General features: G+C 40.9%; 1 protein-coding gene and 1 long non-coding RNA gene across 2 annotated transcripts; both read left to right on the top strand.

Annotated features, from left to right (window-relative positions):
* Positions 1 to 34,051: 34,051 nt before the first annotated feature.
* On the top strand, positions 34,052 to 55,430 carry LOC131236483 (uncharacterized). Its single transcript, XM_058233693.1, has 7 exons — positions 34,052 to 34,598; positions 39,471 to 39,614; positions 51,906 to 51,978; positions 53,763 to 53,868; positions 53,965 to 54,061; positions 54,679 to 54,774; positions 54,863 to 55,430. The coding sequence occupies exons 1-7, from the start codon at positions 34,095 to 34,097 to the stop codon at positions 55,004 to 55,006; spliced, it is 1,164 nt and encodes a 387-aa protein (XP_058089676.1). The 5' UTR covers positions 34,052 to 34,094; the 3' UTR covers positions 55,007 to 55,430.
* Positions 55,431 to 62,404: 6,974 nt separating this feature from the next.
* On the top strand, positions 62,405 to 63,634 carry LOC131226950 (uncharacterized). The gene is made up of 2 exons (XR_009162027.1): positions 62,405 to 63,251; positions 63,376 to 63,634. It is a non-coding gene; the product is annotated as an uncharacterized LOC131226950 (long non-coding RNA).
* Positions 63,635 to 72,089: the final 8,455 nt, after the last annotated feature.

The raw sequence follows: 72,089 nt of genomic DNA, 5'->3' as shown, positions 1-72,089 counted from the left end.
AAAAAAAAAAAAAAAAAAAAAAAAAAAAAAAAAAAAAAAAAAAAAAAAAAAAAAAAAAAAAAAAAAAAAAAAAAAAAAAAAAAAAAAAAAAAAAAAAAAAAAAAGGAAGATCCTAAGCCAAGGGAAGCCAAAAGAAAAGAAGCATACCTCCATGGCGCGTCTCAGGTAAGCTATCTCGAACCCCGATCGACATTACCCGATACTCAGCCTTAATAATAGATTGAGAAATACGTTATTGCTTCTTATTCTTCCAAGAGAGAAGAGAGTCTCTAAGGAATATATAAAAGCCTACAGTGGAGTTCCGATCAGAGATAAATCTAATAAAATTAGAATATAAATATACTTAAATATGAAATGATAAAAATGAGTTGTTACAGGTGAAAACGAGGACTGAGCAGATGAGGAACTAGTTGTCGGATCTGAGTGCGATGTATTGATCATATGGTGTTGAATAACAGTGGAGGCTAACGACGGAGATGAAGCTGGTCAGATAATCTAAGATGCCAGATGCGAATGACTTTTAAATTAAGGGATCTAATGTCATATGAAATTGTGAAAAATTATATATTTCATTAATTAAAAAATGGTACATAAATACAAATATTGATATAAATACAATACTTGATAATATATTTATTCATAATTATAAAGAATATATAAAAAATAATATAATATACATTTTATACATACGCACATATAGGTTATGCACAATATTGTACTCTTTCTTAAACACCTCAAATCAATTTTTTTAGTTAGCATAAAATTGACATTAAAATATCCAGTGAATGTTGCTAACATGATTAACCATACTATGTCATTTCTTTTCCAACCCTTTATTATCTCATTAGTTGCTCTTCTAAGAACCCTTTAAACTATATCTATTTAGTATTTTCTTTAGATACTTTTGGTATATTAGATATTTTAAATTAAAGCTTCAAAAAAAAAAAAAAAAGGAAAAAAAGAAGAGTTGTAAGCACAACTCAAGCATACATTTCCAACCTAAGAAATTAATAAAAAAAAGAAATTTGCATTAGTATTCTAATCTTCTTTTGCACCATATCACGGTCTAATGATCTCCTTTCATGATTCGTATACATATCTCTAAGCATTTCAAATTCCCTACATTATATATTTGGTGTAACGTCCCCAAACCTAACAACATAGTGCAAAGACTCAGATCCCATCCTTGGGTGTTAACGCTAAAGTGGTCAAATGCATTGGCATTGGCATTGACACTGACAACGCTTCGATTTTTACCACTTGGGTGTAGTGCTTTAGCTGTATCAATCCGAATGTCGTTAAGGAATACCGCACGTGGAAAAATCTCTAATCTGTGCACTTAATCATATTTATATTCATCTCGTCAATAAATAATTAATCAGAGTAACATTAAATTGAATGAAGAATATCGAAAATAAATAAGGGTAACCCTATAAAGGAACTATACGATATATATATATATACACGGAAATGCTCACCTGCGAACCAATTCGTACGTACTGCATACGAACTTTTTTGAGAAGCCATCATACGTGATGTGGATCCAAAATCTAAACTGTTCATGTGAAGCAGCACCTCCTGAAACCCCCTGGGCCCAAGTTTTACTTTGATCTAAAACTTTGATGGGCCATGAAAAATGAAAACAGTTTTCTCCCTTGATTTGCATTTCTCTTTTTTATGGCCCACCAAAATATTAGATCGGGGTGAAAACTTGTCACATGGGGTTTTATTGGATTCTGCATCACATGGACCGTTCAGATTAGACACCCATGGCACGTGTGCAAAGGTGCGCACGTGCGTAGGTGCGCAGGGGAGCATGACTCTATATATATATATATAAAATTTAAGATAATGGCCGCCCAAATGGGGACTATACAAACCACAAATGAATAGACATACAATAATCTAACTAACAAGGAAAAGAATTAGAAACCCTACTAGTCAAGCCTGTAAACCCCAACCATGCTACCAAAAGGCTCATCAGCGGCTAACTCCTTACCACTAACTATCAGGACATCCTCAACAAGATCGTTGTCCCCTCCTATACATGCATCAATTGTATGGTTGAAATATTGAAGAATAAGTAGCCAACTTAGTAAGAAATCATCTTCAAGATTATGCGTACGACATATCAATCAAGTATAGTTTCAAGGCAAGCATATAAATAATCACAGTTGTAATGCATATTATTTAAACGCATGAGTGCATGCACGTGTTTTTCGCTCAAGGGATGCACATCCAGCCGGACCAAGAATAGACCTTTCAAACAATTAACCCATTCAATACAAGAAAATATATCTTTCAAACAATCGACTCATTATCCAAATGTAAGAGACAAGGTCTTTCAAACAGTTGACCTAGCTTAAGGGTCATTCGAATAGTACAGTGATATTTCAAATAGTCAACCAAACACCTAATAACACCTTAATCTAACCTTTATTAATCTGATACGTAAGCAGTCCATTTATACAAAACCTCTTCAACTAATGGCCAATGCTGATATGACAAATAGGCCTTACCATTGCAATATATATACAAATCCACAAAGGTTCCTTTTAACAAAAGCCAGCAAGGTAAGCCAACAAGGCACAAACGGGATTCCACCTAAACAAAGCCAACAAGGCATGATAATTTTCAACGACGGTAAATTTACGCTCGATTCCATTTAACCCAGCATGTAAGATAGCCAATAGTTGAAGACACAATCCAGTATATATAGTTCACTCATCCAAATAGCCGTTTCAGCACAATCATCCCATGGATTAAATTACAAATGGGGCTATCTGAATCACACAAGCTTATCTACAATCACCTTGTTAAAGAAAGGGACTCGATGAGAAATTATCGAGAAAACCCTACAGGCAAAGTCCCAACAAGCTCAGAAGGTGTGGAGGCCAAAGGTGTAACAACCCTAAATTTTGGTGTATTAAAAAAACTAAAATAAATATTTAAATATTTTATTTTTAAATAAAAAATAAAAACAAATCAATAGTTAAGTTGGTAGAGACATTCTTAGTTACGAGAGAGGTTTAGAGATCAATTTTTGGAGTGATGCAACTGATTAGTATTACTTAGCGTAAAAAGTCGAGTTGGTCCATCGATGTATATGTGGTTAAATCCGCACCATTCATCCAATATGTAGAGGCAAAATATATAAGACCTCAAGAATCTGGATAATCCAATCATCCGGTGAGCCACCCCGATTAATCATTTGACATTCAAATTTGAAATTTTAAAAAGAAAATCTAAATTTTGATAATTAAATTTAATAAACATATAATTTTAATTATTTGATCATTTAAGGTTTGACCACCTAGGATGTATATTAAAGGTGGGCCCCACCGTATAATATAACCAGATGAATAATAATGTTGTTGATATAACTGATAGGATCTCTGAATTCAAATCAACCTAATTACCTTGTAGATTCTGCACTGCCAGACTCAGGTGAGTAACCCAACGTGTCTCATGATTTATTAGAATTAAAATAAATTATTTATGATTGTTTGATTGATTGATATATTGATTTGAGTGTTTCGTTGCAATATTGTATGCTATGGTAAATCACCTGTTAATTTGTGTCAAATTACATGACTATGATAATTGTACATTAAATTCACATAAGAATGTTTTTATCAAGATAAATTTCTATGAGAGTTATGAAAATGATACATTCATACGTTATCCATCATTCATTGCATTTACATATATAATATATGATCAATCCGAGGGGCCCTCCCTGGAAGAAATGTCGATCTTGGTAGAGTGTTACCAGATGCGGGCTATGCCCAAGCCTACTAAAAGGTGGAAGCCTACCTAACGGGTGGATGCGGGTTGATGACCTCCAACCGAAGCAGATGAACGATCATCCCATCTGATGCATTTATACATTATTGCATCCATATCATTATGTATACATGGCTACATTCAGTACTTGTATTATTTTAATTATTATGATTATGAACCATGCTGGTTTATTTTACTAAGCCTGACCAGCTTATATTTTCATTGATGGAAAAACCGTACAGATAAGCAATTAGTTGATGAGTTGGCGCATGAACAAGAAGTTGTGACTGAACTGGTGCACGACATACGTAAGACATAGTCATATTTGTCAGGAGAGGAATTGGCCACATTTGGACCGTTCATAATTAATTAATTAAAATTTCCTTCGTTATGATGATCTGATTTATATATAATGAATGGTGATATTAGTCATATGATTTTTTAAGTATTGGATTAGTTTTATTTAATTGAATTGTTCTAGGTCTGTAGCAAGTAAGTTGTATTGACTGATGAACGATGCATAATTTATGTAAATTGAATGTTTATGGATGTTGAAAATGGACGGATGTTGTTGCTTAAACCATTTGTGTGAATGATTGTGAATGGACCTAGTTGGAATGTAAAAAAATATATATTACTTTTGCCTCTTAATAATCTATAATAGCATGAAGTGAGTCACTTCATGTACAGGTTACGACTCGAAATTCGGGTCTGAGGGTGCACACTCTATACTTGAATTTCGGGACATGACAAAAGGCATCGACCGTCCGCATCACATAGACTTACGAAACAAAATAAAAATAAAGAAGGCCAACAAGATAGCCCGAAAGCCCATGTATAAGGTCATTCTATAGTTCATGATTATTTTATAGCTGACCGAACACGGTCCAGCCTAAATCTTTTTAAGAGGTTCAGTAAATAAAGCAATCTAGCATTGAAAGTAGATATAAGGAATATCAAATAATTACAAACGCGGCCTTTATACAAAACGACGGTGAAATAATAAAGTCCATAAAAAAAATGAAAATCGGCTTATGGTTGATCGATCATTATGGGAGAATATATATATATATATAATTTTTTAATGGATTTTATTATTTCACTGTCGTTTTATATAAAGGCCGCGTTTGTAATTATTTGATATTCCTTATATCTACTTTCAATGCTAGATTACTTTATATATATATATAAGCGTGACCCATTTATGAACTTAACTATGCACGCTTCTGTTCAAGGACTTTTTGCATGGCATCATTAACTGATCAAGAAGCCTCTCGTTGTTCGACCTCCCCACGCAGCAGATTGTGCTCCCAAAGCATCGAGTTGCTAGATTGTTTCCAATCTGTTCGCAAGTAGATGCTTCTTATCACTTACCTGCTCCTTGATTGTCGCCACAATCTCAGCCTTACGAGCATGGATCTAATTAATCTCAGTTTCTCGTTCAACTAAATGCATCTTCAGTTCTTTGATCTCTTGGATCAAAGCTAGGAGTTGTCATTCAAGGATACCTGATTCTTGTTATAACGAATTGTCACGCTCCAAACTCGAAAACCGGGCTCACAAAATTCTCGATTGCCGAATCCGGCACCGACAGCTTTCGTAGTACCCCATTCTTGGCTCCCAGCGCCCATACGCCAAATTCTGATCCTAGGATCCTATAAGGAGGATTTTTTACGTACATTTATCTCGCAAGGAGCATAACCATAAGCATAACCCATAAATAACAACAACCAGAAACATCACCACATATCCACTATAATAAAAACTTTAAGTACAATGGGCATAAAGGGAAATACAAAGATAATAATGATAGAAACTCCATAAGCTCTACGGCATGCTCCTGCTCCTACTTAGCTATGACCTAACGTCACCTGTACGCATCGATTGTGCATAAGCTTATAGAAAGCTTAGAGGATGGTGAAAGTGTGTGCGTAAGGTAATAATGCAAGTATGCAATATCAGAGTAATGCGGAATATGCAGGCGAGTCCATGAATACTATTAGTCGTACCAAGGCTATATGATTCAAGGCGTGAATGCTATTGGCCACTCCAAGGCCATGCGATGCAATGCAAGAATGTTATCGGCCACACTACGGCTATGATATGTAATGCGAGGCCTACATAGCCAATGTCATGTGCAAGATGCAGCTCAAGCATACTAATCCACATATCAAACCAACTCATCTATGAACATCATATATCAGTACAGTTCTCTCTGGATAATCACCAGGGTCTAGTACACTCCAAACCAGATTGCCGTCACATCGTGCACAACAACGTGAGTGGAAGAGACTTCACTATCTGCCTGCCAATATCGGGTTCGGCTCGTCGATAGCAGACTCATTCCTTGAGCTGGTCAAACTCAGCCTAGCTTTGCCCCCTCCTCTCGGACGGGTAAAGCCGCACCCCTTCCAACTGACCACGACACAGTGGGAAACGCAGCATCTTGGTATTCGGCACTTAGCGCTCATGCATCCACTCGGTCTAGACATTGGAGCGACCTCCTGTTACCATAAGGGTTTAAGAAATTTCACCCAGGGGCATCTATAACACCCCATGTAGAGAAAAGATTTTCGGTATCGAATCCTGCCATCCGCGCTATACATGTGGAGGCTACAGCCTTGACGTCGCTAGGGCGTACAACAATCATAACACACAATGCAAGATGTATGAGTCACGCAATCTAGTCATGCATCAATCCTACGCGTACCGTGCGCTCATGTGGGACAACTCCGCCTATCAGGGAGTCTTAATAAATAATCTGCTCAATGACATACGCAATGATCAGCCACATCTCATAACAAGGATGCAGATGATGTGTATGGGCATGTATCATGAAGCTATACTATCACATACTCATAGTCGGCATCGATAATCGACCTATACGCAAGGCGGGGTCCATGAAAGGACAACAAATCTATAACATGAGGTCAGTCCTCAAATGTGGACATACCAAATCTGATAGCATAGATCCCTCCGTCTACGATGAGTATGAATTCTCCTCATATCAAGGTTGGGCCTAGGTGGCCTACCTATAAACCTAAGGATCCGGAACAGGCTTCCTTCACCATATTATCATATGGCTCGCTAGATGCCTTAGGGGGCCCAAATAAGTCCTAGATGAACTCCAAGATTAACATAATTCTACTAGCAACTAATGGGGGCCCAACTCATTTGGGTTAGCTCGATACGAATAGATGGATCGTGCAAATATCAATGGGGCCCAATGATTAGGGTCAACCCACTTAGAGAAGGATGAGAATGGGCCTAACAAAGGCCTAAGGGAAGGTCACAATGTGGACATTTAACCATCATTACCCATCAATGTGGACATTTAACCAACATTACTCCCAAGGAATGGCCCACAGAGAGCCAAACATATAGTGGCCCATGGCCTCACATAAGGGCCTAATACACATCATAATGGGCCTCACACAAGAGCCCAATATACATCACAATGGGCTTCACACAAGGCCCAATATACATCACATCGGGCCTCAACATATGGGCCTCATGTACATCATACTGGGCTTAATCAAATGGGCTGCAAATACATCACATTGGATCTCATCATTGGGCCATAAATACATCATATTGGGCCACACACAAGGGCCTCATACACATCCCATTGGGCCTCACTCATGGGCCTCATGTACATCATACTGGGCCTCATCAAATGGGTCACAAATACATCACATTGGGCCTTATTTTTGGGCCACAGATACATCATATTGGGCCGCACACAAGGGCTCATGGGTTAGGCACAAGGGATGGGTAGTGAGCTTGCAATACATACATCAAGGTGGGGCTAATGGGGCAGCCCATAACCCAGGACAAACAGATGGGCAACCTGAATCATACATCACGACATGCCGCATAAACGGACGGCATAGATATATAATACATACATCACGGTGTCTCTCATAGGGATGAAACACATACATTCAAGGTGGGGGTCCCACCTGTCCAACAAAACGGACAGCGTGGATGTAAAGCACATACATTAAAGGTGAAGTCCACACGTCCAGATGGACGGCTGGGAGAAACACAAACATCATGTAGCCCCCACACCACCCGTCCAGATGGACGATACTGATAAAATACATAAATCATGGTGGGTCCCACCTGCCCTGGACAGATGGTCAGAGTGAATATAGAATAAATACATTAAGGTTGGTACCACCCGCCCTGGACAGATGGACGATGTGGAGAAAAACATACATCATGGTGTGCCCATTCAGCACACCGTCCAGATGGACGGTGTGGATACAAAATACATAAATCAAGGTGGGTCCCACCTGCCCACACGTGTCATGCATGTGGGGTGGGCCCACACCTCAAATAGATGGGCGGTGTGTATAAAATACATACGTCAGAGGTGGGTTCCACCATCCCCAAACAGACGGACGGTTTGGATATAACACAACCTCATGATCAGGCCCACCGTCCTAGACAGATGGACGGTGGGGATATAGGACATATACATCAAGGTGGGTCTAACATCCTGGATTTTCACTGTTTTGGATTTCCAAAAATTCTTGAATTTTTTTAATTAACTTATATTATCACTTACTGACCGTTAGCACTCAACGTTAGCTTATACACGAGTGGTCCAGTCTGGTCACAATCAGACTGTGTGCAGGCCATCAAGTCAAATGATCGGTTTATACTCGACGACAACTTGTGTAAGCCGTGCAACAGCCGAGGAAGGTCAGAAAAATTTAAAATTTTGAAAAAGCATAGATCTCACTGGGCTTATGGTCCATCGCGGACCATGGACCCAATGGACACCTAGAAATAAACTATTCAGGCCGTCCCAACGGCACTTGCCAAATGTAACCCATCAATGCCAGAATTGGAATCTGGCACTGGTAAATAAAACTAAGATTTCAGGCATTCCAGCCGTCAGATTTCTTCCAAATTTACGGTAAAGGTTTACTATATTTGTCTATGCCTGCCCACAAAATCTGAGTCCCGATCGTGGCACGGTGACCGTTGATCACGAATCGGACCCGTGCAACTAAACTCCTTATCTGATCATCCCCAAAATTTACATGGCCCTTCATCGGGCCATGGAGCACCTATCCTATAAGTTTCATAGCTAGAGGGTGTAAGCCCCGTAACCTAGACCGTACCGTTCCATAGGCTTCTGCGGTCGAATTCCAGCAACCTTCGACCCTTAACCAGTATTTGCGCGCGACCTTGATTCTCATGCCGTCAACCCAAGTCGACTCAACCCAGGACTTGTACCTTAGCGACCGCGTCGTCGCCACAGTTCCGATGCCGCGACTCGCGCGCCGAGGCGATACCCTGGTTGGGAGATGTGGGCCAGCGTCGGTGCGAGGAAAACGCCGCGCGTGCGAATTTCGAGGGAATCTCTAAAAGGTGTCACATCAATCAATCAATCACATCAATCCCATCATGTCAAGTACACATCACCTTTCACTTTTTCCCAAGCAAGCCCCAAAGTCAAAAAAAGCTCTTACACAACCCATACCCTCTCTTACAACTTTTGCCCCAAAAGTCAAAAAGTAGCCTCTTACACCCATCACCACCACATCCATCACTCCATCACCCATCACTCCCTCTCTCTCTCTCTCCCTTACAAGTCTCTCTCTCTCATTTTCAAACTCTCCCTAAGCAAGAGAAGTCCATACATATGAGCCCTCCTATGGTGAGAAAATGCAAGTGTGGCCCACCTTTCCATCTCTAGATCTCTCATCCTAGTAATCCATTTTTCATCTTCCTCCATCAAAGAGAAGCTCAAGGAGCTAAGGAAGCCAAGGGAGCAAGAAGATCAAGCGGTGAGTGCTTTGATAGGGTAGTTTTTGATGTCTTTAAGATGGGCCAAGTGAGGCCAATCGATCAATGGTTTGGATCTCACTTTGGACCCTAAGATGTGGCCGATGGCCCACTTGGTCATTATGATCATTCCATGATGGGGCCATTCTCCATGGACCCCACCATGATGTTTATTTCCTTGCATGCTTAGGGTCATCTAGACCATCTATTTTAGTGGAGAAGGGATCTCCACCATTGGATTTCGATTTCATGGACCCACATGTAATGGGACCCACTTGATGTATGATTTAGTGCAAGGGAGGGCCCATAGTGCCGGGGTCCCTCCATCACGTGGGTCTCACTCTATATCTCTCTCTCCCTCTCTTTTTCTTTTTTTTTTATGTGTGATGATAATGAGGTAGTGTGGCCCACTTGAATGGACCCCACCACAAGGTATGTATTCCATCCAAATCACCTACAAGTGGGGCTCACTTTGCGTGTATTGTACCCACACCATCCATCAGTGGTAGCCCACATGAGCAGGGCCCACCTCTAACGAATTTGCTAAGTCCAGCGTCCCTGGACGTTTGCTGGAAAGAAAACAAATATTGGCTTGGTTCCAAGCCAATGGGGGAGGCCCACTCATTTTGGCCCTACCTTAATGAATGTCTTCAATCCACCCCGTCCATTCCCCTCTCAACCTCATTTTAGGCGTTGAACCAAAAAATGGTGTCAACCCGAGGTCCTGGCGGGCCATACAGTAGCAAATGGTGGTTTTCACTATTAAAACCTTCCTTATTGCTTTTATACGGCGAAACATGCCCAATATTGGGCTTGTTTTGCTTGTCTGGAGCCATGGAGAGCCATTGGACGTAGTGGATTGTCTAAATGTGGACCCCACCTGTAAAATCCACAGAAAGACTGGAAATCAAAATAAAAAAATAAAAAAATTCAACACAGCAGTTGCTGCTGCTGTGTCAGAAACGCACCATCGCTGCCTGCGCACCAGCGCCAGCGGGCAGACGGACTGGCGGACGTACAGCCAAGCACGGTTGTAGCCGTGGGCTCCACCTTGATGTTTATTTGTCATCTAATCCGTTCATATGGTGGGCCCTAAGGTCAGTGGACCACCCTCCAAATTTCAACTCTATCCAAGACTCAGGTGGCCCACACGGTATGAAACAGTGAGATTGAACCTCTACCTTTGAAACCCTTTTGGGGTCCACAGAAGTTTTGGATCAGGGTGAAATTTGTTTTCACCCTCCATCTAGGCCCACGTGGCCTTATCAACGGGTTGGATGGCATATCAACATTATGGTGGGCCCCACATGGAGCCCACAGTGATGTATGTGTTTTATGGCCACCGTCCAGGCGGACGGTGGGGCCAGCTGTGATGTTTGTGTTATTCCCCACCGTCCAGGGACGGTGGACGTGTTGTGTGCGTGCGTGTGTGTGTGTATATATATATATAAAATATTATATTATATATAATATTGTATGTATTATATATATAAATTATATATTATATTATATCTGATATACTGGTGGTAGGAGGCCCATCTCAGCTTACTTGTGGCCCGTGGTCGAGGCCCACTTGATACGTATTTAAGGCCCATCTCAGCTTACTTCTGGCCCATGGTTGAGGCCCACTTTGATTTATATGTAAGGCCCATGGGTCGAGGCCCATTTGATGTATTGGGGGCCCATAGGTTAAGGCGCATTAAAATGTATTGGGGCCTATGGGTTGAGGCCCATTTGATACACGTATGGGGCCCAATTGGCAAGGCCCATAAGATACATATAAGGCCCATGTGAGTAGGCCCATTTGATGCACTCTCAGGCCCACGGGTTATAGCCCATTGCAGTGTACATAAGGCCCATTGGTGCGGCCCATTGATGTGACCCACTTAATGAATATAAGGCCCATGTGAGTTGGCCCATTTGATGTATTTAAGGCTCAATGGGATGTACCTAAGGTCCATTGCAATGTGTGATCCCAACATGGGTTATGTAATGATGTTTACGTCGGGCTATGCCTTGGGAGCAATGGCGGTTTGACGTCCACATTGCAAGTATAGTGTTGGTTAAATGTCCGCATTATGACTCACCCTAGGGCTCATTATAGGCCCGTACGTGTTATGTGTAGGCCGTTTAGGCCCATCTTCGTTATGAACATCATCCATCCCATATAACATGTTTAGTTCCATGATTCATGATCATATGCATCATACGTATGCTTGATATGAGAAATGACTGATCATAGCATATGCCTTTGGGCAGATTGTTTAGGGGCTCCGTGGTGTTGCCCTACATGAGCGCACGATACGCGAAGGATTGCATGACGGATAGTGTGATTCATGCATTCGCATTGTGTGATATGGTTCTTGCGCCCTAGCGACATCGGGTAGCCTCCAGCGTATCGTGGTTGCGGTGATACCGAAAATCTTTCTACATGGGGTGTGATAGATATCCGGGTGAAAGTCCCTAAACCCTTATGGTACCAAGAGGTTGCTCCAACGCTTACGAGTGAGTGCATGAGCGCCGAGTGCCGATTACGAGAAGGCGTCTCCCACGTGTCGTGGTCGGTTGGAAGGGGGTGCGGCCTTACCCGCCCGAGAGTAGGGCAATGCTGCGAGTTTGACCGCGAGGAATGGGTCGATCAGCCTAGCCTATTGGAAGAGGGTCTTTTCCACTCACCTCATTGCGCGCGATGGGCGACAATCGGCTTGGAGTGTACTAGACCCTGATAATTTCAATATTAATATATGGACTTAGATGAGGATTTGTATGCTTGAGTTGCATTTCGCATTGCATGGCCTTGGTATGGCCAACATCATCCTTTGCACCGCATGGCCTTGGTACGACTATGGTGTTCTTGGCATTCATCAGCATGTTCCGCATTACTCTGATACTGCATACACTTTCACCACCCTCTAAGCTTTCTATAAGCTTATGCACGACCGTTGCGTGCAAGTGACGTTGGATCGCAGCAGCGCTGAGGCTTGGACGCGTGGCAGATCATTTTGGAGTTTTTGTTCATCTTCATTATATCTCCCTTTATGCTCATTGTACTTGTAAAGTTTTTTATCATAGTGAAAATGTGATGGAGTTTTTTGTTGTTGTTTGTGGGTTATGCCTTTGGTTATGCTTATTACGAATCAAACTGATGTTGAAAATCCTCCTTGTAGCATCCCAGGATCGGAACCTGGCGAATGGGCGCTGGGAGTCGAGAATGGAGTTCTAAGGAGGCTGTCGGCGCCGGATTCGGTGATCGGAAATTTTGTGAACCCGGTTTTCGAGTTTGGGGCGTGACAGAGGGCCAGTGGAACTGTCCCATCAATCAGAATGGACCGCATATAGTCATTTAGAGACCAGAGCCATATGATCAAACCCCATATCCGTTAATCCGTTTGTTCCCAAACTTTGCATGACCCCTCATTGGGCCATGAGTCACCTACCCACCAAATTTGGTGGCCAAGGGGAGTGCTAGGGTCGCCCCAACTCCAATAGGGAGTCCTAGAGGGCATTTTAGGAACTTGGGGCCAATGGGCCCAATTCTAGGAAATAAACCATAGCTCTCTCCCTCATAACTTTCACCATTCTCTCCCTCATAACCTCCATCATTCTCCAACAACCAAGTTCTCTCCCTCATAACCTCCACCATTCTCCAACAACCAAGTTCTCTCCCTCATAACCTCCACCATTCTCCAACAACCAAGCTCTCTCTCTCACAATTCCCACCATTCTCCAACAACAAAGCTCTCTCCCTCGTAACTTCCACCATTCTCCAACAACCAAGGAGAGTAAAGAGAGAAAGAGAGAGTGAGGGAGAGCAAGGTGGACCCTAGATCGAGGTGGGGCCCAAGGAAATCAAACCCCACAACTCCCTACCTCTTCTCCAAGAAGAAACCCTCATCCACGACCGCCCTTTCATTCCGTTGATCGTCTAGGTAAGATTCATCACCCCTTTTTCTTGAAACCCTTGTGATGAGAGGGGATTTACATTGAAATCTAACATACAAATGTTTGCTTTAGGGATTCCGGCCGATCGACCCCGAAATCTGCATTCCCAGGTTGTTTTCCAACTCTCCAACGATCCATAGGTGCGGACTATTATCCTTAGGTGGCCTAGTACCAATTATAGTATGAGTCTAATGATTTTGTTTGCTCGGTTGTTGTATTGGAGAATCTAGAGAAAGCCTAGGAATTGTAGGTTTGTTGGAATCGTATGGAATTGTATGATTAGTTCTCATCTTGATGTTGATCTTGTCTCTCACATGATTTAGCACATGGATGATCATATGCTCTTGTTTGTTGATTTTCTCATATGGTGTTGCTTCATAGTAGATAGGAGTTATTACTCTTGTGCATTGATTCCTTGAGATGTAGGAAGTACTTAACTTCCTCACTAACCCACACAACTCACATGCACCTTGTTCGTGATAACTTAGCATGCTTGTTAGGAATATTTGCATCGTATGTTGTAATGTATGTAAACATGATACTATTATGCTAGTTGATAATCTTAATGGTTGGCATGCTATGAATCAACATTGAACCCTTGTGATGGTCGAGAACATGAGGAGAGACGGTTGTCCCATCGGTAGGGCTATGCTAGGGCTAAACCCGTGGATTTGGGTAGGTGTGTATAGGCGACAATAGTTCGATTACATGGGTCCCTTGTATCCGATGTCGCCCATCGCGTGCTCGCCTAACTCGCGCGGTCTAGCCTACTTACTGACCAGCCCCGTTTGATAACCTTGTTTGCTTACATGTGTATGGAACCCGGAGCACCCTATCACCGTTGCAGCCCATCGATAACCACTTGAAGCTGATCCACTGCCTCGTAAGTTGGGCATGGTGGAATGGGACACTATGTCTGAGCTGTCGGCCTATGCTGGGGCAACGAGCCTCCCCGTAGTGACCGCGAGCGATCCCAGTTCTCAAACTCCCCATGTGCTTGAAGTCAGGGATGAGGAACCCGACGGGATCACTGATCGCGGTGCCCTGGCCTCGCGCGTTGAGGGCCCCTGGGTATTGCAACCTGTTGAGGGCATTGATACATGGGGTGTATCAGTTTCCCCAACCTGCTGGATGAATGGAATTAACTAAGAACTCGGATAACATTATCATCGCATCGCATTATCTAGGTTGGCGACTCGGCAGTTGAGGTCGCTCTGAGAGAGTATTGGTCATACGCGATCGTTAGAAGGAGTGTTTGATTTTCATTAAATTCTTAATATAATTGATGCTTGTTACAACTTAAGACTAATAGCACCCACTGAGTTGATCACTCACTCCCACTCTGGTACAATGTTTTAAAACACCAACCAGACTCTCCCGTAGATGCAGGGGATGCAGATTTCGAGGAGCTTGGCGATGTGCGCTGCGAGGAGGAGTACGAGTTCTCCTACTTCCAGTTGATGAGCGGGTCTTCACCGGCTCAGTAGATGGGGCGTTGGACCGTTGAGTAGTGGACTCAGCTTTATTCTTTTGGGCATACTATTCTTTTTGGTGATTTTGTTGGGTAACGCTTGTGCGATCCATTATACATTCTTTTAGACTTGTATATATACTTGATCTCTTTTATTTCAGTAGACTTGTGTGTTTGTGCTTCATATTCCAGAAAATTTCAGGCTGCGCATTTAAACTTGATTTAAACGCATATTAATGAAAACTGGTTATAAGTAACCTCGAGAACTCGGGAGTCGAGTGTATGCACGACCCTCGATTTCCAGGGCGTTACAGTGGGTCCCACTCCCACACGTGCCACACGTGTGGGGTGGGCCCCACACTAGGAAAAATGGATGGATGGTATGGTATAATACATACCTCGCGGTTAACCCACAAAACTTCCTAACGTCAAAGGCAGCTGCAAGCTGTTGGCTGCATGGGACCCACATCCCTACCAATGGACGGTGTGGATATAAGGTGAGTCCACACGTGTGGGACCCACCAGCTTTAGAATAAAGCTGATATTTGTTTTGTTCCTTCATCCAGACAGTCAGCAGTCTGGATTTGCTGCCGCTACGGTGCAGCCCACACATGCTGGCTCTGGACCATTGAAGAGGGATAGTGCAGATAGAGGTCATGCACATCAAGGTGGGGTCCACGTCAGTGTGGTCCACCAGGGTTCGGATCAGTCTGATATTTGTGGTTTCCTCTTCAACAAAACCTGTTGCTGATAGCAGATTGTTTAGCTGTTAGTGGCCCATCTGGCCCATGGTCGGATGGTCAGATGATGGACGGTGAGGGTATAAAACGCATACATTTCAGTGGGGTCCACACGGGGACTGCAAAGCTGGAGATCCAGCTGATATATGTACATCCCCACCATCTAGACAGTCTAATTGGACAGCCAGTCTAGCAGGGTGGACAACAAGGCCGTCCCACCTGTTGGACGATCTGGATCGCCCATACATGGGTTGATTAGGTGGGCCATCATACAAAAAAGGAGGGAAAGAGAGAGAGAGAGGGAGAGAGAAAGAAATGGCGGAGATGGTGAGCTCCTCCAAGGACATGAATACATCAAGATGGGCCCTAAAAATCGTGTGGACCCTAAATCACAACCAAGAACTAGCGCCATGAACACCCACCGATTCCACTTCCTTTTGGATCTATGGCAAGCTAAGCTCCTTGGCTTCTTCTTTGATGGAGGATGATTGAGATTGAAGGCCTAGGATGAGAGATGAGAGGGATAGGAAGTGGGCCACACTTAGTTCTCTCTTGGAAGAGTTTGGACGGTTGCTTCTCTTTTGGTTGCTTGGGAGTAAAGAGAGAAACGAGAGAGGAGTGGTGCCATGTGATGAAAAGGGATGGGTGAGTGATGGGTGTGAGTGATGGATGTACTTGACTTGAGAGTTGACTTAAGTAGGTTGCTTGCCTTGGGGAGAAAAAAAGCATGGGCTAGAGATGGGATGTGTACTTGATTGATTGATTTGATTAATTTGAAAGGTGGTAGAGATTCTCTCGGGATTTGTAAATGTGCGGCGTTTCTTCGAGATAAATGCGGACCCACATCTTCTGACCTGGGTATCGCATTAGTGCGCAAGACGCAACGTTGGAATCGCTGCAATGGCACGGTCGCTAGGGTACAAGTCTTAGGTCGAGTTGACTTATATATATGAGATGCGACTCAGGGTCGCGTGCAAATGCTGACTACAGATTATGGTTTACCGAAATTCGATAAGGAGGATCGCGAATGTCTAAGGAATGGTATGGTCTAGGATATGGGCCTTACATGAATTCGTTTCATAAATTAAGGACATGCATTATTCCTTTATAAACAATATAGGGGTAATTGTCCCATTCCTTTGTTAAAGTAGGCGACAATAACATTAAGTTAGTCCTTGGCAGCTCGAAGGTTGTTTATGATCGGAAGCATCTCCTCAGTTCGAACCAACTTCTGCTCACACTCATTGTCACCACCCAATGCTGATCGGAGTATGTTGAGAACATCTGGAACCTAGACAAGACTCTTCAAAGAGAGATGGTCGAAAATATTTTGACAAAAGAAGCGTTCAATGAAATGCCTCAATCCCTTAATATTCTAATCAATTGGAATAACATCCAATGTTCCATAGGCCATGACTATATCTTCCAAACGATTAAAAGACCCAAGTGTAAAGTTTACGCTAGTTTTGTTATGCCCCAAACCCAGAGATCGGACTCACAGGAATCCCGATCCCTGAATCTGGTGCCAACAGCCTCCGTAGTACTCCATTCTCAGCTCCCAACGCTCATACGCCAGATTCTGATCCTGAGTTCCTACAATGAGGATTTTCTAATGTACATTTATCTCGTAAGAAGCATAACCACAAGTTTACTCAAATCACAAAGGCAACATCATCATCACGCATCCACTAATATAAACATTTGAATACAATCCTGAAATAGAAATACATATGTCAAAATCAAAGCTCCAGAAGACCGCTGCATGCTCCATACTTAACGCTGCTGCAACCTAACGCTACCTGCACGCATCTATCATGCATAAGCTTATACAAAGCTTAGTAGGTAGTAAAAGTGTGTGCACAAGGTAAGTGCTAAGTAAGTAATATTAGAGAAATCAGAGTAAGCGGAAATACTGACAAACTCATAAATCATACAATACCAGAAATACTGGCAAGTTCATAAATCATACGATATCAGAGTAATGCGAAAACATACTGATAGGCCCATAAATACCATCAGCCTTATCCAGGCTATGTGATGTAGAAATATAATAAAAATAATATCATATACTAATGAAGCAATGTAGATCAGTTATGTAATGCGGAGACAACAAGCCAAATATTAGATGCCGATAATGCAATGCAATATGCAAATTCTGATGAGTTTACAAATACCGTCAGTCGTATCTAGGCCACATAAATGTAGAAACATAGTAACCCAAAATGTCATATGCTGCGGATGTAATGCGATATGCGGTGTGAATGGAATGACCATGCTGGAGTGTGAAGTCGGGATGATAGTACATAGAATCGCAGGATATGGGGTCCATCACAAGGGACTTTTATCCAAACCAGTCACATACCTAAATTTGGATAGTCAGACTCAATGTGGTAAACTCCTGAACTCAGGTTAGTCACACGCCCCAACCGAAATCTTGTCCATTGCAAAGGTACACGTAACAAATCATTGTGCACCACCAGCCCGAGTGAATAGTGAATGAATGAATGAATATGTAACTCCTACTCCATAAATCAGTATTGTACCTATCTGGGATCATGACTGGGGTCTAGTACACTTCAAACTGGCTACCGCCCCTGCAGGCTGCGTAGCCCAGCGAGTGAAAAAAACCTCACTACCCAGCAGTATACCAATGCCTGCCAGCAGTATACCAATGCCTACCCGGCTCGTAGATAGCGGACCCATTTAGGAGTTGGTCAGACTCAGCTTAGCTATGCCTACTCCCTCAGGCGGGTAAGGCCACACACCCTCTCAACCGACCACGACACAGTGGAAGACGCAGCCTACAGGTATATGGCCCTCATGCGCTCATATATATCGGTCTCGACATTGGGGCGTCCTCTGGTACCAAGAGGATTTATGGATTTTCACCCAGGGCTATCTATGACAGCCCGATGCTCGAACCAAACATTTTTGGTGTCCCATCTGGCCATCCACGATATGCTTGTGGAAGCCACGACCTTGATGTCGCTAGGGCGTACAGTAATCACAACACACAATGCAAGATACATGAGTCATACAATCTAGTCATGCATCAATCTTGCGCATACCGTGCGCTCATGTGAGATAACTTCCGCCTATTAGGGAGTCTCATAACAACCTGCCCAATGACATATGCGATGGTCAACCACATCTCATAACAAACATGCAGATGATGTGTATGGATATGTATCATGATGTTATGCTGTCATATACTCATAATCGGTATCAATAATCAACATCAACAATCGGCCTCGACAATGTGGACATTTAACCAACATTGTCCCAAGGAATGACTCACATAGAGCCTAACATATAGTGGACCCATGGTTCGCACAAGGGCCTAATATACCACACCATGAGCCTTACTCAACAGCTCAATACACATCACGATGGGCCTCTCACATGGGTCTAAGATACATCACAATGGGCTCCATCGCATGACCCTCAAATGCACCACAATGGGCCTCATCACATAGGCCTAATATACATCACATTGGGCCTCAAATACGGGTTGCATACACATCACAATGGGCCTTAAATACGGACCGCGTATACATCACATTAGGCTTCGACGATCGGGAATCAGCCTATACAATCAGCCTCGACAATCAAAATCAGCCTCGACAAACGAAATCGACAATCCGAATTAGCCTTCACAATCGGCATGCAGATGATGCATATGGGCATGTATCATGATGCTATGCTGTCACATACTCATAATTGGAATCGACAATCAGAATTAGTGAGAATGGGCCTAACAAAGCCTAAGGGAAGGTCACAATGTGGACATTCAACCATCATTGCCCATCAATGTGGACATTTAACCAACATTGCTCCCAAGGAGTGGCCCACATAGAGCCAAACGTATAGTGGGCCCATGACCCCACACAAGAGCTTGATATACTTCACTATAGGCCTCACTCAAGGGTCTCATACATCAAATGGGCCGCATCACACGGGCCGAAAATACATCTCAATGGGCCCCATCATATGGGCTATAAACACATCACATCAGGCCTTGCCCATAGGCCTCGAATACATCACAATGGGCCACAACCCATGGGCTTCAAATACACAATAGGTGGGCCCTACATATGGGCCTCATCCACATCGAGTGGGCTGCATCAATGGGCTGTACTAATGGGCCTATAGATGGGCCACAAATATATCAAGGTAGGCCTCACAGATGGGCCACAAGTATATCAAAGTGGGCCTCTCAAATGGGCCACAAAATACATCAAAGTGGGCCTAACGGATGGGCTACAAACGCATCAAAGGTGGGCCTCATGGATGGTCCATAAACACATCAAAGGTTGGTTTCCACCGTCCAGTTCACAGGGAGGGTGCGGATACAACACATCTTCAAGGTAGGGCCCATCATAACGTTATTTTCTATCCAACCTGTTCATACGGTCACAAAGACCTGAATCCAGAGGAAAAACAAATACTATATTGTTCCAAAACTTCTGTACTCTCAAAATAATTTCAACAGTGTACGTTCAATCTCTACTATTTCTGTAATGTGGTCCACTTGATAACTAGATCTATCTGATTTTTTTGTTTTAGTCTTAAGCCTGGAGACAGACTCACCAAATGGATAGACGGTAGGGATACATCACATGACTCATGGTGGGGCCAGTCGTCAATGGTTGGATGGTAGGATGACAACACATGCTTCATAGTGGGACCGTGCATGGCTTACATCATGGTGGACTCCACCCTCAAAATGGATGGACGGCATAGATGTCAGGCTTGCTGCACCGTCCAGCAACTGGACGGTGCAGATATATACATCATGGTGCGGTCCACGTAGTGGCCCACCAATATATTCTCAATAATATAATATAATATTATTTATTATGTATATGTGTGCAGGTGGCAGCACTGCCCATATTCACCGTCCAGATTCATCTGGATGGTGCAGATCCATGTTTAAAGGTGGGTCCCATGTAGGAGTGGCCCACCCATTTTAATATTATCAATATATATTATAATATCATATATTATATATGATTCGGTGGCAGGAGGCTGCCATATCCACCGTCGAGATCCATCTGGACAGTGTGGATGCCAAGATAAAGGTGGGTCCCACGTAGCAGTGGCCCACCACAACATATATTACATAATATAATATAATATAATGACATATAATATAATATAATATAATTTATTATAATATAACATGATGTATATATATAAAAAAAGGCCACCGTCCAGAGACCCCTGGATGCTCTGGAAGGTGCTGATCCAACGTACAAGATCATGGTGGGTCCACACGTGTGGCCCACCTGTCGTGCACATATACTGTATATTATATTATATTAACACATATTATACTCTCTCTCTCTCTCTCTCTTTTAAGTTAGTTGGTTAGTACACTCCAACGTCAGATCACACTACACTGTTAGCCACACCCCTCTGCTACCACGTCCAGCATCCAGGGACGTTGGATGGCATGGATATAACACAACACCATGGTGGGTCCACATCAGCGTGGCCCACCGCTTGGATCAAACTGATACTTATGTTTTTCCTTCATCCAGGTCCGTATGGGAAGGGTGGTGTGGATAACACATCATGGTGAGATTTCCACCACCCATGGTGTGGATCTAATCCATCGTTCAAGGTGGGCCTCAATAGGAAAAAGAGAGAGAGAGAGAGAGAGAGAGAGACCAGAGAGGGAGAAAGAGAGAGAATGGGTTGGTGGAGGGACCTCGCCACTATGGGTCCCTCTTTGATACAACAAATACATCAAGATGGGTCCCACATATGTGGGCCCTCAAATCACAAATCAAATAAATAAAATCACCCACCTCAAGATCTCTTATTCATTCTTCCATCAATACGTTCTATAGCTCCAAAGAATGTAATCTAACGGTTGAGATGAGGCTTGGAGGGTGTGATTGGGAGATAGGAAGGTGGGCCACACTAGCTTCTCCATGGAAGCTTGAGAAGCTTGGACGTTGGGGCTTAGATTGCTTGGGAGAGAGAGAGAGAATGAGAGAACGAGAGAGGTGATGTGAGAGAAGTGATGGGAGAGAGGGATGGTGAGTGATGGAAGGGTGTACTTTATTGTAAGAGAAGTTGACTTTTAGGGAGGGTAGTTGTACTTGGGGATGGGTGTGAGTGATGAGAGTGATGTGTACTTGATTAATGTGATATATCGTAGAGATTCTCTCGGTATTTGTAACGCGCGACGTTTTCCTCGAACTTAACGCAGGCCCACATCTCTTGGCCCGGGTATCACCTCGGCGCGTGAGACGCGGTGTTAGAACCGCGGCGACGGCGCGGTCGTAAGGGTACAAGTTTCGGGTCGAGTCGACTCTGGAATACCGGACACGACTCAATGCTGCGCGCAAATGCCAATTACAGGTCGTGGGTTACCGAAATTCGACCGGAAGGACCGCGGAAGCCTATGGAACAATACCGGCTAGGATGTGGGTCTCACAAGTTTCCTGCAAAGAATATGAGGACATGAGAGCAATGGGCAACACAAAAACTATTTGTGATGCAATGTTTGGAGTACCCTGATACTCGACATACCTAGGAAGACTAATGATATCCCCTAAAATCTCATTCGTGAACTCAGGCCATTTGAAAGAAAGGTCAGTGCCTACACAATGGGGACATACTCTCTAGAGATTGATACACTTTTATTCCTTTTGACAGAAGAACGTGGCTAAGTAGAGGAAAGGGAGTTCGGGTCGATTCGATGGCATTTTTATTATATCTTTCTCCCTCTCGGGTCCTGAAAAATAAAAAGATGAGTTACGACAATATTAATGAAGGGAAAATGGACTCATTCATTTTTTAAGGCTACCTTTCGGAAGAAAAGGGTTGGACTGACCTTCTGAAGAACGGTTAACTTAGACACTTGAAGATTTAGTCGGCCCCAGTTCCCCTTAAAAGAGTCTCTAATGGTGAGTCGTTTCTTCTTTATCTCATCAACCCCTCCGGGCACAGTAATGCCAGTACGATCATCGAATGAGCGGATAGTTTGCAACCACCAGTGAGATGGACGAACTCCAGCCATAGGGTCTCAGACCTCGATTGCGGAACTTGTCAGGCCATCAAAAGCCTCATGGCTCAAAGAACCAGACATCCTTACAATCAATCGACAGAATAGGCATCTCATTGGAAAAAAAGGTTCTTCAAGTCAGTAATTTAAAGGGAAGAATATTGAGAGTCCTAATATGGTTCCTACCAAATTTGAAACTTGGGAATCTCACACGATTGGAGATTCCTTAAGTACTCTCGAGAGTAGGGGGATGTTCTTCGTGTTACAACATGAGAGAAACAGGATCCCTTAAGCCAGGCCGAACTGTCGTGTGCACAAGGTAGTCGGATAAAACTCAACACCTATTTTAGGGTGGAGGTTGTTGATTGGAAACACGCCACCATATGGAAGACCTCATGAAGTTAAAAAACAGGCCCATAGTTAGCGAAGTAACTCTAGGGATTCAGAGTTAAAGGGGCCATACCAAAAACACCTAAACCAATCTAGGCCATGTAGCATCTTAGAAAAAGTAAAGAAAGACTCGTCTAAGAAATTCTTCAAGTCAACTAAGAGAAAATGATTTTTTTTTTCAAAAGAGTGCTCTTTTAGCTTGTAGCACGACAGTCGACGATTACTATAAGTAGGAGACCAATGAGGCAACTCATAAACCAGAAAGCTAAGAGAATGGAAGTACTCGTATAACAATAATTGAAGGAGTCATAAAGGCCCTTTATAAGGATTAAGGTTTCTTGTCGTGAGGCGATGAAGGGTATGATAAAGATGGGCTAAGGCGAAAGGAGCAAGAGCCAAGTAGCGACCATCAACTAGTGATTCGACCATTTCACTGTATTATTTAATCATTTGCCTAGCCAAGACGCAGAACATGAAACAATATAACCACATCAGTAAAAAAGAGCAGTGTTCTTGATAAGTGACTGGACCCTGCCCCATTTCCTCTTGCAAAAAGGTGCTATATGCAGCATTGGCGTGATGGTTATTGAAAGAAGTGGACGACCGAGTACTCGATGGTTCTATAAAAGCACGTAAGGATGGAAGGCCCATGAGCACATAAACGTCTAATACAGTTGGGCCCATGACTCCTCGAGGGAAATTAAAGCAATTGTTGGAGAGACCATGAAAGCATATGACAGCTGCCAGAAGGTGATGATTCATGGTCATCTCGAACCGAGAAAGTTGGATACAACTGAATATCCCGATGGCCCACCATTGCTCCCCAAAGGCAGATTTTATACAATCCAACCAGAAAACCCAATTTGGGGAAAAAGGAGGCCACGACCGATGGTGAGATCCATGGAGATTCCATTGTGACCAATTCAAGGAAGGGGCCCACAAGAGGAGATTCTTTTCGGGTACAATGGAAAGAATGAAAAAAGAGAAGAAAAATCCTCGATGGAGGTGGGGGAAAGACTGGACCTAAAAGGTATTGGTCCGATAGCCCATCCTCATAACGAGTAAGAGTACTTGGAAGATTATAGTCGATCAATCCATCTACAACAGAGTTAATAATCTCCAAAGTACGAGGATCCATGACTGTATGAACAGGTTTAGATGGTAAATTTTTAGCAAAAATGGAATGCAGAAAATCGAAAATCAGGTGAAAGAGAATTAAGAAGATGGCTTGCAATAGAAACGTAGCTATATAAAAGCAAATCCAAACATTGCAACTTGCGTATGCATTAATCCTGCCAATCATAACAGGAGAATTCCGTCTCTTATGCATGACGGCCGAGCACAAACTCATGCCAACATGTGTTGAGAGACCATGCGGCCGCTGAAAATCCGGATATCAAATGTCCCATCGCATCTCCCGATTAAGGCAGTCAATGGGCCATGCCTAGGGTAGGTCTTGGCCCTGATTTTGAATTGTTTTAGGTTGGGCCGTCAGGCCGGCCCTATTCAAAATTCTAAATTTTCAAGCATAAGCTTGACCCATTGACACCCCTACTCCCAAAGCAAAGGAACGTAGGGAGCATTGTTTACACCCATTTTTGGTGCCTTGACATGAACCAATGGGAAGATGTCACGTGGAGACACTGTGCGTTTGGCGCAATCAGAATCGTACTTGCACCTGAATGCGATCTGCATTTGATTTTCGTTTAGCATTACACATTCTATCATTATTGCGATAGTACAAAACTCCTATTAGGCATTGTAGGGGGACGAACTGTTGCACGCCATGTGGTCACAATAAATATGCCTATTAAATGAAGGATGTGCTTGGCATAACTATAAAAGACCCGTCGAGTGAGTGTATCCTATCCCACATTTAGATATGATATCATCCGGAGGACCATCTCTTACAACCCTCCCAAAATGGGGGATTTTATTATAGGCGTTCGAAAAGTCAACAACGATCCAGAAGATTTTGAACGCCAAAAGGTCGAGTCAGTATGCAAGCAAACTTGGACCTGGCTTTGGACCAGGATCGTAGAGGGATGGCTGAACTTACATCGAGTTTCATTCTATACAATGATCGGAATAAAAAGAACGAGAGATATGATCTATCAAAATAATAAATTAATATCGGGGGTCAGTTCCCTCCAACACTCTAAACCATCGCCTTCTAGGTGATCGGATAAAGAAGGGGGTTTGATATGGATCGTCCAACGCTTGGAAGTGAATAAGGTGGCTCACCAAGAGTTATTGGATGACTACGTTTAATAGATATCAACCTTTAAAGTTTTCAAATTCTGACCTAATTGTTTTCGTCAGACTAAATATTTAGTAGGCCACGAAGACCTTTGCGAGGAATCAATCACGAAAAGAAGATCCGAATCTAGGGATTTTCTTTTCCTAAGCAGATCCAAATCTACTAAGGAAGAAATTGTGTGCGCAGGAAGCCTACATAAAGAATCCAGAAAGGTCCTGAAGACCAATGTGGGGCTTCCACCACCTCAAGAAAGCTATAAAAGGAACATCTGGAGAAGAACTCGTGTCCCCATGTCAAACACATATATCTACATATTTACTTACTTTTCCTATCTTAGTTCGCTATTGCCCAGTAGCTCCCGTTATAGTACGTTTACCTTAGGAGTAGATTAAATATATGCAACCTTAAGTTGTCGGATCCTTATATACATTTGAATTCTGATTCAGTTGTCCATACCCTGGTCATATCCTGTTGACCGCTCACATAGATCGCCTATTTCGATAGGCACATCAGGTATTTATTTTTCTTTTCTTTTCATTTTAATATTAAGAGTGTGAGGCACAACGATTATAATATGGCCATTAAATTAATAAAAATCGATTGTGTTTATGCTAGTCTCTACGCTGTTATGTATGAATCTTTTACTTCGATTGAGAAATACCACGTTAAAGCACTAATGAGATAAAATTCCATATTTGCTAGTACAAGGCAAAAAGAACTCATTCGCAAGGATTATCCCATTCCTTTATTCATCACTTAAGTACAACGCACACTTTTAAATCAGCCAATGACTGAAAAGACTCTAGGTTTCGATTCAATCTCCAATTTATCGGTCTAAACATGGTGTACTGACCAATTTAGGTAATACCTTTGAGTCGAGTAGATTTGACATGGCCATACAACCATAAAATAATAAATACTGTTGATTTAGGCACACACGAATGTTGAAATTTGGTTCTTGAAAAATCAAATATTTTTGAAAATTTTATTTTTTCGCCAAATCAATTTAAAAATTTCAAATGAAAAAAGTGCGATTTTTTCTTTAGTTCCTAATCGGAAATGAGAAAACAAGTTTTGTGGTTTATATGTGAAGGTGTGTGTAGTATTCTTACTTGAAGTCCTTGCTCTTGGTCCAGTGGTAGACTCTTAGGAGTTTCAACACCTAGTCAAGGGTTCGAGCGCCCATAGGTGGTGAAATCCCACCAAGGCGTGGGTGTGTGGTGGTGTATGTATGTGTGTTAAAAAAAAAAGTCTTGGAGGTAAAGATGCTCGGGTTGCGTGTTCCCGTGCGTAGCACTGGAACGCATGCACGCATGAGTTCGGGCATGGGAACGGGCATGAGCGATGGCAGTGTGGCTGTAACAAGGGTCCAACGGTCAAATCTTTTGATCCAACAATCTGAAATTATCCAAATTCACCATTAATGGTCAGAAAAGTTTTTTAGAACCATTGATGACCACCTAGCAATGGTCCACTCCCCTAGTGTTTATATAAACTGGACCATTTTGGTCAAAAAATCAATCAACTCCAACATATTTCTTCCAAACTATCTGATATCACTAAAATTCATCTCGTCTAAGAATATTACAAATATGTCCGCTAATAGAGTTCCTAAGTAGACCTTTCTTGATTGCAGCACGCAGGATATATAAATGCTTATCTTATCCTGCAAGCAATTCATCGATAACCTATCAACAGTTGATAAGGAGGCGAATCACACTTTAATCGCATTGTATTTTTCACGTGATTCAGCCTAGTGATAAAAAAAAAAAAGAAATAATTTTCTTTAATCGTTTTTATTTTTTCGGTATTTCCAACTCATAACAACGAATGGCATTAACTGTCTGAATTGGGGGCAACAGCAGCCGAAGAATAGTCAAGATCTCTGCAGGTGTCATTTTGGAACAGGTGCAGTGAATTGCACAGCTCCTCTTCAATCTTTTGTAAATCAGCAGGTAATTTTGCATATAGATTTAAAATGTCAAGGGACCCTATCCAGTGTCTTCGAGGAATAGGAGATACATCGCCTCCATAACCATGCTCCGTACGTGGCACACGTGTACTAGAAGGAAACCGTTCATTTGATAGGTTGAATAGTAAAGGGTCCATAATCCAAAAATCACACGGCTCCGACAATCCTAACCCTTCGATCAGTGGCATACAAATGGACATCCAAATGCAAAAGGAAGCGATAGCTTACAATGAGTGAGAAAAGATCCATTTATCAGAGGATTAAAACTGCTGATCAAAGTAATTTTTTATTAGTGGCCAATCAACAGCGGGTCCCACAGGATATTTGGTTCATACCATCATATAAACGTGCCACGTGTATAGTACCCGCTCTGGGGCACGAGAAAAATCCCATGATCAACCTCCCTAGCCAGAGAGAAACGTGATGCGCGGGGCAGTTGTGTGTGAGAAAAAAGATATCATTCTAAAAGATTTACTAAGGGTGCGTTTGGTTGCACCAAAAGATCATGAATTTCATGATCGTGCAACCAAACACACCTAAAGAGTGAAGGGTATTTTAATTGTAAGGGAAAATGCTCTAAGTTGTAGTGCTCCTCTTAGGCAATTTAATCGATTGATCTGAACTGTCCATTATTTGTCCAGAACAAACTTCATTATCTGTTATGGAAAAATCACACTAACTCCTGATGATCCAATCCATCCTTGATTTGGCCTTATTTTCTATAGTTTCATGTTTCCGGCCCATGGATGGGATGATTTCAATTGCCTAATAAAAGTGATTCTTAAGAATCATAAGTAATCCATGATGGTTCCTAACAAATAGATGAATTAGATTGTTGATTGTGTCTTTTTTAAATGATCTTGATCGTCCATATTGAAGACCATGGATCAATGGTTAATTTTTATCAGATCAGCTTGATATTTGCATAGACGCCATTGAAATGTGCACTGCACCTAGTGAACAGTCTAGATCAAAGGATCTGGCTTTCTAAGTGGCCAGTGCAGGTAGGAACACTATAACTTACGGTGTTCTAGAGCACTAAACATTTCTCTTTATTAATGAATTAATGTCATTGACTGATTTATTCACCAAGTGCATATAAAAGTTAGTAGTTAAAGAGGAGAAGGTCTCAGGTCCATCCAAAGTAGATATTTAAAGGGGAGAAGATTTCAAGTCCATCTTGTCCAACCATAACTTACGGTCCACTCAGCAGATAACTTTTAATTTTTCATGTGCATGTGATATCCAATCCATCCAATTGGTTGACTCCTAAAATATCAACCACATTTAGACATTGATGGACCACACTTGTATTTTTCTATTTATCAAATGATGTACATTGTTTTCTATGGTGTGGCCCACCTTATGAGTGGATGGAGAAATTTTTTGTGCATGGTGATTCTCACGTTGGGGCCAACTCATTGGAAGGGTTGGATTTTGCTTGGACATGAGAAGTTGGAAGTTAATTGCTGGGTGGACCATGGATTATGATCAAACTCGTTGGACCTGAGACCTCTTTAAAGAGAAGCCAGGTCATGCCTTTAGTTAGAAGCCAAGGGGATGTATGAGTTCCATTATAGGTCAAATAAAGGTGGGTATGTGCAATTTCCCACTATTTGAGAACACGTGAGTTTCTACAATTTATTAAAGAAAAATGATCAGATCCAACCATTGTATTTATGATGACCATTTTTCAGCCAACATGTCACATGTACAGGATATCCTGTCCATGCAAAAGGTGGACCACATAATGATTATCCCCTGAAATGAAAAATCAGACTCATGCACTCACTGGGGACCCACACAATACACGGACTCATACCATTAGTTGTGTATTTATTTTGATGTTGCATCTCATTGGATGTGTGGATCTGCAGCCTGATTTTCATATCAGGTGATCAACATGGCATGGCCCACCTTTTTCATGGATTGTATATTCTACAAACGTGACATGCTTGGGGGGAAATGGTTGTATCTAACTTATGATACAACTGCTGTATAGGATCCGTTCTCTTTATTAAATTGTCACAAAAAAAAGAGTGATATAGCGCAACGGAGTCTGATGTAGCCAGAGCACAGATGAGGATCCTATACACACGTTTGGGATGTACACAAATAAAAAACGCCTAAATGCCATGATCACTGAATATTCATTATAACCCCAACTTAATACTTATTCAAGTGAAGAAATGAAAGAAGAGTTTGTTGTGACAGCACTACTAAGCTTCAATGCCACAACGGTTGCAGCTGACTTAAAGGATTCAGGGATGCAGGACACGCCTATCTATTGCAACAATGGTTGCTATAACGTATAAATATGGTATGCAAAAGTGCTCAAATGATCAACAACAATCACAATACCAAAATTCCCCCAAATTTGTTGGGAGAAAGATCCATTCTCAACCACATGCTGAGCAATATTGGAATAAAAAAAAGTTGAAAAAAAGATGCAAAGTACGGTATAGATATTTACATGGTTTTCTCTCCGTATGTCGTCCACATATGCACTCCCATTTAATATGCTCAAACGCAAAAAATGAAGAAGTAGCTATCAATATAACGACAACTCTCTCACTCTCTCTCACGATAGAATATGTATTACTTCAAATAAACTAAGGTTTACATAAAAAAAGATCATGTGAAATTATGATATTGCCCTCCGGATGGTCTCTAGACTTCCAAGCAAGGGAGTAATGCCCACTTGTAACTCCTAGCGAGCTCAGCCGGGAGTTCGACTTTCAAAAGTGATGATTGAATGAGTAGTATACCTCTAATGATTAGGCTCAATAGATCTTGACAAAATTGAAACCCGGAGTGACTCCCTTCCGTGAAAACCATAAGGTATGTGCCATGATAATTGGAATTTCAATTTTTCTTAGAGCTATATAAAGCGTAGGAGTGTTTAAGGCTTGATTTCTTTTTTACACACATACTCTTCACAGCCACACACACCACATGAGTACTGAACCCACGATTTGGGTGGTGAAACTCATAGAGATTTTATAGGACAATTGTACGACCTATGCTTTTATGGGATAGAATGTTTGGCAATCAAGAAACATGCTTATAAAATTGCATGTAGGCTGTGCAGCTAATATGAGAAAGTTAAGGTGAATGAGTTATGAGCCCATTAAATATGGAATTAGAAATGGACTCAATTGAGGAAGCTTATTAGTCTCATTAGATAATGAGATGAAAGAAAATTGGCCTAAATGATTTGACCATGTGAATTGGAGATCACAACCAATATTTAGGAGTGAGTTAGTTCAAGTTGAAAGCTATGACAGGGCAAAGGAAAAGGCTCAAAGGTATGAGGGTGGAGGTAAGAAAATATTTGAAGTTCAATGGAGGATATGGTCTTTAATAGGGTAGAATGACATGTCAAAATTCATTTAGTCAACCTTAATTAGTTGGAATGAAGCTTAGATGATGATGATGATGATGCAAATATTCATTGCAGATCTTTTTATCTTTCTTAATTGTCCAATGTATTCTATAAGTGTGGGCTAATGAAACATATGAATTTAATTTATGGGCAAGATCATGTAAGCTAGATCCACTTGACGAATTACTTGTGAGATTAAAAAAGTTTTTAAAATGAAAATTTGAAAATTTTAAAAAAGTAATTTTTGCCTTTGTTAACCAACTTATTTTAATTGGATTTAATTTTGTCACATATTGAAAAGTCGTTAAGAAAATTAGGCATTTATATTAAAACCCCTCACTAATATTTTATAATAGAAAACAATGGTATGTTATGGGAGCAACCTCGTGCATGCGTGCAGTGGTCGTGGCGAGGCGTAGCATGGCGTAGTATGGTGTGTCTTTGATCAGTCACTTTTGATTTTCTTTGTATATGTTTTGGCTTACTTATGTACGAGAAGACAAAAAGCCGTTGCACATTACCTAATAATTAATAAGCAGGTATGCGTCGACATGCATTTATTACACCCACTTGCATGCGTCTCGAGCTCTAACGACTACCTACTTTTTTTTTATAAAGACATTTTCTCTCTATTGTAAATCTATTTGAAAAATTCTTAACTCTGGTTTTTCCTCTATATTTTTTCTAGGTATATCAGTTCAAGTATTCTTGAGTTCATGTAGTTGTGATCAAGAGTACACCAGATATAAACCATTTATCTTGAAGGAGAGTTGTTGTATCGACAAACTTGTTAGGACCCAGTGCATCAGGAATTATCTTTCCGTGGTGGCAAATTTGTCTTTAAGATAATGACAATAACGTATCTCACCTTTGTAGATTCCTCTCTTGTTATTTCTAATTTCCTAATATATCTCTATATTTTAGAACCAACACTACTTGCATCACAGAAAGTGTCAACGGGTCTTATCGGAGTTCCAATTTTCCAGTCCAATAAGGGAGTTATAAAAATAAAGACACGGGCTACCTCTCTCGAGTCAATAACACTTGAGTTCATGCTTTATTGGTGTAATTGAGCTCAAATTTAATCATCTAACTTGTTAGTTTTGTCGGTCTACAATGGGGCAGACATGCTATAAAAAAAGGCATTCCTAACCATCTAATTTGAACAAACTAAAGCCAGAGGATATTTTTCATCCATCCCCATCCAGGGTAGTGGCAGGCAATGAATATTCTTTGAGGTGGGCCCTGCATACATGAATTATCGATCTCAACATAATCTTGTTTAACAAATGGTTTGATTTAATTTGGTCCACCATCAATTCATTGTGGAGTGCCTTATATATATGAAATTTCTCGGTCACTAATAAGTGAGCAAACCTACACACAATGTTGGGTGAAAATCTTTTTGATTCAACCTAGCTTTAGACATTGGAGGGTAGCTTTAGACTTGAGCTCACAAGATTCTAAAGTTTCAATTTGGACATGTGAGGTCATATTTTTGTGAACGATCTGATGGTTTTAATTATCATGAAAGGAGGGTCGAAGGCTATTTTCAAAGTTGTGTTTTATTTGTTTTTATGATTCTTTTTCGTAAATAGTTTTATACAACAACTACTCTTTTATTGGAAGTTGTATTATAATACAACTCTCTCACTCTTCCCCTCTTACCTATTATAAATATATTTTAATGTATCCATAATTAAATAATAAGAAATTCAAAATTCTTTCCTTACTTGTTTTCTTTACATGGTATTGTCAGATAACTAGTTCTCTAACAGCTCAAGCTAGTAAAGGATGCCATATCAATGTGTATCAAATAACTAGATCCCACTAATATAAGCTTTACATGCTTTATGGGTTAACACTTCACCTTTCTTGGCTCTTGGAAAAAGGGGGAAAAACTCTCTTAGAGACAATATGAACCAGTAATCATCCATTTACAGGCCTCCAACCTGAAGCTTTAGATTGTCTCCTATGTGATAATTTTACAGCATGGTCCACCCACTATAGCATTGATCAGATCAGCAATCTTTGATCATCAAACCGAGGGTTTAACAGGAACAATTGTCGAGTAGCTTTTGAGACCGTCGATCTGATGAAGAATCAGACGGTTCAATTTTTATGAACACAGTCTGAAAAATGAGGCGGTCAAATCATAAGGTGGCCCACAGGCACAGAATACTGGTAAGGAATCGACCCATGAACGGTTTGGATCATCCACGCGTGTGACACGTCCGCACATGTCAGACGCGAGTACTGAAAGAAATTGTATCCACGATTCAACTCGCGAGTACGCGAAACGCAACCGAAGTCGCCGGTCGCGGAATAAGACTCGAACCCAAGACCGACCACACGAGATTCATGGAAATAATAATCAAACTTTGATACTCTGGTAGTGTGGGATGGATGATACGCAGCCACTTATAAATTACTTAGAAATTTCATATCTGGAATATAGTTAGTTAAAATTAAACCGTATATACCATGATTCGAAATTTAGATGCATCATGAAGAAAAAATTAAGCTTGTTCGATCATCTGGCTATCAGATTATTAGACATTAATTGGACGGTTGAAATGAATTATTTCATAAAAAAAAAGTACCCACGAATCAGAGGTTAGGTTTACTCAACCATTCTTCGATTAGGGGAATGAATTATAGAAAGTAGGTTCCATAATATATTCGGTTTAATTTGGTCTAATGTATTTCACGTATATAATTTCCAAGTGCCTGCGTATTAAGCAAAATTCGCTGCCAGAGTATAAAAAACTCCCTAGAAATGAATAAAGAAAATCTCATGTCTCCATCAAACGGATCCTTCCCTTCCCGTCAAACCCCGACAGAAGAATTACACGGTACAAGACCAGAATATCTGCAGAGTATACACCGCGATTTCAGTTTTGATGGGGCCTACAGTTATTAGTTAAGGCTAGTGTTGTGTTGTTCTTTCCCAGTTGATTGAAAATTTCGGAAATATCTATTGGATAAGATGATCCCAGAGACCGATATTAGGACATTTTCAATTGAATGTGGCCCATCGGTTGTTGCTCAGATCTACCGTCTATATACGTGTCAAAAATAGAAATTTTAAGACTGTCCATTAAAATAAAAATAAAAATTATAATTCATCAACACGAGATAGAACATACTAACGGTTTGGATTATCTATACAGGTCCTCCAATCATCAGATTTAAAAATCCACGTATAATCTGCAAATGCTTGGGTCGTGTGCCATATGGTTCGTCACCGGCTCCAAAGGGTATAAATATCCAAATACCACACCGAACTCGAAATGAAAACCGAACGAACGACGGAGAGAAGGAGAGAATGCTTATGAAATCCAAAGCTTCGCTTCCTCGCCCTCTGATGGCGACTCTCTCTTCTCTCTGCCTCCTCTCTAAACCTCTTTCCTTCCTTCCCTCAAACCCTAACCCTAACCCTAGATTCCCCACGTATAAATCCTTTGCCAATACCTGCAGCAGCAGTTGCAGCAGAGACGCTTCTCTCTCTGAAATGAAATCCATCGGTGAGATCTTCCATGGCCTCGGTTCCATGCACTTCAAAATCCGAAACCTTACCTCTCAATCGGGAGGGAGAGAAGATTTGGAGGAGGAGGCACATGTTTCAGGCGGGCCAGAAGGAATCGCGTCAGTAGTGCAGGATTCGGTTCAATCGGATGTGATTTGGGAGCAGAGATCGAAGGATGTGGCAGCAGAAAGTGAGAAGAAGAAGAAGGTTACCAGCCCTGGGTTCAGTTTCTCGGCCGCGGGGATGCTGTTGCCGTATCATCTTGGTGTTGCACAGTTGCTGATTGAGAAGGGGTATATCAAGGTGAATTGTTCATTTTTCTTCTTTTCCATCAATCATTGTTTGAAATTCTGTCAGGAGTAGTTGCGTTTGCGTTTTTGCTTCTCTCTCTCTCTCTCTCTCTCTCTCTCTCTCTCTCTCTCTCTCTCTCTCTATACTTCCTTTCTTTGGAAAAATTTGCTGGATTTGTTTGCTGAATTTTGAGTTGGGAGGATTTCCATTCAAATCATGGATATTTTTTGTTTCGATTTTGAGGAATTCTAGTTTTATAATGCACTGGCAGTGTATCGTTGACCCTACTCTTGCACACATCCAACATGCACTTGGGTTGGCGCAACCAAGTAGGGCTTGCATCTGGCCTGGGCTGTCGGAGCTTAGGTCACTTTGGGCTGGGTTTAGGTTGAGCCACAAGGCCCATGGGTTGGGCCCAGGCTGAGTTTTCAAGCATGATACATAGTTGGGTGGGCATGGGCTTAAGTCTATTTCGAGGCCGGATAGGTTGGCCCACCTGATATATTTAATACTAATGGGCCAAGAATTTTCCTAATGCTATGGGTCCAGCCAGAGTCTGATTAATTCACTCACTAGCGGGGCTGGACTTGGACCAGGATCTATAGCTCATCGGTTGGCCCTAGTTATTGCAATGAGAAAGGGATGCGGGAAATGATGCAAATAAATAAATAAATAAAAATAACACATGGTCCCATTCAGTTATAATAGAGTTGGCTAGAAGTATGAAATGAATGCAGGAAACTGGATGCAAGAAACACAGGTATTTACGAAGGGGTATGGGTTTTGTGTTGAAGTTCGTCGGGCCTCGGTCTGTACACTCTTTGGCTGGCGTGGCCCAGTTACCCTAAGTGCTAGCGTTTTACCTGTTTATCCAAATTGGTGGACCACTTTGTGGGTGGGGTGTGTCTCAACTCTCAAAAATCACACTGATGAGATGATCCTAATCAATTCAATCGGCAGTTTTCAACCAATTGGTTGGAAAGAATATGCTCAGCAGTTCTAGATCAACAAATAACATGGAACAGTTGGGATAATCGGATCTATGTTATTTTTTGGTCCTTTCCCATCCACAAAGGTGCCTATGATTTAGATACTCCATAAGTACATACTTGTGTCTAACATGTGTATCTTCCACCACACTGCTAACCATGGTTTAGTTCCTCTTGGATTTGTAGAATTTGATTTCTACTTGAGAGGGATTGTAAGCTTGCACTGGAGGGTAATGCAGAAAATGTGTTGGGGTTGTGCCTTGGAAAACCAATGTTATTAAACTTTATTTATAGCATGGTTGTGCCTTGGAAAACCAATGTTATTAAACTTTATTTATAGCATGTTTGATGTGTGTTTGAGAGGAATACCATGTTGCTTTTGGACACCTGAGATTGGATGCAACGGTTTGGTAGCCAAGGGAGGGTTGTGGTCCATGGATCTCATTGCCCTGGTCATGAACATACAGGTTCCTGATCATACCTCTGACATGATTAGATGGTCATCTCGTGTGTGGGGATTAACATGGTATTAGGATGACCATTCTCCGCTCCTCGGGGCTGACTCAATGTTAGTTTGCTTTCTTCCCTGTCACATGTGAGTGTGTAAGTGTGTCATGGATGGTTCCTTTTATAGAGCCTTTGGTCACCTGCATTGGCAAGGATCGCTTGCAAGTATCAAAGATGGAAGACCCATCATGCCCAAACTTGAATAGGCCTGTGGTTGCACTAGCTCCGTCAAAATCCCCATGACCTGAGGATGTGTAGATGGAGAGGCCTTGATTGATCATGCTTTGACTCTCCTTACGATGCTATTCCATTGCCAGTGAAAGTGGGTGTAGCCAAGTGTCTTCATCATGGTCCTTCATGCATGCACGATCCAACGTAGGATCCACTTGGTTTACTTGGGACATGAATAGGTGGTTGATATTAAGGTCTGGACTGTCCATCAAGTGTTTAATAGGCCGACTGATGCGTCTAAGGTTTCCAATTGGTTAACCATGGTTTTTCAACTTAATAGGCCGACTGATACATCTAAGGTTTCCAATTGGTTAACCATGGTTTTTCAACTGTACTTATGTTTTTGACCGTTAATTTGTTTTAAATCATGCTTGATAGACATCCAATGATTACGATCTAATTTTATCCATATCCTGGGTGTCATGAGAATTACCCAGGGATGGTGATTATGGATAATAAAAGGATTTGGATGGTTAGGGTGCATAGATTAGGAAGGTAAATAAACATCCTTCACAATAGGGTACACATATATTTGTAGGGTTTTGGAGCACCATGCGGTGTGCATTCGTTGAAACCTGAACCTCTCCTTATATAAGATCTTATCATCGAGGGAGATAGGCATTCCGTGCCAGGAGAGAGTTTGGACGTCCACCCCTTGGACGTATGGATGTTTCCACAGAGAGTAGGAGAGATGGAGAGGTGTGGTGGAAGAGAGAGAGTGGACAATGCCCATACCCTCTCATGTCCACATGTGATAGATCCATGCATGTGAGGTCCACTTCACGGATAGTTCTGGTCAGATTTGGCATCTACCAAAATTTAGATGGAAGTTCTTGACTTTCCCTATCTAAGATAGATTTGGGAGAGATTCCCTACGTTTGGAGATCGACAATGGTAATGATAAACGGTCTTCTTCTACAAGTATTTTAAAATAGATTTTTATATTTTTTAATAAACATGGGCTGATCTAGGTGGGGATCCTGTCATGTTGGAATTGGATTTTTCGAAAACCCTTAAATTCTATTGTGTTTCGTAATAGAATCCATCAATATGTATATTGAAAGGGGACTCTAGTTTGAAACATCCACATTGGGAGCTCACAAGATGATGGCATCAAATGTTTAAATTAATCATTTGCCAATTTAGGAGTGCGCAAAATTTATACTTACTTGGTTGTGTGATGCAGGATGGATGGCCTAGTCTAGAATGATGTAATGAGATCATTAATGGATTAACTAGAACAATTTAGAGCACAAAATAATGCTAATCAATCACAAGCTTAATGAATTCAAGTATTTAACTATGCTCATATTCAAGACTAAATCACAACCCATCAGTTAGATCTTATAAAACATGATTAGATAGGACCTATGGGAGTAGGACTTCCATCTAGCAAAGGAATTGATCAAGGAAATCTCTTGTTTTGTTAAACGGTTTAAAAACTAGGGTTTTGGGATTTGGGAATTTTGAAAATTAGGATTTGGAATTAGGGTTATGGGGAATTAGAGTTTTGAGGGTTAGGTTTTTGGAGAATTAGGTTTGTGGTAATTAGGATTTTGAGACTTAGGGTTCTAGGAAACTAGGGTTGGAAATTGGGGTTTTAGGGATTAGGGTTAAATTGGAGAAGCAAAAGGGTGAGAGAGAGGGTAAAGGCTGACCGTATGGATAGGTGGGTTGGATGGGAGTTTGGGACGGGTTAGGTTGCGGGTGTATGGTTTGGAAGAAAGAAGAACATAGATGTAGGTGGAGATTGTTCTTTGTTGGAGAAAGAAGAAAAGAGAACTAGAAAGAAGAGAGAGAAGAGATTGAATACCCTTTGATGGAAGAGAATGAAAGAGAAGGATAACTTGGAATCACTGAATGGCATCACACCAAATTGCTCCAATCATAGGAGGTTTTACTTCATCACGAAGCAAAGAAAAAGAGGATTATATATATATATATATATATATATATATATTTCATATGCAATAATGGACTAGGGTAGGGACGTCCAACCCTTAAATAGTCTCCAGAAAGACTTTTTACAAAAAGACGCTATCAGATAAAAAGTTTCACATAAAGAAACCCAATAAAATAAAATTTGTCCTTGACTCTCTAAACTCAACAAAAATATATGCTAAACAAAAAATAACAAACATATAAACAACTAAATAAACTAAACTATTTCGTGGTCTACGATCAAGATGTCCAATGATGATGATCCAATGGTCGGAATGGTCCAAGTAGGTAGCTCACATGCATCTTCCCAGTGTGGGGCCTTCAAAGATACATAATCATGCATGTGGGATCTTCAACAGGGTAGGCACTCAAATTTGGCCCACAGGACCCCATGTATGAATCACCTAGCCATTAAGAAATGGGATCTCTCCTCCTCCTCTGGTATACTCAGACTGGTGCTCGGATGTTCTCATCATTGTGACTGGTTTTGAGTAGTTTTAGATACATTTTTCTGTTTCTTTATTTGACAATGTGACTGTTTGGAAGAAGGAACTAATCTTATGAGATAATCTGATCAAGGAAGATTTTGTTCTGATTAGACCATTAGTAAGTCACTGTACTAAAAGATAATTGTTCTGTGCACAACTACCAGAAATAGCAATTTTAGTGCATTTGTGGGGATTTAGTCATTTCTTTCTTTTTTGTGTTTGTGTGTGGGGGTTGATCTTTGAAATCCTATGATATGCGATGTTGAAATTTCAATGCCTACTTAAGTAGCATGTAACTTTATGTTTTGGACTTCAGATATGTTCATGTTATTAACAGCACCCTTATGTTTTGTATTCTCTGCTGTCATGTGCTGTTTAGAAGATTTCACTGGCTGTAAGATACATTCTGTTTTAACAAATGATTAGTTGATTTTGGGCTTTTGGAGCTAATCACATTTGGAAAGCAACTTAAGCTACTTAAATCAGCCATAGATTACTGCAGTTCTTACCAATGTTCTTGAGGTGTTTGTTTCAGACACAACTTAAACCGCCTATACTACTCTGATATCTCCAATTTCAGGACCAAAATTTGAAGGAAATATTGCCTGCCATTGTCTGTAATTCTTTTGTTACGTTTTACCTGTCATTGATACGGGAAAGTGCAAAGTTCTTGTATTGTACTCTCCTTTTCTTCTTTTTAATAAATTGGGATCTTTTGGTGTGCTCAGGAAACCACACCACTGGCCGGTTCCTCAGCTGGTGCCATAGTCTCTGTGGCGATTGCTTCTGGAAACAGCATGCAGGATGCCCTAAAATTTACCAAAAATTTGGCTGAAGATTGCCGGATTAATGGCACTGCATTCCGCCTTGGGGTTAAGTATAATCCAACACGTAATCAATACCTTTATTAAATCTAGGCCCCTGCTTGTATTGTCATATTGTTAATGGAGGCTTACTAGGATTTCTATGTTAATGATAGTGTACTTCTCATGATTCCTGACATCTTTCATGATAGTATATGCAGGCGTACTGAAAAGTCCTTGTTCCTGATCCAATTTATGAGTGGTATGTAGGACATCTCATGTTCTTCCGCCTACACACAGATGCATATGCATTTGCTGTCAAATACTTAACAAGTAATATTAACTGCACTGAACAGAGATTGCACGAACACGAAGAAGCCATTGGGCTATAATTATTAATCCAAGGGGAAAACATTCTTAAGGAGGTGCAATGGCAAATGATACGAGATGCTATTTGTGTACCATACTACCAGTTCATCTCTGCTAATTGCTTTTTATGAATATAGATAATGCACATTACCTAAAATGAGCTAGCATTTCTTTGATTTTGCCAAATATGAAAAATCTCCACAAGTGGTGTTGGATAAAGTTTATTAAAAGAATAACACTAGTAATTAGAAAGATAAAATTATGAGTTAATAATGTATGGCAATCGCATTTATGAGAAGAACTACAGTGATTGCCATTAAAAAACAAAAAACTGTTGAAAATTACTAAATGTTGTCAATAATCCCAAGATGCTTATTAAAATAAAAAAGAAGACGTAAATTAATGTGCCACAAAGAAATTAGGAGAGAGTAAATGACTTGCTTGCTCTTCACTCAAAGTTAGCATTGTCATCACCTTTATGTCTCAGATTGTTATGTGGTTTATATCAGCCATGTAATAGCCAATATATTGGGTCATTATCAGTGTTTGGTACCCCCAGTATGCCATGGAGATGGAGGTGCTATACTGGCCTGCAAGATACTGGATATTATGGTTGACAATGGCTGAGATCCCAGCCAAAGTATTGGTCAATGCCGATATGTTGTTTTAAATAATTGAGATATTAAAAACTTTTACATAATTTACTTCAAGTGATGATTATATTTAATATTAGAGGCTGAGTTCTCAATTAGTGACTGGTAGGGAACTCCCTATTGCGCATGAAGTTCATTTGTGTGGGGTTCATGGTTGGGATATCCAAGTCATTGACTTGATGGTCCTCATCATGGATAGACTGCTCACAGAAAATTTTCCCAAATTGGAAGCCTAGCCACCTAATATTTGGCCTTCTCTTCCATTGAGTTTGGATTGTTGTGAAATTCTTCGTAACCATCTTTTTTCTTGCTGCTGATGGAAAGGTTAGCGTTGTCTGATTGAAGAGATTCTTTGGCCATGGTCCATCCATGATGGGAGCTATGAGCTCAATGGTCTGGATCATCAATCTTGGGCTTCACATGTGCAACTTATGTTCACAAGAGGAAATTTTTTTCATGCAGGGAATGCTGATGCTTTCGAAGAGTATATCTGTGATTTGTATGATAAAATCAAGTGACAAATACAAGAAAACAATGCATAGTATCGCAATGCAGATAGTGACAAGCACAGAAAGTTTTTTAATGAAGGAGATTTTATCATGATATATTTGAGGTGAGATTGTTTTCCAACAGGCACCTAGAACACGCTCGAATCTAGGAAGATCGGTCCATGACAAATTCAAAGGGAAACTAGAGAAAACACATATGATGTACCCAAAGACTGGACATTTCACTTATATTTGATGTCTTTGAGCTTTTTTGAGTATAAAGGAGACATTGAACAGGCCCGAGAAGCACACAAGTCACCCAAGACATCAATAAGCAATTACCAAAGAAGATGGAAGCCATTGAATATTTCTGTGAGTGAGGATGAAAGGTATGAGAAGAGAATATTGGCAATATCTTGTCAAGTGGAACAATCCTGAATCTGAGTCCACTTGGATTTCTGAGGAGGATTTTAAGGAAGATTGATGAGAGCCACAACAATCATATTTCGCTATAGACTTGGGCAAAATTTCTTCCCCATCTGAGGATAATCCATTGCAGCAATTATGTAACTGGCTACTATTGCATGCTGAAGTAAACCTATGGTGTGGTTCTGCAATATCACTAGAGTATTTTTGCTTGGCTGGCAAGTTTCCTAGATTAGATGGGTATCCTAATTGGTTTGGTTTGTAAGCTGTTACACAAGTTATTGAAGCCTACTGTTCAAAAGAAGAAGAAGTAATTGACGCCTTTATTGGTTTGGTTTGTTACATAATAAGTTATTGAAGTCCTAGTTTTGGTTGATTTATGTTTTATTAGTAGTTCAGTGTGATTAGTACTAATTATGATGCTGTGTTAGAACCTCTTAGGATTAGTTTGATTTCAAGAATTGTTATGTACTAAGGCCAATAAAAGGCACACAGATGATAAAGTATTCTTAAATATGGAATCTCTTTCCTGGTGACTAGATTCTCACCCTCTCTTCTTTTCTAGTGAGTGGATTCTCCTTCCCTTAAAAAAATGGCTGAGATATTAGCTAATATTAGCCAATATCTGGATCATCTTACTAGTTCAAATAGAAATAAAAAAATCTGGATCATCTTGGAATCGCCCTTGGCTATTATAATCCGAAATATCTGTATTCCAACTCTTGGATGGTTGTTGCCATTAGGCATGCTGTTTGCAGGGTTGGCTTTGGGTGAATAAGTCATTATGTGATGGGGACATCTCGCGCACATGCACGCCCCCCTATGCACGTACACAAGGAGGAGGGCCCCACCTTCGATCTGGATCGATGACGACGTCCATGGAGGGTCTCCTAGTTAGAGGACTGTGTTTTGGTTCCTTGGGGTGGACCCGATCATCATGTGGATCCTACCATTGGATCTCATGATTGTGGCCCACTACCATAGATGATCTACGACTTTGAATTTTGCTTATTATCATTATTAGGAACATCACGAATGGTTTAGATTGCTTTGATTAGTTATTATTTTTGGTTACTTCGTCTCTACGTAATAGTGTGCGCACATGGTGTGACTTTTGGGGTATAGGATTTTTTTTATAAATAGGCAACCCCTTGTAGGTTTTTTTTTCATTGAAAATTATTAATAAAATTCTGCGTTTTCTTGCTTCTCTAATTCTTTGAGTTGTGGAAATCCAATTGGGTCCGAAACCCTTTCTTCTTCGAAGGGCTAATTACTATGGTGCGAAGCCACACCCATTCCAAATCGCCCCTACCTCCTACCCTCTATATTCATCATCTCGCACAACCATCCCCTTTCCAAATCCACCCCTTTTTGCAACTAATTTTTCCCCTACAATAGATTTGCAGAATCAGGCCCTACAAGAGAGTTGAAACTTTGGCAGAGCATCGTGCACAAATGGGACATCCGATCAGCATGAAATTTAGTGTGAAGGTGGACCTCCCCTGGCTAACCAGCCCTTAGCTGGCCAATTTCAGATCCGTGGGCCCCACACATGTGCGGGCAGGATCCCACGCACGTGTGTTTGGACCTTGCTGCTGTCCACACGTGTGGATCATTCCGGGTTTGTCTCTCTCCTCTATTTCATTCTTCTCTCACCTTATTTCCATAACCCTAAGCCTAGATAATCCTAAATCCCAAGTTCTATTCCACTTTTGCAAACCCTAGGTTTTCCCGATTTAAAACATGTGAATCCCTTGGTTTGGGAAAGAATCATTTGCATGTGTGGATGAATTTACTCTCCTTTGAGCATTATTTGGTCTATAATTTTCAATTGATACAGCCCTAACATGTGTAGGCTTGGACCCTTGTAGATTCCCCTTGTTGAATGCTTGACTTTATGTGAGATGTGGAATTTTTATGTGATTGTTTCTAAATTAGTATGATCTAAAGCCTGAAATCTTGCATATCATATTTAATTCTCATTTCCTACATCAAATTTGGTATCAAAGCTTAGGGTTTTCATAGGGGAATGCATTACATGTTTAGGGTTTAGTTTTTTCCCATTTATTTTGCATCAAATTTCATCATATAGGGCTGTTTAGGACCCATCATTCACAACATGGACTGCTGAATTTTCTGTTGTCAAAAAATCCCCAATTTTCATGGCTGAATTTTCTGTTAACAAACTCTTTAGGCAGCCATGTTGTTGGAATTTTAGTAGTGCTGTGTAGTTTCCCTCATATCGGGTCAGATAGGATCATTTAATATCATTTAGACGCATATAGTTGCATTAGAGGATCTTTGAGTGACTGGTTGTATGCCCACACGTACTAGTTGTGGTTTTGGTTTGCACCCTACACTAAACATGGAACAATTGCAATAGTTCGTGAACAACCTAATCCGATAGTTTGAGTCTTTGGGTAGACGCTTGGAATAACGTATTGACCAATGCTTGGATCAACTTAATGTGCGCGTCACCCAACTAGAAACCCCACCATTAGGGAAGATGCCTAATCTCAGGTAGGTGGTCAGGAGGATAGACCAAGGAATGGAGGTGGTGAAGGAATTGGTCATGGATGTGTACCCGTGCACCCACACCACGAGAGACATCATGATCATTATGACCCAGATGTGCAACTCCTCAAGGGAGTTAGAGTAGATGCCCTTACGTTTGATGGTCACTTGGACCCTAAAGCTTTTCTAGATTGGTTGGTGGATATGGACTACTATTTTGAGTGGTAGGACATGTCCGATGCTTGTCGGGTCCGATTCGCCAAGATAAAGCTTGTGGGCTAAGCAAAGAGGTTTTGGGCTACTATTGAGCGAAAGAAAGAAAGGTTGAGGGAGCTCCCAATAGTTCATTGGGAAGAAATGAAAGAAACTCTTAAGGAGAAGTACCTCCCTTTCTCTTATTACTTGAGGTTGGTTGAGGAATGACAGTCTTTTCAATAAGGTTCCATGAGTGTGGCGGAATACATTGAAAAGTTTAAAGAGTACTTGACTAGGTGTGAAGTTGATGAGGATCTCGTACTCACTCTTGCTCGATTTAAAACGGGTTTCCGTTCTGACATTAGGGGAGAGTTGCTCGCCAAAGACATAGGTACCCTTGAACAGTTGTATCAAGTAGTGTTGGAGGTTGAACAATACCTCAAAGCATCTGTGGGAAGGCGGTTGAGTTTCTGATTTTGGCGCTAAGGCCAACCCTTCTGGGGCTAAGCCTAACATTGGATACCAAAACAAGCCTTCCAGTAGTTCTCAGTCTAGACCTAAGGATGATAAGGGTAAGTGAATTGTCGGGTCTAATTCGTGCAAAAGTGATGCAACCAGGTGTTTTAGATGTCAGGGGTTTGGTCATTTTGCCCACTAGTGTAGCACGAAAGAGGGCACCAAGGTGCTCCCTATTAATGGGCAAGTAGAAGTAGTGCCCCCAGAAAGTGACGGTGATGAGGAAGAGTATGAGCCAGCAGAGACCTCTAGTGATGAGGAAGAGGGAGCGCAAGAGTTTGCGACCCTGGCGGTTGTGCATTACGCCTTTACCCAAACAAAGAATACCATCGATTGGCGCCGCAATACGATCTTCTATACCTATGCAAAGTGCGGTGATAAGAGTTGCAAGATGATCGTGGATAGTGGTAGTTGTGCCAATGTGGCATCAATTGGCATTGTGAGCCGTTTGGGCTTGAAGCTTGAAGTCCATCCTCAACCTTATAGAGTGTCTTGGGTTGATGAGACTTCCATTATAGTCTCACACCGTTGTCTTGTTCCTATTCAGTTTAGATTATATAAAGACATACTTTGGTGTGATGTTGTTCCCATGGATGTTGACCATATTATTTTGGGTAGGCCCTGTATCTATGACAGAGATGTCACCATATTTGGTTGTTCTAATGTGTGTACATTCTAGTTTGAGGGCAAAAAAGTCAAGCTAAATCCACTTCTACTCAAGAACACGACTAGAAAGGAGTTTACCACAGAGTGGTGTGAGCAGCTCGAAGGAATTGAATGAGTCGAAGTCCAAGTCCAAGCCTCTCCATATCCTAAATGCCAAAGACTTTGAGCGAGAGACTGAGTCGGACTCGGTGGTTTACGCCCTCTTGGCTAGGGAGAGTACACCAGAGGTTAGTGTAGAGTTACCCACTGAAGCCATTTCGGTAGTGGATGAGTTCCGTGATGTCTTTTCTGAGGATCTACCGAATGAGCTTCCCCCTATGAGGGATATACAGCATGCCATTGATTTAGTCCTTGAGGCGACTCTACCAAACTCCCTCATTACAGAATGAACCCAAAGGAGTATTCAGAGTTGAAAAGACAGATTGATGAACTCCTATAAAAGGGTTTCATTTAAGAGAACATAAGGTCGTGTGCCATACCCGCCCTTCTTACATCTAAGAAGGATGTCACATGAAGGATGTATGTTGATAGTAGGGCCATCAATAAAATCACAGTCAAGTATCGGTTTCCCATACCACGTCTTGATGACATGTTGGATATGATAGCCAACGTTACTATCTTCTCAAAAATTGACCTCAAAAGTAGTTATCACCAAATCCGTGTACGCCCTGGTGATGAGTGGAAGACAACCTTTAAGACGAAGGATGGGCTATACGAGTGGCTAATCATGCCTTTTGGGTTGACTAATGCCCCAAGTACTTTCATGCGTATGATGACCCAAGTGTTGAGCCCCTTTATGGGGAAGTTCCTGGTCGTCTACTTTGACGATATCTTGATTTATAACATGACCAATGAACAACACCTCAACCATTTGAGGCAAGTTTGTAGGATCCTTAGAGCTGAGAAATTGTACGCCAACCTAAAGAAGTGTGCGTTTATGTCTAGTAGTTTGTCTTCTTAGGTTTCATTGTATCAATTGAGGGTGTGTCGGCGGATCCCGAGAAGGTTAAAGCTATTGTCAATTGGCCTGAACCCCGCAATATTCATAAGGTGCGCAGCTTTCACGGCTTAGGTGTGTCGGCGGATCCCGAGAAGGTTAAAGCCATTGTCAATTGGTCTGAACCCCGCAATATTCATGAGGTGCGCAACTTTCACGGCTTGGCCACCTTCTATATGCGGTTCATTTGAGGTTTCAGTTCCATTATGGCTCCCATTACGGATTGCATAAAAAAAGGAGAGTTTCAATGGACGAAGGCAGCCTCGAAAGCCTTCAAGGAGATAAAGGTCAAGATGACCGAAGATCCAGTCCCGCGACTTTCGGATTTTTCGAAAGCTTTTGAAGTCGTATGCGATGCGTCAAGAGTCGATATAAGAGGAGTACTTAGTCATGAAGGGCACTCTGTTGCCTTTTTAGTGAGAAACTGAATGAGGTGAAGCAAAAATACTCCACCTATGATAGAATTCTATGCAGTAGTGCAATCACTGCGCCACTGGCGTCATTATCTATTGCTGTAAGAATTCGTCTTCTTCTTAGATTAGGAGGCCTTGAGATATCTGAACTCTCAAAAGAAATTAAACCCTAGGAACGTGTTGAGGGTCAAATATTGACCCCAGTTATTACTTGAATTTACAAACATGATACTGTTTAACGGCCTATTTTAATCGTGTTTATGTTACAAGGTGAATTTAGGAGCCTGGATTGAAAAAGGGTACTAAAAGCATGAATTTAACGCTCAAAAGTCACTAAGGCAAGGGACGGACCCCAAGGGACTAAGATCGAAGAATTTACATGCCAGAGATCTGATAAAATTAAGTCATTCACGTTAAAGAGGCTTGAAAATCGTCCAGAATGCAAGATCACAGGGTTCCCACCATCCGTTCGGCTCGAAACTTTATATCTGGCTTGAGGACCATAAATTAACCGAACACGTCAGCGCAAGAAAATTTCCAAAATACGCACGCTGGACGCTGTTTCCTCCGTGGGCCGTTCTGTGATCGCAACAACGGTCGGATGCAAGATCCAGATCGTTCAAAAGCTTGGTAAGGGGGTCTTTACCCCAACTATGGAGTCCAAATTGATTTCTTGGACGTCTATTGGTGGAGAACTCGGTCCAAACGCAACATGTGTTTGCGTTTTTGTGACTGCCAGCTGCGTAAAACGATCCACTGACTCCAGCCACGAACCACCCCTGGCTTCTATAAAAGGGAGAGAGAGAGAGCTTATAGATCATCTTTTGGGGACGTGAGCAAGGAGGAGAAAAAGAAGAGAGAGAGAGACAGATTGTGGCCGGCCTTCATCGACCTTTCTTCCTCTTTGGTTTGCTTTGTTTATGTTTTTCCTTTAAGAGCCTTTAGTTTCATCATGTCCATGATGAGCTAAACCTCTTAGCTAGGGCTAAGAGGTGAAGCTTGTAGCATGATGGGGTAGTTTCTATGATTTGGATTCATGTTTAAGTTGAATTACTTTAATTTTAGTTTGATTATAAGGAATGCTTTTAGTTTTTAATGGTTTATTGTGACTTAAATTACAATGGATCCGCGATAGCTTTGAGCATGTTCTTTTTATTATTGAGGTTATGAACTTAGGAACCCTTGTTGTTCACCATCGTCCCCTGGGCATGGTTGGGTGATGGAATCCTTCCTAACGTTCATAACTCTCTCAGATTGGTTGTGAATTAGTTAAATTTTGTTGTTTGCTTTGTCTCATGGGCATGGTTTTGTGATGAAATTTATTTTAAATCTTATACCTCTTATCTTTTGAAAACTAGATTAAAGGAAGTTCAGATTAGATTTTAATGAATTATCTTCCAACTGGATGAAGATGGGACTTTGATTCTAGTTGCGTTCATGAATCAAGCATAAATCTCCCTGATCTCTACAAGTGGATCCTTGGCACCTTCGTTTCCCACCTTTGAATTTTATAAATTTTAGTTAATTACATTCACAATTATTCCCTTAATTCTCCCTGATTTAGATTACATCTTCTTCTAGTTATAGTTCAAGTTACTTTCAGATTACGTACAAGGTTCAGTCCCTATGGATTCGACCTCGGTCTCATCGAGATTATTACTACATCGCAACCCTATACTTGGGGTGTAACAAGTTTTTGGCGCCGTTGCCAAGTGGGTTCAATTCCTTCAAGAGTACGCTTTTGTGCTTAAGCACAAGGCCGGTGTAGAGAATAAATCTGCCGATGCGTTAAGTTGTCGAGTCGCGTTACTCAATTCCATGAGTGTCGAAGTCATGGGCCTCGAGCGTGTCAAAGAGGATTATTCTGAGTGCCCAGATTTTGGAGTTGTGTACGCATCATTGTTAGAGAGTCCATTAAGAGTTAGTAGTGAGTACTTGATTTTAGACGGATACTTGTTTAGGAGCGATCGCTTATGCATACTGCGCACCTCCCTCCGTGATTTTCTTGTCTAGGAGTTACATTCAGGAGGGGTCGTGGGTCATTTTGGTCGAGATAAGAGCATTGCCCTAGTGTAGGATAGGTTTTATTGGCCAAGCTTCAAGTGAGACGTGGCCAAAATTACAGGGCAATGTTGTACTTGTCAACTGGCAAAGTAGAAAAAGAAAAATACGGGACTATACACACCTTTGCCAGTTCCATTTATCCCCTGCAGGATATCAGTATGGACTTCATGCATGGATTCCCCAAGACTATTCGGAAACACAATTCCATTTTTGTTGTCATGGACCGTTTTTCTAAAATGGCCCACTTCATTCCTTGTTCTAAGACCTCTGACGCATCTCATGTCGCCAAGCTGTTCTTTAGTGAGGTCGTCAAACTTCACGGGTTACCAAAAACCATAGTGTCTAACCATGACTTGCGATTCATGAGTTATTTTTGGAAGACACAATGGCACATGATGAATACTAGGCTTCAATTTTCTTCTGCCTACCACCCTCAGACTGATGGTTAGACTGAGGTGGTCAATAGGAGCCTAGGGATTTTGCTCAGATGTTTAGTGGGGGAGCACACTAGGGCATGGGACACCGCACTACCTATAGTCGAGTTTGCATTTAATAGTTCTGTCAATAATTCCACAGTTTTAAGTCCTTTTGGAGTCGTTACCGGTTATAAATCTAGGAAGCCTATTGATCTTGTTCCTATGTCACTGTCCCATAGGCCATCAGAGTCTGCAGAGTCTTTTGCGCATCACATTTTTTCATTGTATCAAGAAATTAGGCGAAAGGTCACTACTAGTAATGAACATTACAAGCTTTCTGTAAATCAACATAAATGTTTTAAGGAATTCAATGTAGGGGATTCTGTGATGGTCCGTATCAGGCTAGAGCGGTACCTTAAGAGTGCCGTTCGTAAATTACACACGCATAGCGCTGGACCATTTAAAATTATAAAACGAAACGGTCTCAATGCGTATGTGGTAGATCTTCTACCTTCCATGAGAATTAGTTCCACATTCAATGTGGAGGATCTAGTTGCATTTCAGGGGACCTCTGATACATTGTCCAGCCTCTCACCTAACCATCCTGATTCCTCAGACATTTCCTTGATCCATGGCCTCTTCTCGACCCTTCTTCCTAGCCTCTACCTCCCATACCTACCCTTCCCATATCCAGAGAGGAGATAGAGGATATCCTAGACCATAAGATAGTATCAATGTTGGATGACGGGTTTCAAAAGTACCTGGTTAAGTTGAAGTTACGCCCAGCTTCAGATAGTACGAGGCTCACTGAGGAGGAGCTTCAACGAGTTGATCCTGATATCTTGGAGGGGTTCAGGAGTTTTGTTTCACCAGTGGCGAAATTTTCGCAGCTGGGGAGAGTTGATGGGGACATCTCGACCACACCAATACCCCCTCTAAGCACGTACGCAAGGTAGAGGAGGGCCCCACCTTCGATCTGGATCGATGACGACGTCGATGGAGGGCGTCCTAGTTAGAGGACTGTTTTGGCTCCTTGGAGTGGACCGATCATTATGTGGATCCCATCATTGGATCTCATGATCGTGGCCCACTACCATTGATGATTTAGGACTTTGAATTTTGCTTATTATCATTATTAGGAACATCATGAATGGTTTAGATTGCTTTGATTAGTTGTTAGTTTTGGTTACTTCGTCTTTAAGTAATAATGTGCGCACATGACGCGACTTTGGGGTATAGGGTTTTCTTATAAATAGGCAACCCCTTGTAGGTTTGTTTTCATTGAAGACTATTAATAAAATTCTGCATTTTTCTGCTTCTCTAATTCTCTGAGTTGTATAAATCCAATTGGGTGCGAAACCTTCCCTTCTTCGAAGGGATAACTATTGTGGTGCGAAGCCACACCCATCCTAAATCGCCCCCACCTCCTACCATTTATATTCATCATCTCCCACAATTATCCCCTCTCCAAATCCACCCCTTTTTTTGCAACCAATTCTTCCCCTACTACAGGTTTGTAGAATCAGGCCTTGTAGGAGGGCTGAAACTTCGGTAGAGCACCGTGTACAAACGGGACATCCGATTAGCGTGAAATTTGGCGTGAAGGTGGACCTCCCTTGGCCGACCAGCCCCTAGCTGGCGGATTTCAGATCCGTGGGCCCCACACACGTGCGGGTAGGATCCCACGCACGTGCGTCTGGACCCTGTCGTTGTCCACACGTGTGGATCATTTTGGGTTTGTCTCTCTCCTCTATTTCATTCTTCTCTCACCTTATTCCCATAACCCTAACCCTAAATAATCCTAAATCCCAAGTTCTATTCCACTTTTGCAAACCCTAGGTTTTCCTGATTTGAAACATGTGAATCCCTTGGATTGAGAAATAATCCTTTGCATGTGTGGATGAATTTACTCTCCTTTGAGCATTGTTTGGTCTATAATTTTCAATCGATCCAGCCCTAACATGTGTAGGCTTGGACCCTTGTAGATTCCCCTTGTTAAATGCTTGACTTTATGTGGGATGTGGAATTTTTATGTGATCGTTTTTAAATTAGTATGATCTAAAGCCTGAAATCTTGCATATTATATTTAATTCTCATGTCCTGCATCATTATGTTATGTGTTATTATTGTGTCAATATTGAATACTTGCACACTCCATATGTATCCTCAGCCTTTGATGCTTCTACTCATGCTCTCCTTACTTCGTTTTGGTTCCCTATAACAGCTCCTGGTATGACCTGTTTTTGTATTGACCATTGTAACGGTGTATTTGCATATAATCAATTGACTTGACTACAACCAGAGCATTTTCTAACATTGAACACAGATTGGAAAATTGAAGAACCATTATGATAAACTGACGTGCTTGATGTCGTCCATGATTGGGAATTCACATCTATGGAGGGGCATTTCTCCTAATAAAATAGGTTGGAAAATTACAGCACCTACGGTGCTGCAAGTTCCCTTGCTCATAACATGGAACTAATTGTTTGCCTATTGAGGCATTATGCAAGTCCTCTCAGTATTCATTTGGTTCCTATTAACACTAAACAGGGACAAGCTATCTGAATTTTATAAATTGCATTTGAAGATTGGTGATAAAAAACAGAGCTGTTTTATTCATTCCCTGTTCTTCGCATGCAGGCGGTTCTTAGAGACTTTCTGGACAAGTTCCTGCCAGGTGATATCCATACAAGGTCCAACGGGAGGGTTCGTGGTGAGCCCACCTCTCTTTCTTGGTCACTGTTATTAAGGTTAGGCTTACTTTCATTTCTGGGTGGTGTACTGATGGGAAGGTTTTCTTAGTTGTAACATATCTTGAAATTTATTTGCTAGTATATCCAGCCTTCCCCGCACTGCTATTGTGTTGCATTCTTTAACTGTTCAATCTCATAATTCTGACTATCACTTCTAGTGCAATCTCTGTAAACAATCGTCTCATTTTAACTTTTCTTGCTGATAATTCATACCTCTTCAGATCTACCATTATGCATTCAAGAACACATTCATAGCCTGAAATTGATCGGAAAAAGATCAGTACATTCACTGTTAATGTAAAACAGAGAATGGCAGGCACAACAGTTTAGGAGAAGCATGCCTGCACCATTTTGCAACATGGAGGGGATCTAGAGATGTTCATTGCCTTCAGATTTATAGATTTACTTTTCTGTTGTTTGCATAATATCTTATGGAAGTCATAATGTCTTAATGTCATCTATTCTGTGAATGTCTTCATTGATAAGGCTCAACTTGGCTTGGAATGATATGGTAATGGGTGCAGCATGGTGCATCGTTTTCCAGATCTGCCAAGTTATAAAAAAAACTATAAAAGATGAAAAAAGAAATAAAATTGTCAAAAATAGAAAAAGAATGGGAAATAAACTACAATATTGAAGCACGCGCGCACGTGTGTGTGTGTGTGTGTGTGTGTGTGAGAGAGAGAGAGAGAGAGAGAGAGAGAGAGAGAGAGAGAGTTCAAAGAGAAGACTGATGACAGTCCTTAGCCATTGTAGTGGCCAAAAAATTAGCCTATCTTCTCATTTTAGCGATGGTATTTCCTATTCAAGCTTCCCTCCCTGTTGACAATGGAGCAGGCATGCTTCTCCAATTCTTTTGTCCATATGATGCAGGCCCACAGCCCACCTAGGCCCACTGTAAGGCTTGTCAATGACGTTGGCCTACAACCCACTGAAGGGTCCAAGATGTGCTGCTTTTTGGACCGTTTATTTATAGATTTGGGAGCCTAAATCAAGGATTGTAATTTATTTATTTTTAGTGATATGAGGGGCTAATTTAAAGATGTGATTGCATAAGTGATTCGTGACTGAAGATATGAAAGGGATGTGTTTGATATGATGGAAGATATAGGACTGATCTAGAGATATAATTACTTTCTATGTTTGCTTTTTATTATTAGGCTTTTACCATATTAAGGAAGATTAGATTGGTTTGAAATAAATTGTGATTGATTTCTTAGTTGAGGGATTTTAAGAAAAGAAGGCTGATATCAATAAAGTTCTCCCCCTCTCTACTCCATTGTTCTTGTGGGTATACTAATTATTATTATTATTATTATTATTATTATTATTATTTTTTGCAGCTGGGGTATCGAGATCTCAAGCCCTAAGGGTGGGTGCCACTTAAAAATGAGTTCAGCTCATTTTAGTTAATCATAATTGTGTATTAGAGATTGTCTTGGTTATTAAGATCACTTTTAGTCCTTACCAAAAGGAAATATGACCTCTAATACATAATTATAATTAAGTAAAAGGAGATGCACTCATTTTTAAGTGGCACCCAAACAGGCCCTTTATATTTTTGTTTATCAGTGTCTACATTTTGTTGAAGAAGAACAGATATTCTGAGTGATTTCCATGGAAGTCAACCTTCTAATAGCATCTTCTTCTTCTTCTTCTTTTTTTTCCCTTCTTTTTTCCTTTTTCTTTTCTTTCTTTTCTTTCTTTCTTTCTTCTTCTTCTTCTTCTTCTTTTATTGCTGCAGTTGCGATCACTCAAATACTTTGGAGGCCAAGTCGCTTACTTGTTGATCAGTTCGACTCCAAGGAGGACCTCATCAATGCAGTATTTACTTCTTCCTTTATTCCAGGGTACAGCATTATGCTTATTCTTGCCTCTATGCTCAACAATACTGTCCCAATCTTGACAGTCAAATGTGACACAACAACTCAAGCTCGATGACACAGGTATCTTGCACCAAGACCTGCAACTGTTTTCCGCAATCGACTTTGCATTGATGGGGGTTTGACGTTGCTCATGCCACCAACATCCGCTTCACAAACGGTATTCACATGAGTGTGTGTGTGTGTGTGTGTGTGTGTGTTTCTAAGGTTGTCTATGTTTTAATTTCTTCTTGTTTTAGGGTGTTCAAACTTTTAGGGAAAGCCAAGGTATCCGGTAATGGCCACCATTGTTACCGTAACGATATGAGCCGTAACGGCTGTTATGGAGCTTAAGAAAAAAGGCCCCATTTATGGCCATTATGACCCCGTAACGCATAACGGTTACCTCTGTTATGTAGTGGTCACCGTTTCAGTATACCTTGGAGAAAGTTGCAATGCAATGTTATAACAATGGGAATGTAATGCAATAACCCTGTATGTAGATGATCTATTATGAATTTCAATTACTAAGAAGTTGGGTCGGATCTGATGTGAAGCTTCCTTCTTGGATGAGTTGTAGAAGGCAGTATGTAAGACAAGAGGACCTTAGCCATGCCAATTTATGTTTCGTCATGCCTGTCCAATAAACACCTGACATGGCAGGCTTTCAAGCCCATTTATTACTATATTCTATTGGGGATTCTGATCTGGAGAGAGAAAATCCGATATAGTTGGTGTCTGAACGAGGATTGCTGACAAATGTGAAGGTTGAGACCACCCATTTGTCCTGCACTGCAGGTCCGTGTCTGTGCTTTCCCAGCCAGTCGGTTGAAATTGGAAGGCATTGGGATTAGTCCAGATTGCAACCAGAATAACAGAGCCACTCCACATCAGGTGCGTGTAAAAGCCCACACAACAGACTGTATTCCACAACCTTAATTTAGATTATTCACTGACTTTAGTTGCCATTTGACAATTCCAGCTTTTGAAGTGGGCATTGGAACCAGCAGAAGATGACATTCTAGATAAATTTTTCGAGCTTGGGTATCTGGATGCAGAGGTATGGGCTAAGCAGAATCCAGTGGAGACAACCCTCCATGATGATGAGAATGCCAGCAGTCCTTGAATTGAAGTTGTCGCCTTATTCTAAGCAGGCCCATGAGGAGTTATGGAGTGCAACGATTTTTTCTTTGTTTCTTTATTCTTTTTTATCTTGCTAATAATTACAGTTCAGGCACATTAAGAATATGAAGCCAGCTCATTGAACTCTCCTGGTATTGTACCTGTGAATCTACATCCATAGCAGCTCTGGAAGGCCAAGCGCTAATTGGGATTGGATTTACCGGTCTTGCTACAAAGAAGGCTACTATTCTGCCTGGATCAGTTTATTTAGTTGGATTTATTCAGGTGTACATATGTATTGGATTGTATAGTATGTGATTTTAAGGAGGATTGGGGTTTTGTTGGGGTATGGGGACCCATAGTACTGTACAATGGCCAGTTCCCACTCCTGGATTGCATCTTTAGATTGATCCGAACCCTTCATGTTCTTATTACGGCCTTATAAAAGCTATGTTCTTATGATCATGCTTCATTGATGATCCTGATCTTTGAATCTTGGACTTGACTATGAGCAATTAAATATTCATCTTCATGCAAAGTCACCCGTTCAACAAATGTTTCTTACTGTGGCCCAGGCAGCATAGAATCCAGAACATGAATAGTTTCAGATCATCACTTGAGATGCAGTCAGGGGGTGAAACCAGCCGCTGTCATACTGTGGTATGGGAGTGTTGAGGGTCAAATATTACATATCAGACCCAGTTATTGCCTGGATTTATGAACATGGTACCATTGAATAGCCCATTTTAATCATGTTTGTGTTGCAAGGTGGAATTGCGAGCTGAGACTGGATCGGGATGCTAAAAGCACGGATTTAACGTTCAGAATGCACCAAGGCAAAGGACGAACTCCAGGGGACTAAGATCGACGGAACTACACGCCGGGGATCCGCGAAAATCGAGAAACTGAAGCTCAAGTGGCCCGAAATTGGTCCAGAATGCAAGATCACAGGGTTCCCACCATCCGTTTAGCTCGAAACTTTATACATGGCTCGAGGACCAAAAACTAACCGTACACGTCAAATTTCAGCCATTGGATCCCTCTGGAAGTGGCCCAATGGACAGATCAGCCCCTTTAATCGTTATGTGGGGCCCGCCTGATATCTGGATATGCTTCAAAATTAGTCTAGACGCTCTAAATGATATGACAGAATGGATGGACGGAACGGATTTCTCACGAACATCACGATGAACCCATATGTACATTGCATGTACATAGGGTACATGTGCACGAGAAGTGCACCGGACGGAGAGTCCGGTCAAACCACGGACTGACCCGAAGTCCGTTTGTTTAAAAGAAACAGCGTCCGACGCTGTTTCGACGGACGATCTCTGTGGGCCCCACTCGCTCTTAATTTCGATGATCCGACCTGTTCACATGCCTTATAAGATGGCCAAGACCAACGCCTAGGTGTCTTTTTGGCCACTATACAAGCGTCTTCATGATCCCAGCCGTTAAACGCAGGATGGACGGCGGAGTAGAAGATCTTGTGTACCCCATCGATTTCACTCCAAAAATCACCATTCCCGAATGGTTTTTCACAAGGATTTCAATGGACGGTGTGGATTTCTCAACCGAATTCAATCATGGCCTCCACCAACATCCCAGCGCAAGAAGCGCGCAAGCTTTGTTGCGCGCAGCTGGGACTTTCGGGCCGTTCCCTGATCAAGATGGTGATCGGATCAGCAATCTAAACCGTTCATTCTCATCAACAGGGAGCCGTGACCACCACCAACAAGTCCGATTCTGATTTTGGACGATCAGTCGTCCAAAATCTCAAGCCAAACGCGAGTTGATCGAGGGTCCTCTGCCTGTTGCTGCGAAAGTTTTTTTATTCCGACTCCAACACGTTCTCTTGTGCGGAAGACTTCCGCCTAGAGTGGGGAAATTCGGCTCCGACGAGTTCTATAAAGGGAGATGAATGGAGGTTTTGCAAGGAGGACGGGGGCGGGAGAGAGTACAGGGGAGGCTTGCTACTACACGTGAGCTTGGAGGGAAGCTGGTTAGCTTGGTGGTCGGCTGGAACGTTAGACAGGGGGCTGGACATGAAAGGGAAGCTGGAGCCGTGGAGCATGCTGGGAAAGAGAGGCTTTGGACAGGAGCAAAAGGGGAGTTTTGGCTGGACGTGAAGCTGGTTTTTCCTTTCCTTCTTGTTCTTTTCTTTCTCTTTTTATTTCTATCTTCATTTGCTTTGTTCAGCCCATTCATGTGTGACTAAACCTCTTAGCTAGGGCTAAGAGGTGAAGCCTGTAGCGAGATGGGAGATACTGTTTCATGCGTTTAATTTAAATTTCTGAACTGAATTTGATTTTAAGTTGATTATTAAAGGAATATTTTCTTAGTCTTTAATGGTCTGTTGTGACTGAAATTACAATGAGTTTGCAATGACTTTGAATATTTCTTTTTCCCTTTTGATGTTTATGACGTCAGGAGGCCCTGTTGTTCACCATCGTCTCCTGGGCATGGTTGGATGATGGTACCCTTCCTGACCTTCATGGCATGTTGATTGGTTGGTAATTAGTTTAATTCTTTTCTTAACTTTGTCTCCTGGGCATGGTGTGGTGATGAAATCCATTCTAATTCATATACCTTTCATCTCTTTAAAATTATATCAGAAGAAGTTCAGTTTAATTTTCATGATTTTTGAAGCAGGCATAAGATCTCCCTGATCTCTACAAGTGGATCCTCTGAATCCCTAGTTTCCTTCCTTTGAATTCCTTAAAGTTTTAGATAATTATTCCACAATTATTCCTTAAATTCTATTTGGTGTAGATCACATCTTAGTCTAGTTCTAGTTCTACTTGGTTTTAGATAACGTACAAGTATCAGTCCCTGTGGATTCGACCTCGGTCTTATCGAGTTTATTACTACATCACAACCCTATACTTGGGGGGGAGCACTGTACCGTAACGAAACCGGAGGACTAATAGCTCAAAGTGGAATTTTGGTTTGCTTTCCGTGCAAATCTCAAAAGCGTCAGCTTCATCTTTTCCGCTTGAGATGGCGTGCTAGTCCCCTTTCATACATTTTGTTGCTGCATGTATGGTAGAGATGTGGCGAAGGATTGGTTTGCCTTGTGGATTTTGGTTCACAATGCACAACATGATCGAGCTCGGCCCTCATATTTAGGCTCATTTGTCGTGCCCAGGCCCAGGATTGGCAGAAAAACCATATATGGAGCCTGACATTCTTTTACCCACACCCCCTTTGGTGGGTAGGTAATATAATTTTGAAAAACCCACTGGACTCAATATTCAGCCGGGCCACGTTGACTCGAAGAGTGATGGAGAGCGGGTCGTGGACGCTTTCATGTCCAAGATGGACTAGAGAAGGCCTGTTCGGAGGCAGAACCTATCAAGACCATCGGAACCTTAAAACAGGTATATCTCGCAAACTAGAATGAGTTACTTGACGTACCATATATGATTTTGGGGTAGGACGAGCTACTTTAGCCAACCAACTTGCCCATGCCGAATTTGCGAGATTCCATCATATCTTCGTTGGGCTTTAGGAGTTGTGTCCAACATGAAAAATGCTTAGAATAATTAGGAGAATAACATGATTAAGCCACATAGGACGCTATAAAAATAAATTTACTATTTATAGTAAGTTACGAATTTTAGAGAGTTTTAGTTATAGTTTGCTTCTGATTTCTCTCTCATTGCTTGGTATTATTATTTACAGGGTTGTGAACTTGTTTATTTCAATAAATCAATCAAATTTCGAATTTATTAGAATTTATTTCTATTTTCTTGCTTTCTTTCCTTGTGGATATGAGAAGTTTCTGTGAGGAGTCCAGAGAAGCTCCGTGGATTCGGAGTTAGGACTCATCATGTTCATCCCTGCGTCAATTGGTACCAAAGTTAGGACTCCTCTCGGGCCGATGACAAACAACGAAGGTATGAACAAAAATCTTGTGGACAGTGATCCATTGATTCATTATCTTTCAGAAAAAATGAAAGTTTTCCACCGGGAGAGTTAGTTGACCATGCAAGGGCTGCAAGCAACCCTTAACTGTATTGCGGATGTGCTAATTCTGTAACGAGCCTTATGTGATGCTTAACCGCCCGTGGTTGTTATACGGCACAACATCGATTTCGTAGAGCACTACTAGTGGCGAATTGTAGGGTTATACCAAATAACGTGAGTTCTAGCAACGAGGACCTCGATGATGGTTTTGCCCGACTACCTGTCCATGGAAGAGATCATCTAGATCATATTCAAAGATATGATCAAGGTAAGACCAAATTTCTTAGTTTTAATGGATTATTATGTATAGAAAATTTACTCGATGGATTGGCCCCTATGAGGGACATCTAACATCACATAGGTTTTGTCCATGGGGGTAGTTTGCCTAACCACCTTCACTGTCAGGTAAGTCAAAAAAAATGTCAGATCTTAAAGGTAGGAGTGAAGGATTTGATCGATACTAGTCAAGTCAAGGAAAGCATGAGTACATGTATTATGACAACTCAAGAGCCTAATGTCAAGTGCAAGAAAATGACTAATAAACATCGGCGTCAAAAGTTATCTCAGAATCATGAACCAAGTCCTTTGAGTAACTCGAGGATGAGTTTTTTCCAAGCAGAAGTGTCTGATGTAAAATGTGTCACAGATACATTCCTAGCATGGTTAGACTAAAAGAAGGTGGACCGTAAATTGATCATAACTTTTGATCTGAGTATTGTTACGGCGCACCAAACGGAGTATCATGAACCGAAGTAGTACAAGAACTCGAGGATGAATTCTTTTGAAGTGAAGGAGACTGATGTAGATCGGGTCATGGACACTTTCATGTCCAAGATGGACCAGAAAAGCTCCGATTAGAGGCTGAAGCTATCAAAATCGTCAGAACCCTAAAACAGGCATATCTCGCAAACCAAAATGAGTTACTCGATGTATTATATATGATTTTGGGGTAGGACAAGCTACTTTAGCCAACCAACCTGGTTATGCTTGGTTACCCACACCGAATTTGCAAGATTCCATCATATCAACGGCCGAATTGCATGTTTAGTTTCGTTTTTATTATAAATTATAAGTTTTAGTTTGATTATAACTCTTCATTCATTGAGCTTTAGGAGTTGTGTCCAACATGAAAAGTGCTTAGAATAATTAGGAGAATAACATGGTTTAGGAGAATAACATAGTTTAGTCACATAGGACACTTACTATAAAAATAAAATTATTATTTATAGTAAGTTCTGAATTTTAGGGAGTTTTAGTTATAGTTTGCTTCTGATTTCTCTCTCATTGTTTGGTATCCCTTTTTAAAGGGTTGTGAACTTGTTTATTTTAATGAATCAATCAAATTTCAAATTTATCTCTATTTTCTTGCTTTCTTTTCTCGTGGATTTGAGAAGTGTCTGTGAGGAGTCCAGAAAAGCTCCATGAATTCGGAGTAGTTATCCTTGAGGATGAGGAGTCCAGAGAAGCTCCGTGAATTCGGAGTAGTTATCCTTGAGGAAGACAATGATCGACCTCATCACGTTCATCCCTACGTCAAAGAGTCACGCGATTCTTTACTATACTCAATATCTACAAATAAATTTTATAAATGGTTTATATATTTGTACGAAGGAATATTAAAATAGATAGCTTGTGGCGCACAGGTTAGAGGTGCCAGTCTTTGCACGCTCGTTATAAATTAGGTGCTCCTTTTAGCTGAGTTACTGGTTCAAGTCATGGCGAGTCGAGTTTACTGGGTCATCAAGCTGAGTCACTCCGAGACAAGGCTGAGTCAATCTCACAATTGAGCTACAGATGGAATCTTGATGAGTTTTCTCCACTGAGTTTTGAGTCAAGTCGCCAAGGCTTAGAACTATGGTAGGTAAGCTGGGTTTGAGCTAGGGATCTCAGAGTTGAAATTTAGGCGTCTCCCATTGAGCTATGCCTTGGACCTTACTGAGCTTGACAAAACTATGCGGATGCAAGTCAATTTATGACCCTAAATTGAGTAGGCTTGGGCTTAACTGTTAGGTATAGGACCATGGGCTCACTTGTGGGCAATCACTATTGGATGGGTCCCACACACTAAACTTTAACATTGAGATTAGGATAAGATGAAATTAGATAAGATAGGATTACTCACCATCTCATCTGAACTATTCCAATACTTCCTTTAAAGAGGGAAATAATTTCTTTGTAAACGTCATCTAATAGTAATAAATTTTAGAGAAAGAATGTGGAGAAGGAGAACATCATACTCATTCTCTTAGCTTGCTCACAGCAAATCTAGACTGTTAATCGTATATACCGTTAGATCATCTGGGCCCACCCATCCGGGCCGACTTTCATTAACTTTGAGAGCATCTTGAATAATTAAGGCCTACCTAGGCGAATTCAAGCACGTTCATGATTAAAAATCGGATTAAACGAGAGATGCTCCAAAGCATTAAGTGTTACAGTGCTCCTAGTGGCATTTTGTTGAATTAGGGGACTTTGACTGTCCAATCCATTGATCTAGACTTTCCATTAGGTTCAAACCACAATTTATGTACAACCACGCAAGCATCACACAAAAATTTGACAATTAACCATTCAACCTATGCTTTTAAATATGGACGGTCAAGACCATTTCCACAAAAAAAAAGGTCCAATCAACAATCTGATCCATCTATTTGTTAGAAAGCATCACGGATTGCTTATGATTCAAAGGGCCACTTTTCTCAGTCAATCGTAGCCAACCCCTCCAGGGCTTGGGTAAAGGACGACTATGAAAATAAGGCCAAATCAGGGACGGACTGGATCATCCGATCACTGCAATTTTTGTATAGTACTTTGGTAAATATCTTCTGAACTTAATGAACAGTTTAGATTGATTGACTGAAATTTTTAGGCAACTAGGAGCACTATAACTTAGAGTGCTCTGGTAGCAGTGGAGCATTTCTGAATTCAAAAATGGTACATCGAATTCAAGGCCCAGCCCCTTAAAATCTCTTGGCCGTTTGTTAAAAGTCTAAACCACATTCAAGTACAAGTGGACGTCTGCCACATCGTTATTGACCAAAACCCATAAAACTGTCAATATCTCAAAAAATACAAACTCTTAACCACAGTCTTCGTATACCAGGACGGCCGAGCGTCCTTTCCTATGCACGCATACAATTAAAAAAAAATGGGAAGCGGATTGCACGCACCACCTGCCTCCATCGTGTGTTGTCGTCACCAGGTTGTGTGAGCCCACCATGATCTATTCGTTATATCCACACCGTCCATGCATTTTACGAGGTCATTTTAGAAAATGAACAAAAAAATGAAGCAGATCCAAAACTCAAGTGGACCACACCACATAAAGAATTGGGCACAATGATGCCTACCGTTGAAACCTTCCTGGGCCCACCATAATGTTTATTTGCCATCCAACCTGTTCATAAGGTCACACAGATATGGATGAAGGGAAAAGACAAATATCAGTTTGATCCAAGACTTGTGGGTCCCAAGAAGTTTTCAATGATAAGCATTCAATCCCCACTGCTTTATGTGGTGTGGTCCACTTGAGCTTTACATCTGTCTTATTTTTTCAGTCCATACCCTAAAATGATAATCTAAAATGGATGGACGATGTGGATATAACACATACATTATGGTGGGCCCTACAGAACCTGGTGACGTCAACGCACCACATAGGTAATCAGCATCGGAGAAAATGATAAAATGTTGATAAAGTGAGGATGTGTCACATCATGCGCATGTTAGCATCATCCAGAAGTATGGTATATAGTCTTCCTCCCTCCACGCAAGAAAAGAAAAAGAAGTGAAGCGTGATTGGATGGTATTGCTGTTGAGTGGGAGACAAGTGCAACCCATATTGCTAGCTCCTTTTGCAGCAAGTCAAAAAGGGCAGTGAAAAGGGCAAGCGACAAGCATGAGCTAATAACCTCAATACACCCCACTACACCATACAATCCGTACAACTCCATGCATGCTCATGCATCCCCCACCACCCTCTCTCTCTTCTCTCTCACAAATTCAAAACTAAAGGATTCTCTCTCCAAACCATTCTTCTATAAATACACCTCCCTCTCACTCTCTCTCTCGACATATATATACATATCTGTTGGTTTCTCAGAGGCTTTATTATAGAGCAATTTTGGCATTCTGTCCACCTCCATCACAAAATATCAGCACCACCAACACCAACCTTTTATTTTATAGTTTGGAGGCGGCCAGTATGCCAAGAAAGCTCTGTAAATTTCGCTCTGAGAAACCTCCGCGATGAGAAAAGAACTGTAGTATGGATGATTGGAGTAGGACTGTTCTTTCTTCTTTCTGATTGTCTTCTTACTGATACTTGTTTCTTTGTGAATGGATGTGTAAATTTGGCTAGTGATGATGCTACCGTTTTTATAAACATGGGTTCTATTTTGACAGGTAAGATCGGTTGAGATAGTTTGGAGTTTGGATGGGTGCGCTGGGATTGAATCCTTCAACTCAACATTGCAACAGTTGGACCATTGGAACTAAGATAAGTCCCAACGACATGCAACCACTTTCTACGCTATTTCGGAGACACCATTTTTCTATGATGGATTGATTCCATTCTCTTTTCTTTCCTTTAATTTTTAATTTTTTTTCCTGATGTGACTATATATGGGATCCTAACATGACCACCCATTCAGTTCAAACGGTACATGAAGACCGTTATTATTATTATTCAGAAAGGTAGGGGCACATCACCTAGGGTGTGTAGATGGAGAAATACTTGTAAAAAAAAAAAAGTACACACTGCCTATAGTTTTATTAAGTGGACTATAAAGAACAACTAGGAGGGGAGGAGAAAACCTAAACCCCTCAAGCAATACAATTATCTCAATGGAAGATAAGGCAGATTTGTTAACAATAACCTACTATCACTAGTTTTGAATTATTATTATTTTTTTTGTATTTCCAATATTGGTTGTAATATATTTTATCATCTACGTCTACTTATAGTAGTTAGTCCTTGTGGTTACAGTTGGCCCTTGTGGTTTAGTGTGAAATCTGAAAATATATTTTCAATTGTATTATTTTCATGTTATCAGAGCGCCATTGAGAGAAAATTTCTCTCCTCTCTCTTTTTAGAGCACCACTGGGAGAAATTCTCTCTCTCTCTCTCTCTCTCTCTCTCTCTCTCTCTCTCTCTCTCTTCCAATTCTCTTTGATCGGGACCCTATGAGCCGCACGATTGCTCACTGATTGCGTTGATTGGCTATTCAACGTCCGAGACATCTTTGTTTCCTCACTGATCAAGTGGATCGCAGCTTTTCCTTTGTCACTTGTCTCAGCAGCAACGGCTACTCTTCCTGTATCCTTCCACTAAGATTCGTTTATTTTCAAGATTGAGCCCATATGAAAATAATAAAAAAACAGTTAACATGATTCGGGATATCTTAAGAACAATTAAAAGATAACGAAGCAACTTGGAACAGGCATAATTAGCTGATGAATCCATGGCAGAATTACACTCTCAGTAGATATATGCAAGCTGAATGTCCATGGAAGATGGAAGTTGAAGTAGAAGATCTAGGACTCATGAGATCATAACATGAATTACTCATAAGATTTTTCCGAGGATTTTTCATCATATGATTCATACAAAATCCTACATCCATCTTGATTGTAAGGCTTGCAGCATGGGTTCGACCCTAGCTAGTTCAACCCTACCCCGAATAAACCACATTAAGTAAGGGTTGTGGTTGATTTTGACTCTTGGGAGCATTGACGTAGAAATGGGATTTAGACAGATATTGTATTTTAATATAAAGTCAACCACATTAATCAAAGATTGTAGCTGGCATGTTGTGGATGATTTGTGTCCTTTTCTTCTTTTTTATTATATTGTTGTGTGTCATATTGGTATGGTGGGGTTTGGACTCCACGATTTTAAAGCATGGTGCTCATTGCAGTGGACACGTGTCCTCTTCTCATTTGGTTTTGTTGGTTGTAGTTTTCTAGGGTTTTGGGTGGGCATTGGATTCCTATTAGGTGCACGCCTATGGAGTCTACGTTGTAATCTTGGCTTTTTTGACATTTTTCCAAGTGCACGCTCAATATGGGTTTTTACCACCAAAGATGGTACGTTTACTTCTTCCCATTTTCATGTGTATACCATAAAAATCTCTCTCTCTCTCTTTCTCTCTCATAAGTCGTTGTTACGCAAGGAACCACATTCCACAGAGAGGGCCATTATCGTTCAACATGTTATTGTAACACAGAGAAATTCAATTACCTTTTGACCATACAATCTGCATAATATTTTAGTTTGTGCAAGTGGGGGCCATTATCCAGAGATCCAGACCATTGAAACGATCAGTCCTTACTAGATGAACACACCCAAAAGCTGTTCAATTGGGCAAATCTTACTTTCCATGCGTAACCAAAGAAATACACTAATGGTACACAGTCAGCTGAAAGTAGACCAAAGATTGGATGGCTTGGATCTTCTGAAGCGAGATCTTTGGGGAATGGTCCGTCCATGGGGGCACTATATCAATGGTTTGGATCACTGAACCATGGGCTCCAACTGTTCAAACTGAAAAGCCAAGAATACCATGCATATCAGATTTGAATTCTATGATATGGGATTGATTCCATTTTGAAGAAATCAAAATCCTTGAATAAGAAAGAGGTGGATTATCCTTATTATTTATTTATTTTGTATATTGTTAAAAAATGGGGCCCATCATTTGTTAATCAGACCATTGGCCTGTTGAATCACGCCGTGGATGGAGCATGCCCCATAAAATCTCTCGGAGTCGTTGATCCCAGCAATCAATATTAAGACCCTTAGTTGAACATGGACCTTTAATTCCTGTGTTTCCCTTCTAAACCATCTCATTGGGACACAAATCGAACGGTTAATATTGTCCTATCAATCAAAATTTTCAGTCCATCCACAGCGTGGGACACAACAGGCAATTCGTCCGAATCACCGGACATGGACCCCACTTGTGGGAATCGAATACGTTGTATACTGCCGAAAGATGCCAGCCGCGCGCGGATCATCAAAAGATAGCGATAAGACCATTATCTGACCACTAACGATGGATAATAGCTGTTCTTGGATCGTAGCATAAATAAAATAATTTAACAGAAGTAATGAATTACCTAATTAATGCATGGCATTTTCACACTTGGCTCGAGTGGGGTGACCTGTGGTATGTGGTTTGTGAGTTACAAGGGCACAATTAAAGTGTGTAGCCTGTGTGAGGCAAGTGGCTCATGTGAGGTGGACCACCTTATGCACTGATTAGATTTGCCAAATAGTTGCCTGCAGGATGGCCAGTGTGCTGTATAAAGGTGTATGTGGGGCTAGAGACAAGATATTCTTGATGAATCCTTAACACGGGTGGGCGGCGCACAGATACCGATCAGATGGACAAGAGCAATGGATCATGCGTCACCGCACGTGATGATGATGAAGAAGATGAATGGCCCATTTTCTTTCTTAATCAAAGGGTGGCAAATACACAATTGTGGATGTATCTGTCTCATTTTTAGTCATGATCTGCTTTAATGAATATGCATGATCTAGAAGCACATACATGAATAAATTTTTTTTTTTTAAAAGGTAGGTGAAAAAGCCCAAAAGAATGACAAAGATAGGCATATGAATTGCAAACCATGTGTGAGAACTCAAGGAAACTTGACTCGACTAGACTCGGCCAAGTCGAACCGATTTGACTCGGTCATGGGAAAAAACCAATTTGGTCAGGACTCCATTGAGACTGAGTTGACTCAAAAAAAACTCCACTTGACTCACCAAGCCCGTTTGCTAGCGTGTGGAGGTGTTGTCCATCCACACATAGGCATATGTACTGAAATGGAGCACCTGTGCAAGATCCGAAATATTTCCAACTAGGTATAGAAAGCTTTGATCATTCTACTGCCCAGCTGGCCCACAATGTACAATATAAACCGACAGCTATAGACTTTTATTCTGGATATTTCTGTGGCCCGCCTCATGGAAGGCTCAGATCTCATGCACGTGTCAGAATTTAGTACATGTGACTGCATGTGGATATGAACGGCTCCCACATACTCCCACACGCAGGTGGAACTAGCAAACCTAAAATTTCAATTTTAATTATCTTGACCCACCACAGGCATGTCGATCTCAACCTTACAGCCTATAGCAATGATGTAAGGTCCACCACACGTTGAACATGTGATAATAGATCCGGACCGTTCAAATGTTGGGCTACACATTTGATGACCATTGCCCAAAATCATGCCAACAGGACCAATCTAGTGATTCAACAAGAGGTTATGCCCAGGTTTTGATGACTCGACTGAGTCGACTTGATCGGTTTTAGTCGTGAATGGTCAGGTCGGTACCATTACTCAGTCAGCCACGGTTCAGGCGAGTAGCGACTCGACTGGAAGCTGAACGAGTCAGGACAGTCACCCCCAAATGCTCATGTGTGTGCACGTGTCACAATGTGGCATGTGTTGGATCTGAGCTTTCCATCAAGTGCAGTACACTCTTTATATCTTCTGGTATTAACATCAGGTCATTTCACACAGCAGGTGGTCATCAAGATATGAAAACAAGTGAATGGCTAAAAATAAAATTAAAAAATTAACTGCAACTCTGTACATTGTGGTCCACCTCAAGAGTGAAATTATCTGAATTTTTAGATTGAAGTGAAGATCTAAGCATCATTTCCAACTTTATAGAAAGCTAGCTCATATAGCATACGTATTTCATATTGTGCCCATGTGTGGATGTGCTCTACATGTGTGGAATTAGTAATCCAAACGCAATTAGCAATAAGGCCTAAACCCAATTAACGGATATTAATGGAGCACCTGCTCCTAAAAGGGCGGGCCCAAGCCAAGCTCGGGCTAGCCACCCCTAGGGGTGGTTTGGCAACATAGATTTATAAAGTGAATTTGAATATGTAGTCGATCGAATCCAAAAGTCATCTGACGGTGTAGATTGGGAGGCATTTGAAATACATAGTTATATTATATTTTAGTCTCTCCCTTGTGTTGATATTTGTATCAATATCTTTTTTAACTTCTTTTTAAGGCAGGAGAGTAGCAAGTATAAAAAAGGTATCACTAGACTACTAATCTATTGCAGAGACCACCATATCCCATTGGTCGTGTTGATCGATGGTTAAAATATGTTAGCGCATTTGTGATCTTAAGCTTGTGGCACATTCAAGGTTCATGATTTCTTCATTTTTTGTAGAAGTATATATTTTAATAGACTTATTATCATCATTATGTCAAATATTACATATTTACACTAATTAGGAATATTAAAACTTATTTAATAATTAAATTCAAATTCTTTTAAATATAATATAAAATTTCAATGCATTGCCATTTTGGGATTCAATGATTTATGATTTGAAATCCAATGTATTCTGAATATAAGCTCCCAAGCGGCCCTTAGCTCACACAATACTAGAGCAGACGTTAGATTTGAGTGAAATATATCAATGGATCTGTTGAGACGCACAGGAAATGAACCATGCACCGATCTCTCAGATTGGAAGATCCTACCACTAACTTGGGCTCAGTTAAATGTAGACCGTGGCTACATTTCTCTTCTTAATTGTCTATTAATTTGAAGATCACAGGGTACCAAGAGTCTAATGACCTGGAATGCTGATCCATCGGCCCCACTCCAACAAGCTGAAGACCAGAGTATACTGACCGTATCCTCTCGTCTAGGATCTTATCAATCCTCCCACAAGGCCCTATTTTAGAAAGTGGTGAATGATGGGGTGCTGTACATTGCACCAAAATTATGGTGACGAGGGGCCTCCCCTACTGTACATGTGGCAAGCAACGTAAATCTGAACGGCCCAAACAGTGGGACCCACAGTATTATTAATCTGCAAAAAATCAGATTGATTGTATAATCCTAACTTAAGATAAATGGAAATAAACTTTTGACAGGTAAGGCAATTTTTTTCACTATTAACCAAATATATTCAGTTTGGTACTGTTAAATAATTTTTTAAAATTTATTTTATGTTATAAAACATATAAATAATATTTATTAAATTTGATTATTAACCACATAAATAATATTTTTACATATGACTTTATCAAGATGAGAGGTTTTCATTTTGCCTTTATACAAATATGAAAAAGCTCATGAGGAAATTGTAATGGTTTTTTGATCTACCAAAATGGTCATGTGGATGCTGGTGAGCGGATTTTTTGAGGGGTTGAGAGATTGATTCTCTCTTCCACTGGTTGTCTCGTTCAAGGGCTTTTGTTTAAGGATAAAAATGTGTTATATTTGACCAAATTTGCTACTAACCAATTATTACAATCCTATAGTTCGTTAGACCATGTAGAAATGCTTAACATTGTGAACCCGAAAATCATTAACCTAAAATGACTAATGAGTTTGTATTTTAGAGATTCTGAGTAAGGGACCGCGGTTATAGAGAGGGACTGTGTTAGGAACCCACTCTCCTGTACCAATGTACGGTCTTTACTTCACAAGATCTGGCTAATTTCTGAAAAATAAGACTAGTTCTCGCATGCAGAAAATGTAACGCGATGCAATGACAATGGTAATTGATCAATATAAATTTCTGATAGGCAGGATTTGATTATATCGGTAAGCCGTAGAGCATATGTTTGAAACAATCGAGTGCATTGTGCAAAGTATATAGAAATGTGATGTGTGGGATACTTGATGTTGTATTAATGTTTATGATAAAATGACGACTAATTGACTAAGGTTTTTGATGGACTTGCTTCGAGTATATCGGCAAGCCGCAGAGCATACGCCTGCCAGTCAGATACGAGAAAATGATGAAATGCAATATGATAATGATATATACGATGAGTAAGGGAGTTGAGAAGGGAATGAATATTGCATAATGTTAATGCTCTAGTTTGACAAAAATGATTAAACTTGAATGGTTGGATAAACAATAGTGTTGCAAGGCTAAATTGAGTGACTCAATTTTAAACTTAGGTGGCTCAGGAGACTTAAACTTTGGCTAAGTTAAGCTAAATTAGGATTGGACTCTCTCTCACTCTCTCCATCTATCTCTCACTCTCCTTGGTGGAGGGATAGTTAGATAGTTAAGGCCTTAAGGGATGAGGATGGATGCTTGATCCTTCCTGAATACCCTCGATGTAGTAGGGTTTTCGAAATGAGAAGGGATGCTTGAAATGTAAAGGAAGTGGGCAATTTATAGCCTCCAAACCCGATTTTTTTGTAATTCGTGGTGATCTTAGAGACAAAAAGTGGTTAAAGGGTTAGGATTGAAAATTGTCACATGGCATCATCTTATGGGTTGGATGAGGTTGTAAGAATGTAATTTTGGATAAGGAAATGGAAATGGACATTAGAGTAATTACACATCGACTGCACACTTAGGACTTGAAAAATGAGAATTCCACATGCTTGAGGGACACAACCCTAAAAGGGGAGAGTGCCACGTGGCCGACGATAACCTGGTTGCCATCGGTCCTCACTTAGACTCCCTACTTTGGCAAGCAGTTCCCTCCAAACGTGTATAAGCTCTGCTGTGAGGGTTGCTGCTTTGAGGTTTTGCCTATTTCTCCAATTGAGCTTGCTTTTGGGCTTAAATATGTGAATGACTGGGCTGTTGGATTAGGTAGGCTGACCGGGTGAGTTGACTGGGTGAATTGACTTATTGAGCTAACTCAAAATTCCAGGGTTTTAGGTTCCTAGAGTTTAGGATTAGGTTGACTGAGTTTACTAAATTGAATGGGCTGAATTTAGGATTTAAAATTGAAGTTCCTAGGGTTTAGGCCTATAGAATTAGGGTTTAAAATTGGGGTTTGATTTAGACTTCTAAAGTTGGGGTTTATGATTAGGGTTTGGTTGACCATTCATAAGTTCAAACTTAATTAGCTCATTAACCTTAGGTGAGGTGCCTATAAGTCCATACCAAATGTCATGAATTGCCAACCGTTGGATGGTCTGAATCACAAGGCCATGTTAGGGCCCACACAATGAAGTAAGTTGGCCCTCAGTCAATATGCTAATCTGATAGAGGGAAGGACGTGAGGTCGAGCACCGTCTTCCTCAAGAGGATAACTATTCCGAATCCACGAAACTTCTCTGGGCTCCTCACAGAGACTTCTCGAATCCACGAAGAAAGAAAGCAGAAAATAGAAATAAATTTTAATAAATTCGAAATTGATTAATGAAGTAATAAAAATGAGTTCACAACCCTTTAAATAGGGTTACCAAGCAATGGGAAAGAAATCAGAATCAAACTACAACTAAAACTCCTAGAATCTGCGACTTACTATAAATAGTAAACTTACTATTTATAGATGGTCGTGATGTCTACTAGTGCGCAAGGTTTTTGGCCAAAAATAGTAAGTGTCCTATTTGGCTTCACCAAACCGTTCTCCTAATTATTTTAAGCTCTTTTCACGTTGGATGCAACTATTAAAGCCCGACGGATAAAGAGTTATAATCAAACTAAAACTTACTATTTATAGTAAAAATGAAATTAAAATAGGGAAACGACTGTCGATCTAGGGGTATTTCGCAAATCCAGCTTGTGCAACCCGGCATAGCGGGGTTGGTTGGCTAAAGTAGCTCGTTCTACCCCAAAATTATATATTTTACTCTTGATAACTCATTCCGGATTGTGAGATACGCCGGTCTGACGGTCCGAATCAATTCTGTCGTCAACCGGGCCTTTTCTGATCCATCTTGGCCATAAAACTGTCTGCGACCCGCTCTACATCATAATCTCTTTTATCTTTTAAAATCAAGCGCAAAAGGATCATTTTTGTGTGATTTAAAGTCAAATATAGCACTTAAAATTTTCTTTTAATGGTTAATTATAATGAATTTTTTTAGCACTAGGTGTTTTATAATCATGGATAAGAAGCGTTTTATAATAACATATAAGAAAGGAAAATGAGTTATTTGATTATTTAAAAAATAAAGGGATCTGTTTCACGTTTAATTAAAAAGTAAGGTGGTATATATATATATGTGTGCCTGAAAGTCAATGAAAATTTATTTGTTGAATCTCGACCATTATTACTTCCTTATGACAGTCCATTAGTTGTCCTGTAATCTGCCAGTTAGGATTGCACTCCATTAAAATTTATTTATTTATTTTTTGCAAGGA

The sequence above is a fragment of the Magnolia sinica genome, chromosome 2, assembly GCF_029962835.1.
Source record: "Magnolia sinica isolate HGM2019 chromosome 2, MsV1, whole genome shotgun sequence".
NCBI classification, from domain to species: Eukaryota; Viridiplantae; Streptophyta; class Magnoliopsida; order Magnoliales; family Magnoliaceae; genus Magnolia; species Magnolia sinica.
The sequence above is the reverse complement of the archived record's forward strand: the minus strand, read 5'-3'. Positions and strand labels throughout refer to the sequence as shown.

Coding starts and splice junctions, on each gene's coding strand:
- LOC131236483 (XM_058233693.1), top strand. CDS start 34,095: ATGCTTATGAAATCCAAAGCTTCGCTTCCTCGCCCTCTGATGGCGACT. Junction 53,869..53,964: donor ACTTCTTCCTTTATTCCAGG/GTACAGCATTAT, acceptor TCGATGACACAG/GTATCTTGCACCAAGACCTG. Junction 54,775..54,862: donor ACAGAGCCACTCCACATCAG/GTGCGTGTAAAA, acceptor TGACAATTCCAG/CTTTTGAAGTGGGCATTGGA.